The sequence below is a fragment of the Bos mutus genome, chromosome 5, assembly GCF_027580195.1.
Source record: "Bos mutus isolate GX-2022 chromosome 5, NWIPB_WYAK_1.1, whole genome shotgun sequence".
Classification (NCBI taxonomy): domain Eukaryota; kingdom Metazoa; phylum Chordata; class Mammalia; order Artiodactyla; family Bovidae; genus Bos; species Bos mutus.
Genome location: NC_091621.1, coordinates 109,461,577 through 109,531,966, shown reverse-complemented (window position 1 = coordinate 109,531,966; position 70,390 = coordinate 109,461,577). Strand labels below are relative to the sequence as shown.

The 70,390-nt window shown below is 52.1% G+C and overlaps 2 protein-coding genes across 4 annotated transcripts; one reads left to right on the top strand and one right to left on the bottom strand.

Moving 5' to 3' along the window:
- Nucleotides 1-24,540: 24,540 nt before the first annotated feature.
- On the bottom strand, nt 24,541-45,556 carry PDGFB (platelet derived growth factor subunit B). 3 transcript variants are annotated; one of them, XM_070371552.1, is made up of 7 exons: nt 44,500-45,556; nt 36,131-36,227; nt 33,711-33,800; nt 32,364-32,572; nt 30,970-31,111; nt 26,486-26,639; nt 24,541-25,984 (listed from the first exon to the last, which is right to left on the bottom strand). In XM_070371552.1, exons 1-6 carry the CDS (start codon nt 44,560-44,562, stop codon nt 26,512-26,514), a joined length of 729 nt encoding a protein of 242 aa, XP_070227653.1. In that variant the 5' UTR covers nt 44,563-45,556; the 3' UTR covers nt 24,541-25,984; nt 26,486-26,511. The 3 variants fall into 3 exon arrangements, with proteins under 3 accessions (XP_070227653.1, XP_070227652.1, XP_070227654.1); XM_070371551.1 differs by having other exon boundaries at nt 24,541-26,133; nt 44,500-45,555; XM_070371553.1 differs by having other exon boundaries at nt 24,541-26,133; nt 26,486-26,636; nt 44,500-45,552.
- Nucleotides 42,350-61,302, top strand: LOC138987984 (uncharacterized). The gene is made up of 3 exons (XM_070371550.1): nt 42,350-42,993; nt 60,090-60,162; nt 60,938-61,302. The coding sequence occupies exons 1-3, from the start codon at nt 42,455-42,457 to the stop codon at nt 61,130-61,132; spliced, it is 807 nt and encodes a 268-aa protein (XP_070227651.1). The 5' UTR covers nt 42,350-42,454; the 3' UTR covers nt 61,133-61,302.
- The last annotated feature ends 9,088 nt before the right edge of the window (nt 61,303-70,390 follow it).

Genomic DNA, 70,390 nt, shown 5'->3' with positions numbered 1-70,390 from the left:
GCATTAGAGGAAACCAGCTAAAGCAGAAGATTTAAGAAGATAGGATCTTATAACATAAAACACAAAATGTCCAGGTTTTAGTAGAATATTTCTCATTGTGCCAAGAACCAGGAAGATCTCAAACTTCCTAAAAAAAAGACAATCAACAAGTGCCAAGACTGAGGTAATAGAAATGTTATGAACATACTTGAAACAAATGAAAAAGGTCAAACGCCTCAGGAAAGAAATACAAGGTATAGAGAAAAATGTTAGGACTTTCCTGGTGGTCCAGGGGTTAAGAATCCATCTTCCAATGCAGGGGACGTGGGTTTGATCCCTGGTCGGGGAACTAAGATCCCACATGCCACCAGGCAACTAAGCCCACGTACCACAGTGAAGAGCCCACACGTGCAATGAAAGATCCCACATGCCACAACCAAGACCCCACACAGTCAAATAATTTTTTTTTAAGAAGAATGTCAACCACAGAATGGAGGAGATAAAGAATTAGTGAAAACCAGATCTTCCTTGACTTATGATGGGGTTATGTCCCAACAAACCCATTGCAAGTTGAAAATATCAAAAGTCAAAATGTATTTAATACATCTAACCTACCAAAGAGAAGGCAATGGCAACCCCGCTCCAGTACTCTTGCCTGGCAAATCCCATGGACGAAGGAGCCTGGTGGGCTGCAGTCCATGGGGTCACTAAGAGTCGGACACGACTGAGCGACTTCACTTTCACGTTTCACTTTCATGCATTGGAGAAGGAAATGGCAACCCACTCCAGTGTTCTTGCCTGGAGAATCCCAGGGACGGGGGAGCCTGGTGGGCTGCCATCTATGGGGTCACACAGAGTTGGACACGACTGAAGCGACTTAGCAGCAGCAACCTACCAAATATCATAACTTAGCCTAGCCTACCTTAAATGTACTCAGAACGCTTACATTAGCCTACAGTTGGGCAAAACCATCTAACACAAAGCCTATTTTATAATAAAGCATTGAATATCTCATGTAATGTATTGAGTACTGAACTGAAAGTGAAAAATTGAATGGTCTGTGTCCAGAGAAGGGTTGTAAGCATATCAGTTGTTTACCCTTGTGATCTCATGACTGACTGGAACTTGTGGTTTGCTACCACTGCCCAGCATCACGAGAGAACATTGTACTGCATCTCGTAAGCCCTGGGAAGGAACAAAATTCAAAATATGGTTTCTACCAATATTATTTTAGCACCATCATAAAGTCAAAAAGTCATAAATTGAACCATTGTAAGTTACAGACTATATGTAGAGAATAATAGAAATTACCTAACTTGAACAGCAGAGAGAAAGTAGAGCAAAAGGAACAAAGTCTCGGGGAGCTGTGGGACTAAAGATCTAACATTCATGTCCCTGGAGTCCCAGAAGGAGAAGAGAAAGAGGGCAGGCCTAAAAAGGCACGCAAAGAAATAAGGGCTGACAATTTGGCCCCAGATGTAGGCCTATAGATTCAAGAGGCTGAGTAAATCCCAAACAGGAAAAACCCAAAGAAATCCACACAAAGATATCACAGTCAAACTTGTTCTGAAAACTAGAAACAAAGAAAAAGTCTTTAAGGCAGCAGGAGAGAAATGACATGTTACTTATAGGAGAAAAAAATAACTTGAAAGACAGTGGATTTTCTTTCAGAAACTACAGAGTTCAGGAGTTGGTGGCACAAAATTTTTCAAGTGCTGAAAAAAAAGAATTTTCAACCCAGAATCCTATATCCAGAGAAAATATACTTGAGAAATCAAGCCACTCTTGGGTGAAGGAAAACCAAGAGAATTGTCACCATCAATTCCAATCTAAAGGAATAGCTTAAAAAAAAAGTTCTTGAAACAGAGGAAATGATTCTTTAAAAAGTAATCTTGGAACATAAGGAAGGAAAAAGAACATAGCAAACAAAAAATATGGGTAAGCACATTAGAATTTCCTTCTTGGATTCGAGAGTTGAAGCAAAAAAAAATTTAACACTATTTGACATGCCTCTAAATGTATCTAGAGAAAATATTTAGGACAATTATATTATAAATCGGAGAAAGCAAAAGGACTTAAAGGGAGGGATGATTTCTGTACTTCACTGAAAGTTGTAAAATAATGACACCAGTATACTGTGATATATTATGTACATATAATACTCAGAGAAGCTACTAAAAAGCGATACAAAGATATACACTTAAAATACCATAGATAAAATGGAATTCTTAAGAATATTCAAGTAAGCTTCAGGAATACAGGAAAAGAAAACAGAAGAATTTAAAACAGAACACAGAGAAGACAAAACAAAACAAAATAACAAAATTAAGCCCTAACACATTAATAACTACATTCAACACTAATGGTCTAAGAACACTTATTAAAGACAGAGATTGGCAGAGTGGATTAAAAAAACATGATCCAGCTGTATGATATCTACAAGAAATTCACTTCAAATACAATGATATAGGCAGGTTGAAAGTAAAAGGATTCTAAAAGATGTATCATGCAAACATTAATCAAAAGAAAGCAGATGTGACTATATTAACATCAGATTAAGTAGACTTCAAAGCAGAGAAAATTGCCAGAGGCAGAGAGAAACATTTTGTGATGATAGAAGTGTCAACCTACGAAGAAGTCCTAGCAATCCTAAGCGTGTATGTACCAAACAGTAAACTGCAAGGTATGTGAAGAAAACCCTTATAGAACTGAAAGGAGAAAATAGACAAATCCCCAGTTACAGTTGGAGATTTCAACATCATTTCTCATAAGTGATAGAACAAAGAGAAAATCAGCAAAGATATAGAAGAACTCAACAACACCATTAGCCAACAGATCAACATTTGTAGAACATACCACCCAACAATGGCAGAAAACACATTCAGGTACTTTCAGAACACGTATGAATGTGAGAGTTGGACCATAAAGAAGGTTGAGTGGAGAAGATTTGATGCTTTCAATCTGTGGTGCTGGAAAAGACTCTTGGCAGTCTCTTGGACAGCAAGGAGATCAAGCCAGTCAATCTTAAAGAAAATCAACCCTGAATTTTCATTGGAAGGACTCATGCTGAAGTTCCAATACTTTGGCCACCTGATGCAGAGAGCCGACTCATTGGAAAAGACCCTGATGCTGGGAAACATTGAAGGCAAAAGGAGAAGAGGGCGACAGAGGATGAGATGCTTGGTTAGCATCACTGACTCAATGGACAAGAATGTGAGCAAACTCCAGGATATAGTGGAGGACGGAGGAGCCTGATGTGCTGCAGTCCATGGGGTCGCAAAGAGTTGGACACGACGTAGCGACTGAACAACAACAATAAGAACTTTAGAACATGTACCAAGATATATCATTTTTTCTAAACTCAGTAAATTTAAAATAAATGAAATAATGCAAAGTTGTTCTCTGACTACAATGGAATCAAACTAGAAATCAGTAACAGAAGTATAATAGGAAAATCTCCAAACACATAGAAATTAGATAAAACACTTCTAAATAATCCACAGATCAAAGAGGAAGTCTCAAAGGAATTCCAAAAATATATTGAACTGAGTGAAAATGAAAATACAACATACCAAAATATGGGACACAGCTACAGTATTACTGAAAGGGAAAATTATAGCACTAAGCACACATATTAGAAAAGAGGGAAAGTATCCCATCTCGAGAATCTAGGAAAAGAAGAATATAATAAGCCCAAAACAAGCAAAGGAAAGAAATAATAGAGATAAAAGTAGAAATCAGTGAAATTGAAAACAAAAATAATAGAGAAAATCAACGAAACAGAAAGCTGGTTCTTTGAAAAGATCAATAAAACTGAGACGTCTCCAGCAAGACTGACAAAGAAAGAGGAAAAAAGAAAGAATACAAATTATCAGTATCAGGAACAAAGCAGGAGATTTCACTACAGACACCATAGACACCAAAATGATTATAAGGAAATGCTATGAACAACTTTACACACATAAATTTGACAACTTAGATGAAATATACCCATTTCTAGAAAAATACAAACTACCTCAACTCACTCAATATAAAACCGATAATTTGAAATATTCTGTAACTATCAAAGAAATTGAATTTGTAGTTTTTAAAACTCACCCCCCCTACCAAAAGTCTCCAGGCCCAGATAGTTTCACAGAGAACTCTACCACATGTTTTAACACCAACTTTACATGATCTCTTCCAGGGAATGGAAGAAGAGAAAACACTACCCAATTCATTTTATAAAGCTAGTATTATCCCAATATCAAAACCAGACAAAGACAGTACAGAACAAGGAACCAATTTCCTTCATGAGTGTAGATGCAAAGAACCTTAGCAAAATATCAGCAAATATAATTAAACAGCATATAAAAATATTTATACATCATGATCAAGTGGGATTTATTCCAGGGATGCAAAAGTAGTTTGATATTTGAAAAGCTATCAATGCAATCCACTCTACTAACAGGCTAAAGAAAAAAAGAAATCACATGATCATATCAGTTGATGTAGAAAAAACATTTGACATGATAATTCATGATAAAAACACTCAGAAAAAATAGTCATAGAGGAGGAACTTCCTTAACTTGATAAAGTATCTACAAAACTCCTACAGATAACATACTTAAAAATGAAAGACTAAATGCCTTTCCCCCAAGATCAGAAACAAAACAAGTATATCTGCTCTCACACTTTTATTCAACAAAGTGCTGGAAGTTCTAGCCTATGCAAGAAGGCAAGAAAAGTAAATAATATACAGATCAGAAAAGAAGAAATAAAACTGTCCCTCTTCACAGATGACATCATTGTTAATATAGAAAATCCCAAAGAATCTACCAAAAAACTCCTAGAATTAATAAGTGAATTCAGCAAGGTAGCAGGATACAATATATATGTTCAAAAATCAATAGTATTTCTATATCATAGAAACAAGCATATGGGCACCAAATTTTAAATACCATTTATAATCTCTCAAAATAAATAAAATGCTTAGATGTAAATCTAACAAAATACATATACAGGATTCACATGCTGAAAACTATATGCTGATCACATAAAGCAAAGATAAATAAATGGAGCGATATATCATGTTCATTAATTGAAAGACTCAACACAGAAAAGATGTCAGTTCTCCCCAGCTGACATACAGATTTAACAGAATTCCTTTAAACACTCCAGCAAGATTTTTTGTAGCTATAGACAAGATTGTTCTAAAATTTATATGAAGAAGTAAAGGCACTTGAATCATTTAAACAGCTTTGCTTTTTTCTTAATATATATATTTTATTGAAGTATGGTTGACTTACAATGTTTCAGGTGCACAGCAAAGTGATTCAGTCATTTAACAACTTTGGAAGAAAAAAGAACAAAATGAGAGGAACTGGTCTACTTGGTTTGGTATAAACTTTTATAAGGCATAAAGGATTTATTATACACCTACTGCAATCAAGACTGTTGTATTGGCTGCGCGAGTAGCACATAGATCAGTGGAACAAACCACACAAATATTCCTGATGGATTTTTTTATAAGAACACAAGAGCAAATCAATGGAGGAAAGACAGACTCTTAATAAGTGGTGTCAGAGCAACTGAATATCCATAGAGAAAAAAAAAGCCCCCAAAATAAAACCAAAAACCCCTCAACCTAAAAAGTCTCATACCTTTTACAAAAAATTAATTCAAAAGGGACCATAGGCTTAAATGCAAAACATAAAACTATAAAACTTTCTAAAAATGCAGGAGAAAAACTTTGGGATCTAAGGCTAGGTGAATAGTTTTTACACTTGACACCAAAACATAATCCATAAAAGGAAAGACTGATAAATTGAATACCATCGGAATTTAGAACTTTTCCTTTGTGAAAGAACCTGTTACGAAGATACAGAATTGAAAAAAAAAATTGTAAACCACTTATCGTACAAAGAAGGGATTCCCAGGTGGCTCCGACTGTGAAGAATGATCCTGCAATGTAGGAGACCCGGGTTTGATTCCCTGGAGAAGGAAATGGCTACCCACTCCAGTATTCTTGCCTGGAGAATTCCATGGAAAGAGAAGCCTTGTGGGCTACAGTCCACAAAGAAATGGACACAACCGAGCAACTAACACTATCTGACGAAGGACCAGTATCCAGGACACGTAAAGAACTCTCAAAAGTCAACAGCAAAAGAAGAAAATATCTAAGTAGAAAACACATAAAGAGACACTTCACCAAAGAGGATATTCAGATGGCAGGTAAGTATGTGAAAATATGTTCAACATCATTAACTGTAAGTGAAATGCAAATTAAACCACACTGAGCTATCATTACGTACCTCTCAGAATGGCTAAAGTAAAAACTAGTGGCACCATCAAGTGTTGGAGAGGATGCAGAGACACTCAGCTCAGTTCAGTCGCTCAGTCGTGTCCGACTCTTTGAGACCCCATGGACTGCACCACGCCAGGCCTCCCTGTCCATCACCAACTCCTGGAGTTTACTCAAACTCATGTCCATCAAGTCAGTGATGCCATCCAACCATCTCATCCTCTGTTGTCCCCTTCTCCTCCTGCCTTCAGTCTTTCCCAACATCAGGGTCTTTTCAAATGAGTCAGTTCTTTGCATCAGGTGGTCAAAGTTTTGGAGTTTCAGCTTTAGCATCATTCCTTCCAGTGAACACCCAGGACTGATTTCCTTTAGGATGGACTGGTTGGATCTCCTTGCAGTCCAAGGGATTCTCAACAGTCTTCTCAACACCACACTTCAGAAGCATCAATTCTTTGGCACTCAGCTTTCTTCATAGCCCAAATTTTATGTCCATACATGACCACTGGAAAAACCATAGCTTTGATTAGATGGACCTTTGTTGACAAAGTAATGTTTCTGCTTTTTTAATATTCTATCTAGGTTGGTCATAGCTTTTCTTCCAAGGAGCAAGCGTCTTTTAATTTCATGGCTGCAATCACCATCTGCAGTGACTTTGGAGTCCAAGAAATTGAAGTCTGTCAGTTTCCACTGTTTGCCCACCTACTTGCCATGAAGTGACGGGACCGGATGCTGTGATCTTAGTTTTCTGAATATTGAGTTTTAAGCCAACTTTTCACTCTTCTTTTTTACTTTCATCAAGAGGCTCTTTAGCTCTTCACTTTCTGCCATAAGGGTGGTGTCATCTGCATATCTGAGGTTATTGATATTTCTCCTGGCAATCTTGATTCCAGCTTGTGCTTCATCCAGCCTGGCATTTCTCATGATGTACTCTGCATATAAGTTAAATAAGCGGGGTGAGAATATATAGCCTTGATGTACTCCTTTCCCAATTTGGAACCAGTCTGTTGTTCCATGTCCAGTTCTAACTGTTGCTTCCTGACCTGCATACAGGTTTCTCAAGAGGCAGGTCAGGTGGTCTGGTAATCCCATCTCTTTATATTGCTGGTGGGAACGTAAAATTGTATAGCCCCTCTAGAAAACAGTGTGGCAATTTCTTTAAAAATTAAACATGCAACTCTATATGATCCAGTAATTGCACTCCTGGGCATTTATGCTAGAGAAACGAAAACTTATGTTCACAAACACACCTGTACTGGGATGTCTATGGCAACTTTATTCATAATAGCCCAAACTGGGAACAACCCAGATGTCCTCCAGTGAATGAATGGTTAAACAGACTGGGGGACACCCACACTGTGGAAAAGTACTTGATGACCATAAGAAGGGAACCACTCATGTCCACAACAACCTGGATGCCTCTCCGGAGAATCACGCCGAGTTAGAAAAGCCGACCCCAGAAGGTTACATACTGCATGATTCCATTTATATAGCATTCTTGAAATAACAAAATCGCATGCTTGCCAGGGTTTAAGGAAGGATAGGGATTAGCGGGGAAGTGGGTGTGGCCGTAAAAGGGCAACAGGGGGGATCTTTGTGGGGATGGAAATGCTCATTATCTTGACTGTATCCATGCTAACATCCTGATTGTCATGTTGTCCTACAGTTCTGCAAGATGTTCTCAGTGGGGGATACTAGGTAAAGGGTACATGGGATCTCTGCACTATTTCTTAAAACTGCGTGTGAATCTACAATTACCTGAAAATGAAAAGTTTAATTTAAAAAAAGACTTTAGCTGGTATCACCTCCCTCTTTCCCTCCCACCTCCCCTAGTCCAGGAGGGCTGATGCTATTTCTACGGACCAGCACCAGCCGTGGCTGGCGAGCCAGGGTGTCAGAACCACTGCCATCCCCTTTGAGGAAACTTAAGAGAACGGGACTGAAGCCAGATGCTAAAGGCAGACAAATGTGGTTTCACATGAAACAAGGGGAAGTGATACCAGAAGGCCTAAACTGGAAGGCTTGACATAAGCCCTGGCAGACTTCCAGGGTGGACGAGGACTGAGTGGAATACCTAAATCGTGGGAACCAAAGTGGGTTCTTCCAACAAAATGGAAGCTTTTAGGCCTCTCAGGACCTGCGTGAGGTCCAGGTCACCAACTCCCTCCTAGTCTGGCCCCAGCCTGCTCATCCATGGCCCCTTGCCCCTCCTGTGTGCTCTCTTCTGGGGATGGAAAGAATTTTACCCTGAGAGCAAGAGGGCTAGTGTTCAAGTCCTGGCTCCATCAGTTACTTGTGAGACTTTGAGTCCATTCCTGCCCCCTATGGCCTCAGTTTCCCCATCTGTCATATGGGAGCAGAGGGGTAGCCTCAACGGTTCCCTCCAGCACCAACTCCATGAGATCCCCAACCAGACTTCAGCCCCCAAGATCTGACTCCCCCCAGCTCATGCCCCTCAGCAGCACACAGTAGGTCTTCAGAAAATGGGTGCAGGGCACAGAGTTCCCAAGTCACATAACCTATGGCTGTCAGGGCTCAGTCATGGAACAAGTTGCAGTTCTCTGGGAACTCTGGGTGATCCCATCTCACAGCCGAGGTGCAGGGTCTGCCGCAAGATTCACAGGGCAAGCACCTTCCTGAACTGACTCGGAGTTTCCCTGCCAAACATTCTTCCATTCATGTCTCTCAAAATGCAGTCCCTTGATCAGTAGCATGGGCCTCCCTTGGGAGCTTGTTAGACTGCAGAGTCTCAGACCCTACCTAGCCCTGCTGATGCAGAATCTGCCTTCTGACAAGATCCCCAGGGGATTATTTTGCCCAGTAATGTTTCAGAAGCGCTGTCTTATAGCATAGACCCCTAAATCCCTCTGTGTGGCCCATTCATATCTGTTCAATCAAGCAGCAAAATGTTGTGGGGTTTTGGGGGGGCTGATTTTTGTTTGTTTTTTATCTTGGCTGCGCTGATATCTTTTTATCTTTGTTGCAGCACACGGGCCTCTCTAGCTTTGGCACGTGGGCTTCTCTTGTTGCGGCCTGCAGGCTTAGGTGCCCCTTGGCATGAGGGATCTTAATTCCCTGACCAGGGATTGAACCTGCATCTCCTGCATTGGAAGGCGGATTCTTAATCCCTGGACTACCAGGGAAGTCCCTGTGTTTTATTTTGTTTCTAGCAAAATATTTTAAGTGAATTCTAGCACCTTTTATTGCTGGGGACTCCTTTGGGGACAAATTCAATGTTTCCCAGGCAACCATCCAAGAAGGCACTGGGCTCCCACGTACACAGGGTCAGCCCCTGTCTGGTCGAAACAGACCAGTACCCAGGCCTTACCCACCTGCTGAGGTGACCATCCTGTCCTGTGATCAGGTGACCCTCCGAGTGGCGGTCTGGCTGCAATGATGTTAACAATTATAAAGGCCAGAAGCCAAGGCGTGTCCCCTTCCCACCCCCAGCTGAGGTTCCTCCCCTTAATACGTAAACATACACACTTACACACACATACAAGCACACTTGCCCTGTACGCACACACATTTGCCCGACTGCATGCACATACACACACCCCTCCCAGGCCCTGGTGTGCCTGTGTGAGTCATGGGGTGACTCACAGGCACATCCCCCTCCCTGACTGGGAACAGGAGAGGGAAAAGAGGTATCTCAGAGCCAAACGTGAGAAAGTGACTTTGGACACGCCTGGCAAGGGACTGCCGGGTCAGGGCTGGGGCTTGGTCTCAAGGGGTCCCTCCTGGGAAACCAAGCAAGTCACCGAGTCAGCAAGTCCTCCCCTCCCGCACAAGCCCACAGGACTGTGTAGGGAGAGTTAAACACACACACACACACAGCATCAAGACCAGGCCCCATCCTCGGGCCTCCCAGTGGCTCCTGGAGGGGAGAGCCATTCCCACTGGTGGCCAACCATTGCCAATAGCCCCCTAGACCCCAGCCCACCCCACCCTCAGTTACAATCCTCACACTTCCAGGGCCCGCATCCCTCTCCAGGGAGGTGTGCAGACAGAGCAGCGAGTCACCCGCGTCATGCATGAGTGGCGGAGGCCTGGACCACACTGGTCTGGAGGATCGTGTTATCTGCCGCCCCCTCCTCAAGGTGGAAAGCTTCATGAGTAACAGGATCAGGGATGCAGTGGGCTGGGAGGATGTGGGGCCTGGGGGCAACACTGAGGTTGGGACGACCAGCCACCCCCTTGAGACCTGGAGCCACCTCAGTTTTCCGATTTGGGTGATTTCCTGCCGTCACTGACTCTTCTGAGGCTCTATCTTCCCTCAACTCAGAAAACACATGGGGGAGGAGGGCAGGTTATGTGGTGGGAGGGAGCTCATGTGGGGGGTGGGGCTCCCGCTGCTGGGGCCCCAAGTCCCACTCCGCGACTCAACACCCCCTCTGTGTGTGGGATCTTCCTCTGGGCTGAACCCTTGACCCCCGTCTCCCACCTACCCTGGGGGGAGTGGAGGCAGGCGAGAGGTGTCTGAGCCACGGGGAGGCAGGGGTGGGTGGCAGAGTCACCCCGGGTCCGGGAGCTTCTCACTCGCATCGCCCAACTGCTTCCCAGGCCCCAAACAGGTGGCCACGGAGCAGGGCTGGGGGGTGGGTGGTGCTCCGACGGCCCCCACGCCCCTGCTTTCCGCCTTGATTAGCAGAAACATTCCTACATCTGTCATGGGAAGACAGCCTGCTCCCCGGCGTCGTCAATCACCCAGGAAATGCAAACACATTCTGGCTGCTCCCAGACCTTCTTCCCACAAAGTCGTGGGCAGCCTGGGGCCCCCCACCCCCACCCCGGAGCAGGCGTGTGAGAGAAACTCACTTCCCACCCTCCACCTCAGATCTCAGCTTCTGCCACAGCGGGGAAGGTCTGAGTCACACACCTCTCTCCTTACACACTCTCTCTCTCTCTCTCTCTCTCTCTCTCAGGAATACATAGAACTGCCAGCAAAACATGGATGCACTCAAAGCCATGCCCACGGACAGCTGTGCACATGCACGCAGACACACAGACTGGGGGGTGCAAATGCACTCACAGTTTTGTGCCCCTGCAGAGATCTCTCTCTCCCATAGCTAGCACACAGTGGTGCACAGTAGGTCCACACCGAGTGGCCCTTCAGCACTCCCCACCTTGGGACCTCCAGTGTAATGTCCCTATTTCTTCCTCCTGCTTCCACTGCTGTCCATTCTCCCACCCGACTGGGATATGAGCTCTGTATGGGCAGGATCTTTCTCCCATTCACAGTACCCCAGCACCTGGCACAGAGCTTGGCATACAGTAGGAGCTCATTAGGTTTGCTCAGTCAAGGAACAAATACCTGTAATTTGGAACCAAGTCCCGTCGACTCTCAGACTGGTAAGGGAGATGTGCACTCTCAGTGCTCTGTACCACTGAGTTTGGTGTTTGTTATACAGTGTTAACATGTCAGTTGCTGACTGAAACAGCTGAACTCACATGCACTTTTTCACTTGATTCACTAAGCTTATCTGGCTCACCATTATCGTTACCCCTGTTTTTCAGATGAGAGAACTGAGACAGAGAGGCTATCACAACCCTAAGGGAGGGGCAGAGGCAGCGAGAGTCCAGAACTTGAGTACTTAACCACCCCATCACTCTCAGTAATCAAATCTCCTACCCCAGAAACAGGGGTGAGGCCACCCACCGGCTGGGACCAGACTCTGCTTGTTCTCTTGTTCCTTTTTTAGCTTGCTCCTCATGCAGGGAGCCTTGGTCTCCAGGAGAGAGGCTTGCAGCAGCCCTCCTTCCCAGCTGAAGCCTTCACAGTCTACAGAGTAATTTCACAGCCTCTGTCTCATCTAATACTTACAAGAGCCTGGGGAGACAGGTGTCTCTACCTTCGGCTTATACACGATGAGAGGCTCAGAGAACTGTACATCTTGCCCAAGGATGGAAAAGAATATGAGGGCAGATAAAAGCTAACATATGTGACAGTGTATTCTATAAAAATAAATTCAGTTGTAAGCAAACAAAAGAAATATCCAATTCATATCAGCTGAGGGAAGAGAAACAGGGATTTAATTTTTTTCCATCATACGAAATCAAGAAACAACAACAGTAATCCTGGCATTGTCCCATAACTCGACAGGGTCAGAGCTGGAGTTCTTACTGTTTCCTTGACTTTGTTATCATGCACATCACCTCATTACTGCAAAATGGCTGCTGATCCTCCAAGCACTGCATCTGCATTCAAAGCGAGAAGGGAGAATAGAGAAGGACAACCTCCTCGGAAGTCTCTTTCTTTTTATCGCAGAAAAGCCTCCACTGTCACCCTTCCTCTATACCCAACAGACTTCCTCTTACATCTCAGTAGTCAAAATAGGGTCACATGGCCACACTCAGACCAACCACTGGTCCAGGGGAATCAGAGGTCCATGACTGGGTTTGACCAATCACAGTTCATCTTCTGGCACTGAGATCACAGCATTTCTGCTGACTTCATAAGCAGATCAGTGTTCTGTTTATCGGGAAAAGGGAGGATGGCCACCGGTCAGGTGAGGCGACAGGCACACCACCAGTCAGTTTCCATACAGCATCTCACTTGGTCCTCATACAGCCTTATGAAGCCAGGACTGTTTTATGTCAACTTAGCAAACGAAGTAACAAAACTGGAGAGCTGCTCCGCGTTCTTAACTATTCTTCCAGACTGCAGGGCATGGAGGGACTCACATGCCAGCAAAGCAGGAGACTGTGCGATGCGACTATGTCAGGCCCACTTACCACACACACCTCATCACACACCTGCCCTCTTTTGGCTCCAACTGTGCAGGGTCAGACTACCTCGGTACCCAGGTATGACAGGTGAATGCACCCATGCCTGGGGGTGGAGGGGGGCTGCCCACAAAGCTCACTGCAGCCACTGTGCTTTAGCCAGAGGTATGGGCTGAGCCTCTCTCCCCCCCACCCCCTGCCCTTGTGGAGAGACCTTGCTGCCAGGCTCTCCTACTTCAAAGGAATCTTGGGTAGAATGACTAAGGGATTCAGAGGAAAAAGTGCTCACTCTGACCACAAGGACAGTCTTTTTTCTCCCAGTTTTTCTTTTTTAAAAAAATTGTGGTAAAATGGGCTTCACTGGTGGTTCAGATGGTAAAAGAATCTGCCTGCAGTGCAGGAGATCTGGGTTTGATCCCTGGATCAGGAAGATCTCCTGGAGGAGGAAATGGCTACCCACTCCAGTATTTTTGCCTGGAGAATTCCATGGACAGAGGGAGGAGCCTGGCAGGCTACAGTCCATGGGGTCGCAAAGAGCTGAACACGACTCTAGTTAGTTAGTGAATGATTAACACTCACAAAATGCACATAACATTAAAGTTAGCATTTTAATCATTTTTACGTGTACAATTTAGTGATTTCAGATACATTCAGATTGCTGTGCAACCAGCGCCACCATCCATCTCCAGGACATTTTCATCTGGCAAAACTGAAGCGATCATGCCATCAAACACTAACTCCCTACTCCTCCTTCCCCATCCCCTGGCAACCATTATTCTAGTTTCTGTCTCTATGAATTTGACTCCCCTAGGGACCTCACTGAAGTGGAATCATACAGTTTTTGTATTTTTGTAACTGGCTTATTTGACTTGGCAGAATATCGTCAAGATTCACCCATGTTGTAGTTTGTATTAGAATTTCCTTCTTTTTCAGGGCTGACTATGGGGCTTCCGTATTTGTCGAGTGGTTAGGACCCTACACAGAAGAACTGTACAAAAAAGATCTTCACAACCCAGATAATCACGATGGTGTGATCACTCACCTAGAGCCAGACATCCTGGAATGTGAAGTCAAGTGGGCCTTAGAAAGCATCACTTCGAACAAAGCTAGTGGAGGTGATGGAATTCCAGTTGAGCTATTCCAAATCCTGAAAGATGATGCTGTAAAAGTGCTGCACTCAATATGCCAGCAAATTTGGAAAACTCAGCAGTGGCCACAGGACTGGAAAAGGTCAGTTTTCATTCCAATCCCAAAGAAAGGCAATGCCAAAGAATGCTCAAACTACAATTGCACTCATCTCACACGCTAGTAAAGTAATGCTCAAAATGCTCCAAGCCAGGATTCAGCAATATGTGAACCGTGAACTTCCTGATGTTCAAGCTGGTTTTAGAAAAGGCAGAGGAACCAGAAATCAAATTGCCAACATCCACTGGATCATAGAAAAAGCAAGAGAGTTCCAGAAAAACATCTATTTCTGCTTTATTGACTATGCCAAAGCCTTTGACTGTGTGGATCACAATAAACTGTGGAAAATTCTGAAAGAGATGGAAATACCAGACCACCTGATTTGCCTCTTGAGAAATTTGTATGCAGGTCAGAAAGCAACAGTTAGAACTGGACATGGAACAACAGACTGGTTCCAAATAGGAAAAGGAGTTCGTCAAGGCTGTATATTGTCACCCTGTTTATTTAACTTATATGCAGAGTACATCATGAGAAATGCTGGGCTGGAAGAAACACAAGCTGGAATCAAGATTGCCGGGAGAAATATCAATAACCTCAGATATGCAGATGACACCACCCTTGTGGCAGAAAGTGAAGAGGAACTCAAAAGCCTCTTGATGAAAGCGAAAGTGGAGAGTGAAAAAGTTGGCTTAAAGCTCAACATTCAGAAAATGAAGATCATGGCATCCGGTCCCACCACTTCATGGGAATTAGATGGGGAAACAGTGGAAACAGTGTCAGACTTTATTTTTCTGGGCTCCAAAATCACTGCAGATGGTGACTGCAGCCATGAAATTAAAAGACGCTTACTTCTTGGAAGGAAAGTTATGACCAACCTAGATAGCATATTGAAAAGCAGAGACATTACTTTGCCAACAAAGGTTCGTCTAGTCAAGGCTATGGTTTTTCCTGTGGTCATGTATGGATGTGAGAGTTGGACTGTGAAGAAGGCTGAGTGCCGAAGCTGTGGTGTTGGAGAAGACTCTTGAGAGTCCCTTGGACTGCAAGGAGATCCAACCAGTCCATTCTAAAGGAGATCAGCCCTGGGATTTCTTTGGAAGGAATGATGCTAAAGCTGAAACTCCAGTACTTTGGCCACCTCATGCGAAGAGTTGACTCATTGGAAAAGACTCTGATGCTGGGAGGGATTGGGGGCAGGAGGAGAAGGGGACGACAGAGGATGAGATGGCTGGATGGCATCACTGACTCAATGGACGTGAGTCTGGGTGAACTCTGGGAGTTGGTGATGGACAGGGAGGCCTGGCGTGCTGCGATTCATGGGGTCGCAAAGAGTCGGACACAACTGAGTGACTGATCTGATCTGATCTGATCTAGGACCCTGCGCTTCCACTGCAGGGGACATGAATTCGATCCCTGGTCGGGGAGTTGAGATCCCACGTATCATGCGGCAAAAAAAGGGGGGCTGAATAATAATCCATTTGTATGTATAGACCACATTTTACTTATCCATTCATGTCAATGGACACTGGCTTGCTTACAGCTTTTGGCTATTGTGCTGCTGGGAAGGTGGGGTACAAATATGTCTTTGAAACTGTGCTTTCAATTATTTTGTGTGTATAGCCAGAAGTGGAACTGGTGGGTCGTACAGTAATTCCATTAAGTCTTTTAAGCAACCACTGTACTCTTTTCCACAGCAGTGACACTATTTTACATTCCTGTGGGGGCAGTTTTAACAGCAAATTGGAGGTTGACCTTGAAGATGATCAGCGAGGCTTAGATGTGGGGAAACCCGCAGCACAGTGGGGAAGGAAGGAGGAGGTGCAGCCCAAATTGCGGACAGGAGGGCAGGCTGTTCACGGGGGCGGCTGGGGAGGGAGAGATCAGGGTGTAGATCAGGGCAGGGGCCTCTGCACGTCTGTGGGCGAGTGTGACTCTCGTTTGAGGATGGGACCCACAGATGACTTTGAACAAAGGAGTGACCTGACCACTCTACCCCCAGCAAGCTTCACGGGGCGGCTAAGAGTGAGGGGGACTGTGGCAGAATATTCTGGGGGTGGGAGACCCAGGAGGAGGTTTTTGATAGCTGGGGCAATAGAGTGAGAATAGAAACCAAGTCCACAAAAAGAAGCAAAAAAAGCAGTGAATATGGAACCAGGATAGCAGGGTTAGGACTAGGGTGAAGCTGCTGAAGCACTCACCTTGGGCACAACATTTTAAATAAATAATATTATTTAGGGCTTCCCTGGAGGCTCAGTGTAAAGAATCTGCCTGCAATGCAGGAGTTGCAGGAGACACAGGTTCAATCCCTGGGTTGGGAAGATCCCCTGGAGGAGGAAATGGCAACCTATTTCAGTATTCTTGCCTGGAGAATCCCATGGACAGAGGAGCCTGGAGGGTCCTTAGTGTAGTAAAGAGTTGGACATGACTGAAATGACTTAGCACACATGCATATTATTTGTTTAAATAATTTACTATAAGACTTCCCTAGTGGCCCAGTGGTAAACAATTTGCCTGCCAATGCAAGAAAGAAGGGTTTAATCCCTGATCCAGGGAGATCCCACATGCCTCAGAGCAACTAAGCCTGAGCACCAGAACTCCTGAGCCTGGGCTCTAGGGCCCAGGAGCTGCAACTACCGAGCCCCTATGCTGTAACTACTGAAGGCTGTGTGCCGAAAGCCTGTGCACTGCAACAGAAGCCATTGTATCGCAATGAAAAGCCTGAGCACCGCCTCTAGAGGGTAGCCCCCTCTTGCCGCAACTAGAGAAAAGCCCGAGCAGCGTCAAAGAGCCAGCACAGGCAAAAACAAAAATAAATAAAATTATATAAAACAATTTATGACAATATTTATCATAATGTTCTAATATTTGTATTATAAATATAGATAAAATTTATATTTTATTTAAATAAAGGATCTGACCTGGCCAAGGTTAGAGTGAAGCAAGTGAGACATCCTGAAAGTGTAAGGTTGGATCGTGTCTTTAATTGAAATTTGATATTTGGTTCACTGTGGACTTTTTTTTGCATTCATTTTGATTAAAAAAATTTTTTTTTCTGTTAATGAGCATATCTACAAAACAGAAACAGACTCGAAGATATAGAGGACAGACTTGTGCTTGCCAAGGGGGAGACAAGGACTGGGAGTTTGAGATTAACAGATGCAAAGTAGTATATTTAGGATGGAAAAACAACAATATCCTCCTGTATAGAACAGGGAACTATATTCCATATCCTGTGATAAACCATAATGGGAAAGAACACGAAAAAATATATATGTGTATCCTTTGCTGTTCATCTGAATCTACCACAACATTGGTATCCCCAGTACAAAATGCTTTTGGTGTTAGAAATCTTTAAATTTTTTTTAAAAAAAGAATTATATGTATATACACGTATAACTGAATCACTTTGCAGTACAGTAAAGTGGTTTACAATGCACAACATTGTAAATCAACTCTACTTCAATAAAATTTTTAAAAATCGTGTTGAAAATATTACTTATCTTGATACTGAGTGTTGGGTGTCGCCTGAAACTTTGCACCGAGGTGAGCACCTCACTTAACTCCATCCTGGACTGTGGCATAGATTCATGCAATTATTCAGCAGGACTTACTGCGAGCCTGTGACGTAACTGTGCTAGGATCTGGGGATCCAAAAGTCGGTGAAATCAGTGTAGTTCTCTGTCCTCAAGTTTAAGGCCAAGTAGATAATGAATCAGAGAAAGACCTGTTTTAAAAGAGTTTATTTGTTTTTTTATTTATGGCTGCGTCAGGTCTTAATTTTAGCATGCGAAATCTTCGTTGTGCACAGATAGATAAAATTTATATTTTATTTAAATACATTTTATCTTCCCTCTAGTTGAGGCACATGGGCTCAGGAGTTGCAGCTCACGGGCTTAGTTGCCTCAGCATGTGGGATCTTAGGTCCCCAATCCGGCATCAAACTTGTGTCCCCTGCATTGGAAGGTGAACTCTTAACCACTGGACCACCAGGGAGGTCCCCTGGGGAGATAATGTTCGGCAGGTAGACTTCTGGCCTAGCCTAGAAGAAATGAGTGAAGTGTGGTACAGAATGAGACAGACATTTAGCTTTTGTTTTGCTTCAGGGTTTTGGCCACCCACTCTGAACCCCACTTCATGGGTCTTAGCCCATGGACCACCCCCTTCAATAGAAACTAAAAATGCCAATCCCACATTCTCAGACTCCCTTGCAGCTGGGGCCTTCAAGGCTCACCCATCAGATGCACCAACTCAAGATTTAAAAACAAAACTTGGGCTGCCAAGGAGCAGAGCACCTCCCTGCTGAGCCCCGAGGACAGCGGTGCCCAGGGCTGGGTGTTGGTGTGTGGGACGTGCTGGTCACAGGGGCTGTGACATCCTTCAGGTGTTTGGAGCACCGGCCTCAGAGGTCACCTGGGAGCATCGATCTTGTTTGCATACCACAAGCCTGGGTCTCCAGCTCACTGATGATTCATGAGTCACTCAACATTCTTTGAATACCCTTTTGAGTATCTATTCTTTGAACATCCTTTTCTGCTTAAGTTAACCTGAGTTGGTTTCTACTGCCTGCAACCAAGAATGCTGCCTTATATAGAAATTGGTGCCAGAAGGGGTTACAGACCATGGATGCTGAGGGATATTCAGAGAAGCTGAGATTGGTTATCTGGACTGCTTGGGACTGGAGACAGTAAAAATTAAGAGCATAACAAAGGATCAGACCAGGAATCCTATGGCATGCGGAGGAAAATGGGAATTGCAGTCCGCCACCTGGAATCACCTGGAATCAAGAGCCCGTTGAGGGCAGGGGTTTTGAGACTGAAATTCCACTGCCTTACAAGAGCATGTAAGGAATGAGGAAATAGACTGTGGGAATGTGCTGCTGGCTCGGACAGATGAAGAAACAGAAGACAGTGTCCTGAATTCTTGACTCCAGAGCCAGATCAAAACCAGAGGACTTGTGTGCTGAAGGTACCTGATTTCTTGCAGCCATAAGGCTAAGACAGCCAAAAATGAAACCGAATCTGAGCCTGCAGCATGGCAAGTTATATCATTAGCAGATGCCATGGCTTTCATCAGCTCTGCTCCGTGGACATCAGATCTTTGGGAAACTGTGAGCTCCGCCTTTGTATGGAGCCACGTGGGAGGGTATGGGGTAATGCTGAATCCCTCCCTGATCCCCCATGCTCACTGAACTCCCTTGAGAGCTGAAGCAACTTCTCACTGTCTGATGATGCTGGCCCTGTCCAGGGCCCATTTAACGAGCCTCCTGTGTCCCCCCATCCTTCAGGGTCTTCGGATCACAAAGCCGTCCCCAGATGGCCAGTGGGATGGGGCAGCACTGAATGTCAACCCCAAATCAAATTTTGGGCAAAACTTTGCCCAGATGTTATTTCATATCATCAAAAATCTAGAGACAATCTGTGAATGGACTGACCGAGACGAATCTCAAACAGCTGTACCTAGTGGCAGTGCTGGATTCGGGGTGTCAGACTGATCAGCTGGGGTGGCTCTAATTGTTTTCAGGATTGGTTTGTTTTTCACAGGCATGCTGAAGCCTGACTCAGCGATGGCCCACGCTCACTAAGGCAGGGATGGCAGAGATGCCAAGGTGGAACGAAGAGACAGCTGTGTGAGTTAACCGTGGGTGACCCATCCCACCTGAGGACATCTCAAAATACTTTCATGCTTTCCTTCGCCAAGAAGGTGAGGACCAGGATGCTGAGGCAACCCAACAACTTTCAAAGGATTTGGTGTCCAGGTGCGGAGTGCTGCCGGTGATCTGACTCCTGATTTCTGGGGGAAGGCGGAGTAAGGGGGCTCCTAGCCCTTGGGAGGGCAGAGGCCATGGCAGCCATGACTGGCCATCACAGCAGCAGGACCAGGTGGCCATCCCAGTGGTCTGACCATGAGGACGGTGGGGTTAATGGATCACAAAATCCCCAGGGCAAACATGGATCAACGACCCACAAGGACCTAAGGCTTTTCTTTTAAAAAATAATTTATTTTTAATTTTTTGGTTGTGCTGGGTCTTCATTCCTTTTGCACAGGCTACTCTTTGCTGTGGTCCGAGGACTTCTCATTTCAGTGGTTTCTCTTGTTGCCGAGCATGGACTCGAGGTGTGTGGGCTCAGTAGTTGTGGTCCACGGGCTTAGTTGGTCCACGGCGTGTGGAATCTCCCAGAGACAGGGAAGAAACACGTGCCCCCTGCATTGGCAGGTGGATTCTTATCCACTGCACCACTAGGGACGTCTGGACCTAAGACTTTTATAACCCGAAAGATCTGGGTCTGCTAAACAGAGGTCTGACTTGACAGAAATCAATGGGTGGTCCCATCCCCATCTCAAAGCCAAGTCCGTTCGCAGACCCAGAGCTCCCTGAGCAAGGAAAGGACCTGACATTGCACTCCAAGTCGGTCCGATGCATCTCCCCAAAACATTCCCCCAAGGGGACCATGGCCATTTATGGAAGAACTATGCCCTGGGGAGTAGGAGGGAGGTAGGTCTGAACCTCGCTGAGTCCTTGTTTCCTCATCTGTAACGGAGGACAATAATATCTGCCTGAAAGGATTGTGGGGTTAATTGAGTAGAATAATGGGGCAGTGCCTGGAATATAAATGCACGCTCTGGCTGCAGCTGAACTTTTCATCCCTCTGTGATTTTGTGCTCATTCCTTCTGTTTCCATCTTTACTGCACGGTAGTCGAGTGTGATTGGCCCGTTGCTGGATGCTGAGAGTTAAAAAATAACACCCCACCGCTGACCAAGGTGAGGGACCTACCAGGATCAGTGTGTGGCCCTCATGTCTCTAACCTGTGCAGCTGCTCTGTAAGGCCATACAGGGGCTTAGTGCTGCTGGGACGGGGCCAGCTGTGTTCCGTGCTAAACCTTTGTTCTCTTCATTGGTGCAATACTCCTCGGAAGTTAATAAAATGAGGTGGCAAGTACAGATCTTGGGACATGGTAAAAGTAAGAAATAGAGAGGGGAGGGAGGAGGGAGATGGTGGATGAGTAGATAGAAGGACAGATAGATAGATGGGTGGATGAATGAATGGACAGATGGGTGAATGGATGGGTGGATGGATGATGGATGGATGGGTGAGTGGATGGATGTTGTGGGAGATAGGTAGATGGGTGAAAGGGTGGGTGGGTGGGTGGATGGGTGGCGGGGTGGATAGATGGATGATGAATGGAGAGATGCAGATATGGACAGAGATGATGGCTGAATAGTTTAGAAGATGGATTCAACATGACCCCCAGCTAGCAAGAATCTTCTTATCAAGGAAGATGGCTGAGAAGTTGAAATATCTTATCTGTAGTTGGTGACTGCAATGTCCCAGCCTCACCACAGTGTGTGATGAAGATTAGCCAAGCTGCCACATGGGGCAGACACACTTGATTGCTCCGGTAACAGAACTTTATGTTCATTCATTCAACGGGCATCTATTGAGTGCCTATTATGTACCAGGTACTAGGCTCTGGGGACAGAAAGATGAACAGAATAACTCAGTGGGGGCTTGGAGGAGATGAGAAAAGATGTACAGTGGACCCCTGAACAATGCAGGTTTGAATGGCATGGGTCCACTTACACACATATATTTTTCAGTAGTAAATACAACAGTACTATGTGGTCCTTGGTTGGTTGAATCTGCGGATGAGGAAGAACCAAGGATGCAAGGTAGATAGGGAGGGCTGCCTATAAAAATGATATACGGATCAATCCCTATGTTGTTCAGGGGTCAACTATACATGTCGAGTGAGCCAAAAGAGGTAAGTTTTATGGCGATAAATAAAGCACGTAAAAAGGCAGCGGGGAGTGAGGGAGTTAGTTCTGGAGCAAGACTCACTGGTGGGTTGACAATTGCATGGAAGCCCAAAGGAAGGGCTGAGATCTGAAAGGAGCAGTGACTTTCCCAGGATCACTACATGACTGAACCAGGACTATACCCCAGGTTGTGTAAAAGCGTTGGGATTCTGGGGTTCCTGGTCTGATGTTATGAAATAGTGGAAACACACCAGATGTGGCGTTAGCAGAGGAGGGTGTGGTTGGGATCCAGCCACTCAGGAGCTGTGTGATCTTCTGCAAGTCACTTACTCTCTCTAAGCCTGTTTGCCATTACTTCACCCTTCATTTCCTCCTCCATTCCTTAAAACAATCCCACTGGTATTAAAAGGTCATAGATATTTTTCTTTACAAGTGTAAAAGGTCCATTATTTTGTTATGTTACAGAGGCAGCCAACTCTAAGCCTCCAAGGAGGGCTACAGTTCTACTCTAGTTGAGGAAGAAGTATTGCTAACTGGGACAGAGAAGATTCCTGGGGTGTGGGGGTAGGGGTGGAGAACAAGATCTGAGTGGGCCCTAAATAAAGGAGGAGAGTTCACAAGGTGATGCTAAGTGCCCAAGGATTGTGGAATATTAATGGTCCAACCTGGGAGCCATATCATCTCTTTCCCAGAATGAACAGGGCTATATATTATGATTGAGTTTGGTTATGAACAGAAAACCTCAAATAAGAGTAGGTCAAATAGAGATATTTCCTCCTTTCTTATGTAAAAAACTCTTGAGCTCAGCGGTCAGGTGTCAGGGACCCCCGGCCCCTCTGTTGTGCTCCACCAGTCTCAGCACTTTTTCACCTCAGTGTTCAGGATGGCTGCTGAAGTGCCAGACATCACGCCTGTATTACAGCCCACAGGGCAGAGAAAGGAACCAAGAAGGGAATGCCCTGTCCCAAGCAGAGTGGATTCTGGAAGAATGTCATTTTAGGTTGGTGGTTCTAAAACTCAGAGAGGGCCCACCAGGACCCTGGAGGCCTATAGGCTGGACACTGCAGCTGCCTGGGATGGCACAGCCGGCAAGAGCACCCGGGAAGGGGCAAGATATAGGCAGCTCTGCCTGTTTCACCCAGGACGTTCCTGCAGCTGTCCATGGAACATCACAGCTGCTTTTCAGATGCCGAGATGTCACATACACTGGGCCCTCCGGCTGCCTGCTAAGTTCCATCCCCTCCTCCCGAGCCTTCTCTAGTGCCTTGGGACCCAGAACCCTGGGGTCTGGGGAATGGGGAGGGTTCTAAGACAGGCTGGGCAGGCAGGGGTAGAAGTCTTCAGATAGGGCCCTCTCATCTGCACTGTCCACCGCCACCACTGCAAGCACAGGGCTATGAATCCCCGGATGAATCTACACTAAATAGCTATCCAAGACCCTGGCACAGACAGACACAAAATACGGGATCAAGGTGAATGAATGAATGAATGAGCCAGTCAGTCTATCAATCAGCCAAATAACCAATCAATCAAGGGGTGCCCCAATGTTATTCAGTCCAACCTCAGCCAACTTGTCACCAAGCTGCCAACTTGTCACTTACACACTTCCAGTGACAGGGAACTCGCTACTTACAGGGGCAAAACGGTTTTAGTTTTAGATTGTCCTTATGATGAGTCAGATTCTCCACCTCCTAGGTTTCCCTGTCAGCCCCAGTCTGCCAAAGGGCTTCTCAGGTGGTGCAGTGGTCAAGAATCCACCTGCCAATTGAGGAGGCTCAAGAGATGTAGATTGCGTCCCTGGGTCGGGAAGATCCTCTGGGAAGGAAATGGCAACCCACTCCGGTATTCTTGCCTGGAAAAATCCATGGGCAGAGGAGCCTAGCCCATGGGGACCCAAAAGTCCCCTAGTCCATGGGGACCCAAAAAGTAGGACATGACTGAGCACACACACAGTCTGCCAGCAGGTAAGACCCAGATACATGAAATCAGACCCAAGTCTTCAGGGATGAGGGGAAGCACAGAATCCCACAGGTGAACCCAGGAGACCACAAGCCTCCTGCTCATCTTCTTGTGCTTCAGATGGGGCTCTGACCAGAGAGGGACTATGACTTGCCCAAGGCCACACAGCTGGCTAAGGGCTGAACCAAGATCAGACCCCAGTCCCAACCTTGAGCTGTGCTCCTTCTAAACCCCACACTCCTCAGGGACCTCCTCCAGCCTTCCCCACAGTGGGTCTCCCATCCCACAGCCAATCCCACCCCGTGATGCTGAGAATCCGTAGAGATCTCTTTGTAGAGACCCTCAGACTAGAGAAATTCACCTCTTTTCACTGCCAGTGACGGGCACAGGGCTGGCAGGTGGGGCCCAGGTATCACAAGCTGCAGTGGGACCTAGCTGTACAGAGTGGGTTGCCTGGCTCTCACCCACTCCCGGAGGCCTCCCTCAGAGCAGTAGGCTGGCATGTGTGCATAAGCATGTGTGAACGTGAGTATGTGTGCGTGTGCGTGAATTTGCGCCTGAGCCTCCGGGAGCGAGAGGAACACGCCGCAAGCTGTCGGCAAATCCTGCCAATGCAGAAAGGGTAATTGTCACACGCAGTGCCAACAGACAGATCTCGGGCGGATTCATTTGGTTTTGTTTTGTGGTTATTTTCTTTTTTTACAACTTTAAATACGGAATATAAATAAATTTTAAAAAATAAAAGGAAAGCCCCCAAAAATATAATCACCGACTTTACAAACTGAAGAAAGCAGATTTGGGAGACAGCAGGGAAGAGGGGAAAGTGCAGAAGAAGGTGGATAGGGAGGTGGGAGGTCAGACCCCACCCCTAGGGGGCCCTGGGGATCTTTTCCCTTTTCTCCCCCACTCCCAGCCCAAGAGCTGGTTTCCTGGGAGGAGCCACCAGATCCGGAACTCAAAAGGATCTAAGAGGAGGGGCGTGAGCAGGGGCATGGAGCAGGGTTGCCCCGTCCCTTGGAGACATTCTCTTGGGCTTTTCACACCTGCCTGAAGGGAAGACTGCTTGAGCTGAGGACTTGGGGTAATGGAGGCCACATGGACAAATGCTGCCTCCCTGCCCCTCACCAAGGGCTTACTCCTGTCTGACCACTCCAAATCGTGGGCTGGGTCATAGACACAGCCAGTCCACACAGAACCTTCGTGTCAATTAGGAAAAGAATCCCTCCATTTGCCAAAAAATTGTCATAATAAATACACAAATTGACCACGTCTATGGTGTGTGTGAACTGTGATCCCCACATGCAGTGCCCTTGTGTAGTGCACACCCTGTACAACCTTACATGGCAGTCTTGGCTGGCCTGGGATACGATGGGCAGGCACCCTGCTGCCCTCTGGCCCCTGGTTTTCTGTCCTACAGAACAGTGACTGGGGTTATCTGGGGCTTCAATATGGGGTCCAAGAGCCCCTTGGTGGCACAGATAAGGGAGGAGACACAGGATGGAGGTAGAGAGATGAAATGGGAAACAGTGAACTGGGGTGGGAAGTGGGAGGAGGCGGTGGATGCCTGGGTCACCACCTACATCCACCTTCGAAGCAAACTTCATCCCTAACCCGTCTGAGAGAGCACTTGACTGCCTGGTGCTCTGGCCACACCTGCCCAGAGGAGTCCACGTCTTCCAATAATTCAAACATATTAAATGAAAAGAAGCCACTGTGAGCAGAGGTGACCAAGGGGAGACGACCGGGCCTGGGCACCGCAGGAGGAGTTCTCTCCAGTCTATGCTCCCCACGTGGTCTCAGCCACAGGAGTATAAGCACCCTGGCCGGCCTGGGGGTGCTCGCATCAGAGCTGGCTGGGGGTCTGGGGACCAGGTGGGCCATGCTGAGAGGTCCTCAGGCCCACGTGCAGGGTTTCAGGCTAGTCCACAGCACTGGGGAAGGAAGCCCCTTTCTCCCAACAGCGACCCCATCAGTCTCTCTTGCACTTCTATCCCATTTTTGCCAGGTCAGGAGAGGAAGACAGCGATGGAGTCCAAGTCCTTTGTTTCCTTCTCGAGCTTCTTGGCAAGACGCTGGAGGCCACTGAGGGAAGACCCACTGGTGGAAGGGTGGACAGACGCGTGGAGGGGTGGGGGAAGCACCATTGGCCGTCCGAATCAGGCATCGAGACAGACGGACGAGGGGAACAATATAATCACTCCAAGGACCCCATGGGGGCAATACAGCAAATACCATATTAAATAACCCTGTAGGCCAAGCAGAGGGACATGGGGGTCAGAGACAGCCTGGGGCTCCATCCCACGCTCACAGGCAACCAGGGGCAGGGTTGACCAGCTGTCCCTGATTTCCAGCAGCACTCAGGACTGGGAAGTATGAGGTTTAGATCTCCCAATTCCTTTAAGATGTACTGGGACACAGCTGAGTCAGGGCCTCCCCCAGCCCCTTACCCAACCTGCCCCATGAAAAAACTTGACTGATAACTGGCAAGAGGGGATCATGGCTTAGAGCCTGGATTTTGTAGGGGAACTGTTTCTCTCCCTCACCCCTGCCTCAGCCCAAGCCCAGGCCGGGGAGAAGGAGCAGAGTGCTGGCCCTCACCTGCCCACACTCTCCTGCAGATGCCCCTAGGCTCCGAGGGTCTCCTTCAGTGCCGTCTTGTCATGCGTGTGCTTGAACTTCCGGTGCTTCCCCTTGGGGGGCCGGCGGACTCGCACCGTCCGAATGGTTACCCGAGTTTGGGGTGTCCTGGCTGCTTGAGAGAAAGAAAGGTCTGGTTAGCAGGTGGATGAGACCGGCAGAGGTCGGGGCATGTCAATGCCCCCTTGATCAAGGCCTGCCACAGACCTCTTCAGATCCTGCAGGCTAAGGGGGGGAGTCTGGGACCAGACCTTCCAGGTTTGGATCCCAACTCCACTGCTCACCAGCTGCACCTGAGGAACAATGACTGAGCCATTTTACGCCTCTGCTTCCCCATCTGTGAAATGGGGATAATACACTGTCCACTTCATAGGACTAGTGGAAGGAATAGTATGCTGGCCAACACAGAGAGGAACAGATGAGTTCTGGCCTCAATTTATTTGTCATTATCCAACCGACACTGGCCCTTGTTTCCATGCCCTTGAACCTGGCCTGGACTTGACCTCGTTAACCAATATAAGGAGGCAGACTGGTACTGGCCAGGTTCAGACATGAGCCTCAAGAAGGCCTGGCAGCTCCCACCTTTGCACTTTGGGGAACCCTGTGCCTCCACATAAGAAGTCTGGTTCCCCTGCTGGGGATCCCAACGTGGAGGCCATGGGGTGAGGAGAAGCCCCGGACTTCAGGGAGAGGGACAGAGGGACAGAGGCCCAGCCGTCCCAGTGCAGCCTCCAGATAACTGACTGCAACCATAAGAGATGCCAGCAGGCCCACCCAGCTGAGCCCAGGCAACCCACAGACCAGAGAACAGAAAATGGCCATTGTCTTAAGCCACTAAGTTTAGAGAAGAAGTGATCAGCAAAAACAGCAGCTGCTCTCATTCACCTGTTTCTTTCTTCCCCAGTTTGACCTCCTACTGAGGTTTCCTCCTACCCACTTCAGCCCCTTCTGGTCGGTCATGGGATGTGGAAGCCACTAGGCTTTGAGCATAAGCACACCTCCCACTAGGGACCTGGTCCTCTCCCCCACTGCAACTGTGGTCTACCTGGCCCTCACCACCAGCACAGCAAGGTGGGCCAGACCACCGGCATCCGAACTGGGCTCTGCCAGGAGTTAGCTGGAAGCTTTGAGGAAAGCCATGCACACTCTCTGCCTAAATTCCCATACCTTTAAAACAGAACAGCTGCCCTGGCCTCCTAGGGTTAGGAGATAATGCGTGGAAATCACCAGAAACCCTTAGCTAACACTTACCATGCACCTGGCAAAGTTCTAAGCCTTTTCCTCCTCACAGCAGACAGACATGTGAATAGTTAACAGATGAAGAAACCGAGACAGAAAGTCTGGAATTTTAACCCAGGGATCTGCCTCTGGAATCCATGCTTTCAATCACTGGACTGTAAATCACTGTGCCTAAAAGTCTTGACCAAGGTTAGCACTTCACTTCTATCTCTCTTCCTCCTGGGCTGCTAGGAAGACAGCCTGGAAATGAAAGTTTTCTCTGCCAAGCTCAAGGCCCACCTCTTCCTGGGAGCCTTCGGAGTTTCCCCCTTAGCTCATCCAGCTCTCTGGGGGCCAACACTTGACCTTCCACCTCACAGACACAAGTCCCCATGAGGCACTTATCCCTGCAGCAAATGCGAAATTTAGGGACTCAGGTGGGTCTCAGATCCTTCTTGAGGGAGGCTGCCCAGGGGGGCCACTGAAGGGCCAGAGACCGAGCCATCAGCAGGCACTAGGTTGGGCAAAGCCTGAGCAAGTTCAAGGTCATCACTCAGCTCATAAGTGACAGAGCAGAGATTTGAGCCCAGGAGGCCTGACACTGACCATCACATGAGCCATACTGCCAGCCGAACTGTCCCCCAGGGCCAAAGTGCTGAAGCTAAAATGGCAAGACCTACATAGCAAGTGGCTGAACATGCCTCCTAAGAAACTGGTTTAGAAAATCCTATGAGACAAAGGCAGGGAAGAGAACCCCATTCTAAACATAAAGAAGAATATAATTTTTCCTGAATAGAAAGCACTCTCCATAGTTACTCTACAAGTAATGTACAGCACGTCAGTTTGAAGCTGTCAAATTATCGCCCTTTCCCAGGGCATCCCTGCCTCAGCTTGGCTCTGAGAGCAGGAGGAAGAGGCTGACATGGCTCTGCCTTCAGGGAGCTTGTTAGTAAGAAATGACAGTGAGATTGTCCTGCCCCCTAACCAAAGAAAGTTACTGAAAATCAAAACAGTCACTTGCATGGATTTTTTTTTTAATGCTTATCTAATACTATTGCCAGGAGAAACATCAACAACCTCAGATATGTGGATGACACCACTCTAACGGCAGAAATTGAAGAGGAACTAAAAAGACTCTTGATGACTGTGAAAGAGAGTGAAAAAACTGGCTTGAAACTCAACATTCAAAAAACTAAGATCATGGCATTCGGTCTCATCACTTCATGGCAAATAGAACAGGAAAAAGTGGAAGCAATGACAAATTTTATTTTCCTGGGCTCCAAAATTTCTGTGGATGGTGACTGCAGCCATGAAATTAAAAGACGCTTGCTTGCTCCTTGGAAGGAAAGCTATGACAAACCTAGACATCATATTAAAAATCAGAGACATCACTTTGCTGACAAGAGTCCATATAGTCAAAGCTATGGTTTTTTCCAGTAGTCATGTACGGATGTGAGAGCTGGACCATAAAGGAGGCTGAGTGCCAAAGAATTGATGCTTTCAAATTGTGGTGCTGAAGAAGACTTGAGAGTTCCTTGGACTGCAAGGACATCAAACCAGTCAATCCTAAAGGAAATCAACCCTGAATGTTCATTGGAACGTGTGATGCTGTTCACATGTTCACTTCAGCTTCAGTGATGCTGAAGCTCCAATACTTAATGTGAAGAGCTGACCCGCTGGAAAAGGCCCTGATGCTGGGAAAGATTGAAGGCAAAAGGACAAGGGGACGGCAGAGGATAAGATGGTTAGATAGTATTACCAACTCAAAGAACATGAATTTGAGCAAACTCCGGGAGATAATGAAGGACAGGGAAGCCCAGTGTGCTTCCTTGGGGTTGCAAAGAGGCAGACACAACTCAGTGACTGAACAACAATCCTATTAACTTAATGAGTCTCATATAATCCTTACTTTTCTCTGAGGAAGAAAAGATAGCACAATACAGTCAAAAGAACCCCAAACTAGACGTTCCAAGACCTGGGTTCCAGGCTCAATTTTGCTGCTGTGCAACCCTCATTAAGTCCCTTAACCTCTCTGTGCTCCAGCAGCCCTATTAGTAACACAGAAGGAGGGACTTGTAAGGTCATCTCTAGCTCTAAAATTTTTAAATACTTAAAAAGAAGAAATGAGCCAGTGACAGCTGTCAGGGTGAGAGAAGAGCCAAGAACAAAACAGAATACCTGAATTCTAGTTATGCCCCTGTCTGAAACTGGCTGTGTGGCCTTGGGCAAGACCTCGGCCTATCTAGGCCTCAGGCATCTCTTCCATATAATGTAGAGGAGGCAACTGGACCAGATCATTTTTTAGTCCATTTCAATTCAAGTCAAACTGCATGCATGCATGCTTAGTCATTTTGGTCTATCCAACTCTTTTGACCCCACGGACTGTCGCCCGCCAGGCTCCTCTGTCCATGGGATTCTCCAGGCAAGAATACTGGAGTGGGTTGCCATTTCCTTCTCCAGGGGATCTTCCTGATCCAGGGATTGAACCTGCATCTCTTATGTCTCCTGCATGCAGGAGGTTCTTTACCAATAGTGCCATCGGGGAAGTACATGTAGTTAAAATCTCTCTGGTGATTTTCCCCCACTGCCCCTAATTCCTTCATCAAGGCTACAAGGGAAAAAAAGCGGGGGGGGGAAGGCTACAAGGAATTAATTTGATTTTTCATTTCCAGGACAAGTTGTCAAATATCTGGATATGATATATGCATGGGGTGTTCTCTTATCCAGGTCATGGTTCCTCCCACCGTTTCATGCACTCATAAACAAAGCAGGGGGCTGTGGTAGCAAGACAGGGAGGGGGGCTGCCCTGGACGGGAGGCCAGCAGACCTCTAGAAGGAGGTGACTTCTGACCTTAGACCCAAGTGAGGAATAGGAGCTAGGCTTGGGAAGAGCTAGGAGATGTGAATTTCACCCAGACGGACATGTGCAAAGGCCCTGAGGCAGAAACTTAGCTGGCCACTCAATAAGACCACCCTGGCTGGGCTGGCATAAGTGAGGGGCATTGGTTGGAAACAAGGACAGAGCGCCAGCTGGGGGCTACATACTCGCATAAGCCCTCTCAGGCAGGGGAGGACTCTGGACTGTTGTCAGCGCTATGAAAAGCTTCAGGTGAATTTAACCAGGGGCATGCCTGATCCAATTCTCCCTGAGTGTCCCCAGCAGCTGCCATAGGAGAAGGGGGCTGCGGGGCTGAGCAATGAGAGGCAGACCTTGGATGAGCAGTTACCTCGCTGCTCCTGGGAACTCCCCGGGGTTCGGGTCACGGCTCGAGCCACCACCGTCTCACACCTGCACGCCAGGTGGTCCACCAAGGTGACGGTGGCCTTCTTAAAGATCTTCTTCTTCCGCACGATCTCAATCTTTTTCACCTGGAGGACAGAACCCCCAAAGTGCCTCTGAAGGGGACCACATGGGCAGGGGCCCGAGGGAGCCGCCTGCCTGCTCAGTATCCCCTGAGGTCATCTTTCCTCGAAAGCCCAGAGGGCGGCAGGGCAGGCGCTTCAGCCTGAACAATGGCAGGACTTTGCCCTCTGCCCTCATAGCTTTTCCATCAAAACAAGCCCTCCCCACCTGGCCTCCGGCAGTCCCCTTAGGATCCCCCAGAGAGGGAGAAAGGCATTTCCGGGTTGAATGTGGGGCCTGTGGTATCCTCATTCCCTGAGCGCCAGCCAAGGTCAGGGGCTGCGGCAGAGGCGGGGAGATGGTTGTCTGGAAGGAAGCAGGGGGAGGCTTTATCCAGGAGGGAGGCGGGAAGGGGGAGGTCAGCTGTCAGGTGTCCATCCATAGAGTTGGCAGGGCTGGGGACAGCAGATATCATGGCGGTGGACGCCGGGGTGGAGAGTGACATTGGCCATCTTGGGCCCAGGGCCCAGACTTGAAATAGAAGGGGGACACAAGAAAAGGCCGTGGCTGACCACAGGGGCGGGGAGCATGGTGAGGAGGCAGAACACTTGGCAAGAGGAGATAGGGGTCACCTGTCGGTCCTGGGCCCTGGGGAGGTGTGCCGTCCACCCAGCAGCTGCTGTGTGGCAAGGCTGGCCAGAGGGGTGCGGAAACCTTTCCACGTGAATCAGAGACTTCTCTGGCCCTGCCCTGCCCTGTGGAGCTCCAAGGACGGCTTCTGCTCTAAAATTTCCCTTGAATCACAGTGTATACCCAATCTTTCCAGCAAAGGGGCAGGCTTCAGCCTTCTGACTCTCTGCTAGGGGCTGCCCCAGCTCTTGCAGGGCCTGCTGCCTGGAGAGGGGGGTCTTCTGTGCCCCCCTTGGTGAAGACATGACTTGTTGAAGGGAGATAAGTGGGTGCTAAAAATGCTGGGGCACCTATGAGCCCTTCTCTGTGTGGAAGAAAGAAAATGGAGATCCCTGTATAGGGGAGAGCTTTGGGGAAAGCTGAACAGCTGCTCAGAAGATCCTGAGTGTCCGGTATGTTAGGCACCTGTCTGTTGCAGGAACATTTGGCGATTTTATCCACCTGGGGGCTTGTCTGTGGCCATGATCACCCCAGCCTGGGGGGCCTCCCCACGCCTGTCGGCCTTCTCTGGACAGACCCCAGGAGCCCTCCGGGAAGGCCTCTGCACCCGCCCCCAACCCCATTCCGGGCTGGGCGAGGGCTGCGCACCTGCACCTTCCGATCCTGCACCTGTGTGGGGCGGCACTGCACGTTGCGGTTGTTGCAGCAGCCGGAGCAGCGCTGCACCTCCACGCAGGGTGGCCACACCAGGAAGTTAGCATTGGTGCGGTCTATGAGGCGCCGCGAGATCTCAAACACCTCCGTGCGCGTCTTGCACTCCGCAATCACGGCTGGCTCTGCGGCGACCGTCGGGGAACCTGGAGGGAGCAGGGACCTCCTTCAGCGGGGGTGGACCTGTCCAGAGGCCCCCTGGCCGGTAGAAAAGCCCAGGGCCGAGCCCTTGTAGGACTGCTCGCCTTCAGAAGCAGGCAAGGCCCGTCCCACCTCCTGCAACCCCGGGTTGGAAGGTTACCAGCCATGGGCCTCGGGCAGGCTGCTGATGGGCTCGAGAGCTCAGTTTCCCCATCTCCAAAATGGGGTTGAGGAGATCTACACCCTAGAACCACTATAAGGGTCAAGTTAGATCGTTCTGAGAGTGCTGATCTGTGCTACATGTCAGTTCCTCCACCATTTTATTCTACGATTTCACACATTTATAAGTTTGCCCAGTATGTGGCCCTTACTTGTGTATTACCTTACATTGCTGTTTACACTGTAATATAGTCTTATCTTGTTGCTTTTTTCAAGCCTCAGTTTCCCCATCTGTGAAATGGGACAATAACTCTGCCTACCCTGCACTTGCCAGTTGAACAAGTAATGGGAGTGAAACTTGGCCTGCAGCAGACTGACAGTCAGTGCTGGGGCAACCGCCATCTGTCATTCACATACAGAGGGACTGAGGCTCTGAGAGCTAAGTTAGCTGCCCAAATTCACAGAGTAAGGAAGGAAACCCAGGCCACTTGATTCTTATATGGCAGGGCCCCAGCCTCAGTCTACAGCGTTTGGGGACCGTAGGCAGACAGTGAGGAGGAGGGGCTTGGAATGGGCACCTGCCTCCCTAAAAATGCTGCTGTGGGACCCAGTGACCTATATCCTCCTTTGCCTGATGCGCATCACCCCTTGCTGGCTGTGTGACCTCAGGCTGCTTCTTCACCCTCTCTGGGCTCCAGTTTTCAACTCTGTAAAATGAGGTCAATAATATCTGCCTCCCTGGTGGAACTAATGAACAAATGAGGGTTTGAAAGAACTATACCGAGAAAAGAGTGTGTGTTGGGGGAGGGGAGAATGATGACTCATCTCCTGGATAGAGGGTATTTAAGGATGGCTACACACTTTTAGCTCCACGCCTTCTCAAGCGTCAGGACGAAGAAGCCGGCCCTCCAGCCTTGGCTGGCCATGTCCCCAGTTCTCTGTCCCCAGCTCCCACCTTTGAGGGGCCATCACCCTCAGTCTTACCTAGGCTCCTTCTCCCACGGGATAAGCTCTCGAGCTCGCCTCCAGAATGGGACCGGGTCAAATTCAGGTCCAATTCAGCCCCGTCTTCATCTGTAGGAGGAGGTCAGACACACTGAGAACTGCCGGACCAAGGCCGGAATCTGATGGGGATTCCAGGACAGGTGGGAGGATTGCTCCCCTCCCCCACCCCCACTGGACCACCACCGCTCCAGGGAATAGTGTCCCCTTCTGGCTCCCTGTACACCCGAGGGTCCTAGCTCTGAGGAGGGGCCCCGCCAGGCAAACAAACGCCAGGGTAGCCGCAGGGCTCAGAGGGTGGCGGGGCCCTTGACTGCATCGCCAAGGGATCGTCAGCCCCACTCCCGGCCCTTCCACCACATATTTGGACAGAACCCATGTCAATGGAGTTAAAAATAACCCATCCCCTTTGCTACTGTAAGAGAACCCTCCTTGGCCTCCAGGGCAGGGTGAGGACCCAGAGCTCTGAAGGCCAGTTTCCAGTGCCCCTCCGCCCAGCGTTCCCACAGGAAGTGCTGAATGGAGAAATTCCCAGCATCCCCAGGGGGGACCAGCATGCCCTGGACACAGCCCCTCCAGAGCCCCGGACAATGGCGCAGTTGGGCGGGAGAGAGAGAGGGAAGGCGAGGGGTGGGGGTGGGGGCCAAAGACCGAGAGAGGGTGGAGAGCCAGGTCTGCTGGGGTAGGGGCGCCCGTGCCCTGCCCCCTTTCAGGCACGAGTCTCTCTCTAGGCCCCAGTCTTTCACTGTGTTTATATCTCTCCCTCTAACCTTGTGCCCCGTGTCTGCCCTCAGCTGTCCATTTACTCCTAAAGTCACAAACCACAGCTCCCTTCTCGAGCCTGTGCGGCCCTCACCTCGGTGTCATCAGCATGCCTTGAAGGCATCTCTCTCTCTAGCAATGGCAGCCTCACCTCGGTGTCATCAGCATGCCTTGAAGGCATCTCTCTCTCTAGCAATGGCAGCCGGAAGCCGCTGCAGGAAGTGAGGGCTGCAGAGGACTCGGAGCTCCATGCTGAATTGTGGGCAGCCCCTTCTACCTCTCCGATGGTTCAAGGGTCAGCAAATAAACCACGAGGACATGGAGGACAAGCTCCTGCCCGCTTCACACAGCACCTCATCTCTTTTCCTCTGTCTCCCCAGCCCTCGCTCATCCGTGCAGGCTCCCGGGGGGTCCTGTTCAGAGGAGACCGTGCCCTAACTGGTGCCTTTCCGTCTAATCTGCTGCTCCTGCGTCAGCGTGTCTGTCTGTCCTTCTCACTCCCTTCCTTTCTCTACCATCTCCGGAATGTCCCTGGTGGGGATGAGATGGGGAAAAGATGTGCTTTGTGGAAAGGTTAAGTTGATTAGGAAAAAAATAGCCACATGGTTGCCTTGAAACAGGCCCACTATTGAAAGGTTCATCTCGGAGATCCCGACCCCCACCAGGGGTACGTAGGGGCTGCCCGAGGGTGGGGGCCAAGGGCCTTGGAAAGAAACAGCAGAAAGGCTAAATTTGGCAGTTGCCCCATTGTGTTGACCAGGGCTGGCCAGTCGGGCATGGGGTGAGGGGTGTGGGAGACGTGGGGTGGGGGGCCTGGTGAACAATAGGTGGGCCCAGCTGGGTCCCCCTCCCGCGTGCCTCGCCAGCCCCCGGCATAGGCGGGTTTGAAAGGGCCCGAGAATGCTTTTGAGAGGGAGCCAGGGGCCCAACGGGGAGAGGAAACAAAGGCAGGAAATGCTGTCCCCCGTAGATAGCAGTCTGGGCAAGGATTACAAAGTGACAAAGAGACAAAACCCCAGAGGGAAGGGGAGCTGGGGGTGCAGGGGGGGTGCCGACCAGGGCTCCAGGGAACAGGCCAGAGGTTAGAATAGAAAGGAATTTGCTCTGAAGACAGCGTTTATAAATACATTCCCGACCCAGCCCGTCAGCCCCGCCACGTGTGTGCCACCAAGCACGTGCCCATGCGCTGGGAGCGCTCTTGGGCATGGGCAGGGCTGCCCATTGGTCCAAGCCAGGTGTCCCCAGGAGACCTTGGGAGACTGGGCCCTCGGCCAGAGGGGCAGGGAGATGGCTCCTCCCGCCCCATCCTCCCTGGTTGAGTCTACACCTGGATAGACATTCAGCAGATGCCCTGGGCACCTTCTCCCCGCCCCCTCCTCTTGGGAACCCGTCCTCTGCACCCCCGCCAGAGCCACATGTACCAGCCACATGTACCAGCTTCGTTTGCCATGCCCCACGTCCCAGGTAGCAACCTCCCGCCTACTCAGGCCTGCCCTGGACAGGTGTGGCCAAGCCCTCCCAGGCAGCCACGGGCCTCTGGTCCTCTGGATGTCAAGGAAGAAGGCGTGTCCTTGCCCGGCCCCTTGCAGCTCCCCAGGACTCAGCGAAGGGCCAGAGCACTGGGTGAGGATTCAATTTACCTACGGAGTCTCCATGCAGCAGGCGCTGGAGGTCATCGAAGGAACGGATGGAGTGGTCACTCAGCATCTTGTAGAGCTCCTCGGGAATGGGGTCTCCCTGCCAGGCAAAGACGAGGGGCCAAGTGAGCTGAGAGCCAGGGCTTTCCAGCCATGGCCCTCTTCCTCCCAGCACACACACACTCCCTCCCATGGGAAGTTCCCGCAGGGCCCCTTGGCCAAGGGCAAGTGGATAGCCAGGATGAAGGCCTGTGGGGTGGGGTGAGGGCAGATTCCAGGCTGGACAACCAGGAGCACAGAACCCTGGGACCAAGTCTCTAAGACCCAGCTCAGATCTGTGTCCCTCACCCCAAACAGACCCCAGCTTGCTTTAAAGTTAGATTTGACCGTATGTATCTGTTTCCCCTTGAAATCCATATTCTTGCCTGGAGAATTCCATAGACAGAGGAGCCAGGTGGACTAGAGTCCATGGGGTCGCAAAGAGCCAGACATGATTGAGCGACTAACATACACACACACACGCACACACCTGTCTCCCCATCACACTACAGGTTCCGGAGGCTCCAACAATCTGATTTCTCTCTGCTTCCCCTCCACACCTGACAGCTAAAGGCAGACAGCATTTGTCATGGGAGATCGAATTATCCCCACTGGACAGATGGAAAAGCAGTGGCTCCCATGGCTGATTCATGTCAATGGATGGCAAAACCCATCACAATATGTAAAGTAATTATCCTCCAATTAAAATAAATAAGTTAAAAAGAAAAAAAACTCAAAAAAAAAAAAGAGGCTCAAAAAGGTGACATCCTTTGTCAGAGTCCTATAGCTGATTATCAGCAGAAGCTGCATTCAAATCTAAGTCTTTATGATGGCAGAGCCCGTACTCCCAGCCTCCTGGGTATACAAGGTGTTTAATAAGTGCTTGAAGAGCTGGATGGTCTCAGGAGGCCACATGTACTTGTCTTATCTGTTTAGTCTCTCACTCAGAAGAGGAGAGAAGGGAATCCTCAGCTATGGCCAGGAAACCTGAAAGTTCACCCGTGCCCCATGCCCAACCAAACCCTATTTTTAGAGCCCTCTGGCCTGCCACCAAAAACACTTGAAACTTAATAAGCACTTTAACAGGCCCTGTTTGAAGCTGGGCTTCCTCCAGGGAAATCACAGGTCCCACAATAACATGACAGCAGCCCTCATAGGAAGGTCATGGCCACGTCCCCCACGGTCCAAGGAGACCTGAGGGGCTGACGGCAAAGGTCTTAAGAAAGAGGTGATGGCAGAACAGAGGCTGAAAAGCAGACTCTGACCATCAGCATCTCTGGGCAAAGATGATGCTCTGCGCAAGATCGGCTGCAGGTCCGAACTCACATCCCTGCAGACAACACACGCACGTGCACGTGCAAGCACACAGAAGGGCCCTGTCTTGTGCGAGGAGCCCCAGGGAGGGCATCAGCAGACCAGGCTTACTACTGCCTGACCTTAGGTTATACAATTCCCACCTCAGTTTCCCCAGATTAAGACGAGAGGTGCTCCTGCTCCAGCTAGTTCCCTACGTTCCAAGGACTGGAGTGCTAAGGGGTTCTGCACAGGCTGTCTTGAGAAAGAGCTGCCTTCTCCCTGCCTGACAGGTGAAGGAGGTCATCCTGCCTTGTGGCCAGTCCCAGGGATGGTCCCAGAAAGGTTTGTTAGGAGCCTGGTGATTGATGAGGTTTTAGCCTCCCCCAAAGCTCCATTTCCTCATCACTTGCAGCCCTGGACACTGGAGTCAGCCCTGGAACCAGAAGACCCAGGATGGAGCACGGCCATGCTTTTAAAGCAAATTCCTTAAGAGCCTTGAGCTCAGTTGCTTCATTTGAACGTGGAGTGTATAATCCTGCCCGGTGCCTAGGGCTGTCGGCAGAGAAGCATGAAGGTCTAGCAGTTAAGCCTGGCTGGAAGCTCGGGTCCACGACTGCACAGCCGGGAAACCAGATGATACGCGTGTGAGATGGAAAGGATATCAACTCGGTTGGCCCGCACTTGCTTTTCCCATCTCCAGCCTGCCCTGCCTCCTCCCACCCAGAGAGACCACGCCTTTGTTGGTCTCCAGATGTGAACACAGGACCCAGTTCGTGCAAGGGAAAGCACGGGCTGATCTCCAGTGAAGCCCAAAGCAGGCCATGCCGCCTGAGGGTTCTGTCTGTCTCAGAGTGAGTAGTCCAAAGAGCTGGATTCCCCCTCCACAGCTACTGACCGTCCCGTGAACTCAGGTTGGCCACCGCCCCTCTCTGGTCCTGGCTCTCATCTATGAATAGAAGGGGTTGAAGACACTTGATTCAGTTCTCATCCTGCCTGGGGGTGGCTAGAGAAGCAGGAGAGGGAAGCCAAGGGTGGGGTACCCAGCCAGGTCTCCTCGGCTTCTTGTGGAGTAATGATTCATAATTCCCCAGGAGAGGGGCCCAACGCCCAGGCCCGAATGGCACATAGCACTCATACCAAGATCTCCTTGCCCCCTAGAGCACCGGCTGCAGCTGCCAGCGATGGCAGAGCAGGCAGGTCCCCAAACCAGCCTAGCAGATGCTCCTGACTCGGCTAATGATGCCAAGAAGATGCCATCTCATGGAAGCAAACCTCCCAGCCTGAGAGAGAGACTGGGGAAGTGGGAGAAGCACACAGTAGGTGCTCAATAAATGCTGGTAAAATGCATGAAGGACTCTCCCCCTCTCTCTGGGGTTCCCTTCTGCATGATTCTCCCACCCCATCCACCAGGAGGACCACTCCCCAAGCACCCTGCCTCCTAAAGAGTCTACTTTTTTCCTAAGCAGAGAGGTGATTCCTGCATGTGCTTTCTGTAATTTGGCCACCAGATGCCCAGAATGCCCTGAGAGCTCCTGGATTTGATACTAACACCACAGCTAATGTCTGTGAAGTGCTAACCACAAGGCAGGCACTGAACTAAATGCTGTATCAATGACCAAACCCAAGAGGCTGGTGCTGCTTTTATTCCCATCTTCCAGATGAGGAAGCTGAGGCTCAGAAAAATGAAGTAAACAGCTACAAGTCTACACGACTCCTAAGAGGCAGAGCAGAGCCCCCTCTCCCAACACCACGGAGGTGCTCCTCGGTTGCTGTCGGCTCCCTACCCTGTGTGTGTCATGAGCGGTGGTTCTCAATCAGGGGCGAGTGGGCCTCCAGGGGACACTGGCCATGTCTGGAGGCATTTTTGGTGGTTACAAATAGAGGAATGCTGCTGGTATCAAGTAGGTGGAGGCCAGTGCAGCTGCTAAACATCCTTCTATGCACAGGACAGCCTCCACAATACAGGATTCTGTGGCCCCAAACATGCACAGTGCAGAGACGGAGAAGCTCTGTAGTAGACAAAAAGGCAAAGGCTTCAGCTGTCACGGAAACCTGGGTTCTTGGAGTAAGTATTTTATTTATTTATTTGTTGGCCTTGTGGCATACTGGATCTTAGTTTCCCCACCAGGGTTCAAACCCATGCTCCCTGCAGTGAAAGAACAGTCTTAACCACTGGATCACCAGGGAAGTCCCGGAGTTAAGTCTTTTAACAACCTAAAACCTCAGCTTCTTTATCTTTTAAATGGGGCTCACAATACCTCGCCGGGGTTATTGGGAGGTAGAATCAGACCTAGCAGAGCAGCCAACAGATTGATGGGTAGTTAATGAGCCCCGCTGTGGTCCGCGTCCATTCCTTCTGTGCGGCTCCTTGAGGGCAGCAGTGAGTAGCACGCATGCGTGGGGCCACAGTGCAGGACATTTTTGAGGATAACAGTGGGTGGGTGGAAAGCTGCCCACCCAGGGGAGATATGTGACTGTGCGAACCACAGGAAATGACACCTGAGCCCCACACTGGCACTTGCCGGGGGGGCCCTGTAGGCTGGTGGGTGAGCCCCTTCCGGGGCTGGGGGTGGTTGAGAGGTGGGGACATTTCGCCTTGTGGTCAGCTCCAGGATGCGATGCCCTGGGGGGGACTCGGGGCACCTGCCGGGGGTCAGAGTCTCCTCGTGGTGTGGGAGGGTGAGTAGCCCAGAGTCTGGGTTTCCTGAGCACAGGTTCTGGAAACCTCCTTAAGGTGGGAAGCTCCCCTTCGGAAATGGGAAAGGAGGCCTGGCACCCTGATAAAGCTGCCCCAGATCTCAGGCCTGGGGTTCCTGGCAGGGCGAGGGCGTGGCGAGAGAAGGCAGCTGGGGCACAGCCAGCCTCCTAGGGAGCCAAAGCAAACAGCCTCCTCTCCTCCCCACCCCACCCCACCCCACCCCCAACGCCAGCTGCAGAGGTAGGAAGGGCACAAGCTGGCTGAGGCCAGGTGAATTACCTGCTCCCAGCCAGGCTGGCAGATTAAAGGGGCTTGGACCCCACCCTCTGCCTGGGCCTCAGCGCGCACACAGATACACACTCCCCAGGCTGCCTGAAGTTCCGCTGTGGGAGACGACAAGGGCTTGGCCCAAGCAACCAGGGGCGTTGTCAGTGGCTGGCAGAGGAAGAAGGCCTCAGAGCACCCGCCTGCCTGAGAGTCTCAGGCCTGATTTAGATTCGATGCCAAAGCCAAGCCCTTTGAAGAAGCCTTCTCTGGGCAGACCATAGAAGCCTTTTAGAACCAGCCTTTCCCACCAGCATTTCCCTGCCCTATTGCTCCTGGGACCCTCCCTCTCCCCCATCCTTATTACGGTTAGCCCAGCACCCCCCCCACCCCCCCCCAGTGGGCTCCCTCCTCTCCTTCCAGCAGAAAAACTGTTAGACTGGGAAGAGAGAGGCCAGAGCAGCAGTTACAATCCTGGCAGTCCACTGCAATCACTGCCCCCAGCCACGACCACCACCCTGATCCCAACTCCCAGCATCCAGTGGGTCCCAGGAATCTGCATTTTCAAGAGACCAGGTAATTCTGCTGCTCTTGAGAAACTCTGAGCTAATCTAGTCTTCCCTCTCTCACGCGTGCTTTTAGATGGTGGAAACTGAGGCCCAGCTCAAAACACCCAGAACTATTTGTGATCTCACTTTCCTTCTGTTTCTTCCCCTCTGTCCAATCTTGGCAGTCTAAGTCCCAAGACACGGAAAAGAAAGACATGCTTGTCTCTCAAGACTGGGGAATGGTGCAGGGGGACTCGAAGATGTCTGCTGGAGAGCAGGAGAGCTGTACTGGGCTGCCCTGGGTGAGGACGGAATGAGGCCGTGTTTATAAAGCACTTAGCAAGCCTGAGATACATGTCCGGTCCTTCCCTCCCCCTTCAAGGATTCACTGTCCTCTCCACAAATATTTACAGATTATCCATCATGGCCAGGCACCATTCTAAGCAGGGGAGACAGTGGTGACCAAGACAAAAGCTCTCTAGTGGAGTTTACACTCCAGTGAGGAAAAATGGGTAAGAAACAACTAAATAAATCAGAAAATGAAGGTAACTGCACTAGAAGGGGTACTTCAATGGAGAAGGGGGGGATGAGGGAAGATTCTGAGAGGGTCTTAGGAGGCCCATGGCAAGTATTTCTTTACTACTTCTGCTGAATCAATCTCTCTCTCTCTCTTACACACACACACACAGTTCGGGTCTTGGACCAGAGCCTTCAAATTCTGTTTGATCCTAAGCTTGCAGACACTTCTAGGGTTGGGAGATTCCAGCAAGTCAGTCTCCCACTAAGTAAGGCCATTAGCAAATAAGAAAGAAGCTGGGTGATGAAGGTCTGTGGGCCCTTTACTTCTTCTCGGCAGAAGGGTGCTGAGGCCAGAGGCATCACATGACAATGAGTGTCACCCTCCCGGAAGCCAGCTCAGCTAATGGAGATGAGACCTTATGGACTTCAGCCGACCCTCAACCAGGCCCCACCTCAGAGCTCCCTACCCTTCCTTCCCAACTGCTGGCATACAGCGGACAGGACCAACCGCAAGGCCACCTCCACCAGGAAGCCCTCCTGGATTGGCTCCCATGTCACTAGGTTTTCCCTTTTCCCTTTAGGTCTCCTCCCTCAGAGCCTCCTGAGGCTTACGCAGGCTCTGCAGGAAAGTGCTTCATAAACTGCAAAGCACGACACAACCGTGAGTTCCTTAAGACCACGTTCAAGGATGCTGTGATTCAAGTGAGGAGAGAGGCACCAGCTTCCTGGCCAGAGCCTCCGCACCAAGCACACACCCCCATGGAGTTGTGGAACAGGAGGAGGAGGTGCTGGATGAAGCTGGAAATGGAAAGGGCAGGCCTGGAGAGGCCTTTTCCAGCTGTCACCCAGCCTCCCCAGAGCCGGCTGGGGAGGGAAAGACGACAGAGCCGGCTGGGGAGGGAAAGACGACTGAGCCGGCAGGGGTGGGAAACCCCCTCAGCGGTTCAGGGCCCTCAGTCTTGGATGGAGGGTCAAAGCCGGGCCTATGTGAAGGGAGAAGTGCTCTGGACATCACAGCGCTCCCAGTCACACCAACATCTTTTTCGGCCACCTGAGGATGGTTTGAAAAAGCAACTACAGAGGGGTCATGCTCGAGGGGCGTCGGGCAAAAACCAGCGCGTGCTGTGGAGCCAGGACCTGACGGGAGGGTTCCTGTTTCCATCCCCTCATCGGACCCAGGAAGGAAATGGGGTGGCTGCAGAGGTGACCAGGTTCCAGGGCCACCTGTTGCGCGGGGGTGGGAACCTGGTACAGCGTGGGTGTACGAGCCCTGCGTGCCTGTGTGCGTGCGTGGGTGTGCGCGCACGTGTGCTGAAGCTGCGTGTTCGGGGGCCGTGCGTACGTGTGTATGCGGTGCGCGCGCGTGTGCCCCGCGTGTGCACGGGCGTGGCGGCGGCGGCGGGCGCGCGACCCGGCCGCGGTAGTGCGTGCCCGTCGCTCTGCGCACCCGCCCGCCCGCCGGAGCGCAGCATCGCCTCCGGCCAAGAGTGTGCATGCGTGGGGTGAGTGAGCGCGAGTCGGGGGGCCGGGCGGGGTGGGCTGCGGAGAGCAGAGGCGGGGGCGCTGCCGCCGTTCCCAGGACGCCCTGGCACCGGGCCCAGCCCCCCAGGCCCCGCGGCGAGGCAAGGCGGCAGCTGGGGCCGGCCGGCGCCCCCCTCCCCAACAGCTGGCCGCGGCCCGGGGGGCTGCGGGAGCGGAGAGGAGGGGACGTCGGGAGGGGCCTGCAGGCGGTCGGGCCGAGCCCCGTGTCCTCCCTCCCGGGTGCTGGCCGCCGGGGATGGGGGGGGCGGGTGGCCGCGGAAGGGCGGGGCCCCAGGGCGGGCGGCCGGCGGCCCTCGAGGAGCCCCGAGAACAAAAGGAGACGGCGACGGCTCCTCCGTGGTCAAAACAACCTGCGCTGGCGGCGGCCCAAGGCCCGGCCGCGGCCTCGGAGCTCTTCACCTTAACCCCTTCGCCGCCGCCGCCTCCTTCCTGCGCCTCGTCGGAGGCCGAGAGCGGCCGGTCCTCCCCCCGGGAGCGGGCGAGGTGCGGGTTCCCGGCCGCGGCCGAGCGTTGGCGGGACGGGACCCAGGCGCGGCGCGCGGCCCGTCGCCCTCTCCTCCCCGGCACCTCGCGCCTCCTCCCTGCCCCGCCCCCTTTCCCACCTGGATTCCGGGTAGACTTGCCAACTCACTGCTACGTGAGGCTGGGAGGGGTGCGGGGGACCCGTACGATCTGATAGCTCCCGCAGACGTTTCCCTATCCCAGCTTCCTTGCTGCGGGGCTTTTCGAGGCGGCGTGTTCCGCACCCTGCGATCGGGGGAAGAGAGGTGCGTCCTCTCGCAGGGTGCGGGCGCAGGTATGGCGCGGCCTCAGGCACACACCGCCGCCGGGGCTGGATTCCCTACGAGCCCCTATTCCGCCCCTCAGGCCAGGTGCCCCAAACCTCTCTCTGCACCCACCGCGCCCAAGACTGCAAGCGGCTCCGGCACTGCACTCTGGGGCCGGGCAAGACCTGCACGGCCCGGTGGGCACCCGCCCCGACCGAGAGGAGGAGCCGGGGTAGTTCGCAGACCCCCGCCGAAGCTTGGCGTGGCTGCCGCTGGTGCGCGAGCTCTCACCTCCGGGGCAAGCCGGGTCCTGGGCAGGACCTAAGCTTAACCGAAGTGGGCTCGCGAGGACGCGCTGCCTGCTGCCTAGGCAGCACCCCACCCCTCTTGCTTGGGCTAGGAAGGGGCTTATTCTCGGGTTCTTGGAGGGGTGGGGGACAGGACCACACACACCTCCTCCCATGACGCTTAAAAGATCGGAGATCTGAGATCCCCCCAGGGAAAAGAAAGCCACGGCTGCCCCCTCCCCTTAGAGCCTAGCACCCCCCGGACCTCGCGTCGCAGCCCTCGGAGGTCACCTCACGCCCGCCGCCAAGCCCACGGGTCCAAAGTTCACTGCAGCGAAAGGAGGGGGCGATCGGGAGGCAGGGATGGGGTAATGAATGAAGCGAAGCAGCCCCAGCCGCCGTCGCAACTCACCTCGGCGCTGACCAGACGCAGGTAGCAGCAGAGAGACAGGAAGAGCGCCCAGCAGCGATTCATGCCGACTCCGGGCCCGGCCCCGCGGGGCCCCGGACGCGTGGACCGAGCGCGCCGCCCCCGCGGCCAGGGTGGGGGGCGGGGGCTGGGGAGGGAGGTGGGCTCTGCTCGGGTCTGCGGCAATCAGGCGCTCAGGCCGCTGCAGCCGCCGCCACGGCTCACCCGCATGGCCCCCGGGCGCCGCCGCCCCCAGCCCGGACTCCGTCGTTGGGGGGTTGGGGAGGGCCTGGGCGCGGGACCAGGGTCCGAGGCCGCTACCTGGGCGGATCCCGAGCCCGAGCGAGCATCCACGGCCGGGGGGCTGCGTCGCGAACCAGCCGAGGCGTCTAGCCGTGTGGGGGCGCCCAGGGGACTCCAACCTCCAAGAGGAAAAAGAACACGGCAGTCGATGGTTGTCTTCACTCCGCCGGCTAAAGGCGTTTTCCGCTGCCCGCCGGCTTAGCTTTTTTGCAACATTTTCTGGAAAGGTCCCTGAAGTCGGAAAGTGCAAAGCTGGGCACCTCAAAGCCAAAGTCTCCCCAAAAAAACTTTTTCCAAAGTTGGTTCTGCAGCGGCGGCTCGAGTACCCGGGCAGGGAGAGGTGCAAACTCCCGCCCGGGCCGGGTGGGGGGGGCCGGAGCGTGTGCGCCCTGGCGCGGGGCCCGGGCGGCGGGCACGGCTGCTCCGCGCGCGCGGCGTGTCCGCTGCGCCCTGGGCCGCGCCCGGCAGACAGGTGGACGCGGCGCGAGTCTGTCGGTCCGTCTGCACGCCCTCTCGCCGCTCTGGACGTCCTCTGCGGGCTGCGAGCTGCGGCTGCTCCGGCTTTCTCTTTGCAACGAGGCTGGAGGGTGGGTTGTCTTTTTTTTTTTTTTCCCCTTTTTGCGCGTGTGTGTCTGTGTGTGCGCGCAAAATATCTCTATCTGGGGAATGAAAGATGGGCGCTGGCGGCCAGAGGGGAGCCCTCGGGGAGGCAGCGGGGGAGGCTGCGGGCGCACGGGGAGGCAGGAGGAGAAGTTGCCACCCTTTCAGCTGTTCCGGCCTTTATAAAGGAGACGGGAGAGTGCGAGAGGTGGGTGGAGACAGCTTTTCCTCTTCTGGCCGAGAGTCAGTAACGGGAGGGTGGGGAAGGCTCCAGGAGGGCCTGAGGCGAGGAGGGGGAACTTAGGGGTCTCCGAAAGCCCCGCCGCCCCTCTGCCCAGGAATCCGGTCCCTGGCAAGGGAGAACTAGGGACCATCAAACGCTGGGCCCCTCAGCAGTGTCTGTGGCCTGGTTTCTAGCCCACGTGGTTGGGGGCCAGGGTGTCTCCCAAGCCGCTGGCTTGCAGGATTCCAAGGCGGCACCTCCAAGACTGGAGGTTTGCGGCCCTAGCCCAGGCGTGGTGCTGAAGCACTCAGGCTCTGCAATCCTGCCTGGCGCTGAGTAGCTGGGTCACCTTGGGCAAGTCACTTCCTCTCTGTGCTCCTCCATCTCGCCTCAAAGTGGGGTGGGTGGATTGTGAGGACTTAATGCCTGGAGAGGGCAAAAAGCACCCAGCCCCAAACGAGCCACAAGGTGATCACACAAACCCTGCAGCCCGAACCATGCAGCCAAAAGCCTGATACGCTCATCTCCTCCTAGCCGGTTGCCTGGCACACAACAGGCGCTGCCGGCATTGGCTGAATTTGAAAATGTTGAACTGCAAAGTCACACAAACCCCACAACCCTGCAGCATCCTTGTAGGGCCGCCATCATGCTCCTCCAATCACCCTGATGTTTACTACCTCCCTCAGCCCCCAGGTTGGAGGCCGGGTCTCCCCACCCCCACCCCACGCCAGCATTCATACGGTTAACGCCTTCCGCCCCCCCAGCTCCTGGAGCTGCTATGTCCCTGCCTTCAGCAGTCACACGGTCAGTCACAGAGTCACACGCTCACACGCGGAGCCCAGCACCCACCATGAGGCCCGCAGGCCCACCGCATCACCCGGCTCCTGGCTTGAGGACACCTTTATCTGGTCTCCTTGTGCTGTCTTTGTCGTCTGCCCTTTGTACCCAAACATCCCTATGGGGTGGCAGCCTGCTCCTCACATGTGCACACACCCTTCTGAGAGACACACCGACCATCTCTTCCTAGATTGTCTTCTTGGGCCTGAGCAGGGGCGGTGAGGAGGGAGGACCTCCCGGGGTGTCTCTACAGACCGCCACACACTCCCACCCTCTTCCCATTACCGCCAAGGCAGCTTGGCCGCGGACGGGTCATCTTGGTTCAAATACTGGCGTGGCCACTTGCTGACCAAGTGTCTCTGGAAAGTCTAACTTCTCAGTCCCTCGATTTCCTTCCCTATCTCGAAACTGGAGAGAAATCTACAATTGGAGGGAGGGAAGGATTTCCAAGAAGCATGGGACATTTTTGGAGGGGGAGGGTGAAAACATTTGTCGTCTTGGCTGGGTGTGATGAATTCACAAGTATTCATATATATCCAGACCAATAAGTGCTTTATTGGAGCTGAAGACAGTTGTAGAAGAATTGTTATCTACTTCATAGAGTGGTCTGGAGGCACAGATAATCCATGTGGAAGCACAGAACAGGATGCCTGGTACATGGAATGCGTCATTCCTTCAACACAGTCCCCCGTGGCCAGGCACCGTCCAGGCACTGGGGAGACGGCTTGGTGCTGATACTGCTCTGGAAGAGCCCCATGTGGAAGGACAGACAGAGGCACGAACAGATAAATTAGGAGACAGGGTGACAAGGGGGATGGGGTGGGGAAGATGGGAAGATAATCCCCAAACCCAAGATTTGAAGTCTGCAGACTTAGAGATAAAACCCTGCTCCACTGGACAGCTAGGTGACCTTGACCTTGACCTTCTGTATCCTTCTTTATAATTGACAATAGCTACCATTATGACTGAGGTGTCCTTATGGCTGGTAGTGTTCTTATTACTCTGCATATGATCTTCAGTGCTCCAGTGAGATATGTTTGCTTCTGTCTTGTAAATGGAGTCAGTGAAGCAAGGTCACATAACCACAGAGTTCAAGGTCACATAGCTGTGGAGTCAGGACTTGAATTCAGGTCATCCGGCTGCTGCGCTCACACGTTTGCTTAAACCACCACGCTGTGCCGTGTCCCGGCAGGTGATGGCGATGACCGCAACGGCACTTCTTACACAGGGCTTTGATGAGCTTTAAACACACAAACACCAAACAAAACACACCAAATCAAACACACAAACCCCTGAAAAAGCACCTTGCCAACTGAGAGTGCTGTACCAATATGAGTTTTGACTTAAATACAGAGTGCTGTAGGAGCACAAAGGGAGCGCACACAGCTCAGCCTCAGAAGGGGGATGTGATGGGAGAAGGCTACTGGGAGCAGCATCGTTGGGCACCCACTGCATGCAGGCCCTGTGTGAAACACTCGGGAATGGAATCGGGAAGGAGAGCCAGCCCTGGCACTCTGGGACCGCCAGCCTCTTGAGTTAGGGAGGCATAAATCATTCCAACCTAAGATGCCTTTGCACACTGGTTAGAAGTGGCAAGACGGGGACCACAGCAGAGGCAGCAGGGACCACATGGCACATGGACCTGAATGCCATGCTGAGCAGAGCCCTTTCCTGCAGCAAGCACCATATCAATATGGGCGTGGCAGGGAGGGGGACGAACACCTCCTACTTTTTCTCTTGATAGGCTGGGCTTAACCAACACCTCCTCCAGGAAGCCCTCAGGCTTGGTGCTTACTCTGGGTTCCCACAGCATGTCCCCCATAGTATTGAAAGTGGATGTGTTAGTCACTTAGTTATGTCTGACTCTTTGCGACCCCATGGACTGTAGCCCACCAGTCTCCTCTGTCCATGGGATTCTCCGGGCAAGAGTACTGGAGCGGGTAGCCATTTCCTTCTCCAGGGATCTTCCCGTCCCAGGGATTGAACCCAGGTTTCCTGTGTTGCAGGCAGACTCTTGACCATCTGAGCCACCAGGGAACCCCCCCTGCCCCATGGCATTGTCGTTGCCCTTTTATGGGTCTGGCACTAGACTACACCCATTTCAGCTCCTGCTGTACAGTAGTTGCTCAATAAATATCTGTTGAAGAAACAAATAAATGAGTCAACATCTTACCTGTTTCTTCCTGGCCTGTTGCTTCCATCTGAAGGGTGGAAAAAGTTGGGGAGGGAGCTTGGAACATGAGCCTCTAAACTGAGGTGCACAAGATATCTGAGGGGCACCCCCTTGAAGAACCCAGCCCATCTTTGGCACTGGGACCGCTGAGGAACCAGGCTTTCCAGGAGGGCTGGGAGTGAATTATGATAGGTGGAGGCCACACTCCCATAATTCTCATTCCCCCTCACCCCAAATAGGTCTGACCCAAGTGGAAAACTGAGCAGCCGAAGCCCTCAAATAGGTGCTGGAGGGGGCCTGCCCAAAGCTAGGGGCTTTGGGGACTGTGTTTAGAGCAAGCTAAACCCTCGTCCATTGAAAGCATCTCATACCATGGGAGTGGGGACCAGGGGCTGGGGGAGGAGTTGGATTCAAGCCCACCCTCAGGTGCCCTCAAGTCCAGAAGGATGGGAACGGTGTGTCCTGGGTATTCCTGCTCTGCAGAGGGAGCCCTGGAAGTACCTCTGCCAGGCAAGTTAGCTTTTCCCAGCTTGATGGAAGAGGAACTTGAGCGTCAAGCTGGGGACGGTCCAAGACCAGCCCACAAATGGCCTGAGACCCCAGCCCGAGCTGAGTGATGGCCAAGTGTGTCCTCTGCTCCTGCACCCTGTAGCTGCCATCGGCTCCCCCAGACCCCCTCACTGGCCAGTCCCCTGCCTCCCTGATGGCAAGGCCTTTGCCCTTGCCTTGCCCCCACGATCACCTGGAGAGGGAAGTGTTACATTGTGCGTGCTCATTTCACAGATGAGGAAACTGAGACTTAGCAAGGGCAGCGGACAAGGCTTCCCAGCAAAAACTGCCTGGGTTCAAAGCCCCACTTTACCACGTATTAGCTCGTCACCTTCAACGAGTCATCCCACTTCTCCGAGCCTTGGTTTCCTCATCTGTAAAACGTGAATGATGATCGTAATTGCCTCACAGAGTCAAATGAGTTAAGACATCTTGAGTGTTGAGAGCAGGAGCAGGCGGTCCAGCAGTGTCATCAGTTGTCCCTGTGTGCGTTATTAGCACTCTAAGCTGCACACGTGTGTGCACACACACACCCACCGGTGAACTCCAGAGGCAGGGCTAGCAGCCCACAGCTGGGGAGGCCACAGCATGTGTCCTGTTAGACACCTCCCACCCTGGTTGAGGCTCAGGCCATTGAGGCGGTGAGGGAGGCAGGAGAGACCCCAAGAAGGCAGACAGACAGATACCCGACCCCCTGCCCCTGCCCCCGCAGGCCTAGGGAAGCCTGGAGCAGCCACCACACTGCCTTCGCAGCCTTGGACCTCGTGTCCTGTAGACAAAGGCAAGGGAAGCGTCGTGTTTGTTTTCCCAGGGCCAAGGCAATGCATTTTTAGCTCCTCCAGTCTCCAGACAAGGAAGAGGATGTTTGGACGGGCAGCTCTGATGTACCTGTCCTGGAAGCTGGCTGGAAATGGAGTAAAGCCCCCCAGGGTGAGGGAACCCGGGCCAGACAGACTGGGAGACAAGTCCCGTCTGGCACCTGGTCTGCTCTCACTGCACCTTTTGCTGCTCACCTGCTGGTCCTGGAGCACCCTGCTCACTGAGACAGCCTCACTTCCGGAGCATTCGCCCTGAGCCAGAGCTTTACCTAAACTGACAGCATTGAGAGAAGTACAGCAAAGGTCACCCTTTCAGCAGCAAACGAACACGACGGGCAGAGTCCTTACCCACTTCCCAGAGGGCTGGTGCTCGTATCATAGTTTTCATACCTGGAGAAGGGGGCACCGAAGGTCAGAGAGAGATACTAGCTTACCTGGTGTCACCCAGCAAGGAAGTCACCGTGCCAGAATTTGAATGCCCACACTTTTGCCGTCACCCTGATACATGATGCCTCCCTGTGTGGCCTGGATCACAGCTGCCCAGATTTTCATGTCACTTTACACATAGAAAAGCAAACAAATTACACAAGCCAGATGAAGGAGGCTGGGCAGGGCGGGGGGCAGTGGGCCCCCAGGCCCCGCCCACCACCCCAGGGTGGGAAGCCGCCTTCTCGATCTGGGTTAGCCAGCCCTTTCCAAACCAGGGTGTCCTGGCCGCTGCGTGCCGAAGATTTGACTAGGAATTCTGGAAAGGATGGGATAGGCAGGTAGCAGACAGCCCCCTGGGTGGGGTACACCTACAACAGCAGACAAACCCTCACCAGCTTTCCAGGGGAGTATATTTGTCACTGCAGGAAACATAATGGACCTGTCAATGGGAAGCCAGCTGCAGTGTAAAAGCCAGAGATTTTTCATCAACATTCATGAGAACAAATGTCTACGTGGCACTCACTTCCTTGGCAGCTTGCTCCAATCCCTTCGGGTGTACTGACTTAGTTAAGCCCCAAGAGAGGAGCCATGATCACCTCATTTTACAGATGGGAACACCAAGATTTGGTGCAGTTCCACCAGGGCAGGGATGAGGAAGGGCAGGACTGGGATTTGAACCTGGGCAGCCGGGGCCAGAATCACTCTCTGGATGTCTACACCCATCTGCCAGGCCAGGCAAAGAGGAAGACATGTAAGTGCCCAGCCCACCTGGGCCCCACCCTCAGTCACCCTCAGATTTTGGCCCAGCTCCACAGCTCTCTAGGGAGGGCCCTCTGGTGGGCATTGGTCTGGACCCCTGGCTAAAGAAACGTCACGCTGTCATGAATGATGCTGCCACGTACTGGGCAGTGGACCCTAGAGGCTTCGAGAAAGGAAATGCGCATGGGAGGTATACGTGGTCCAGTCCTGGTCGTCCTGTCTCTCTGCCTCAGCTCACCCACCCACACCCCATCTCCCCCTACTGCCATTAGGAAGTGCCCCTTTGGGAGAAGGTCTGATGTGGCTTCAATACTCAAGATTGATGGACAAGGACCCTGCTAGGTAAGCCCTGCAGGTATGCCTTTGAGACCCTGCAGTGGGTGCCAGTTACTAGCTGTGTGTCCTTGGGCAGGGCATTGGCCTCTCTGAGCCTCACTTTCCTCATCTGGACACTGAGATAGCCACACTTGCCTTGCAGGGCTGCTCTGAGGATTGGACAGCAGAAACGATACAAAAGAGCCTGGCACCACATACTTGCTCAGTTTGCATCGAGGTCTAGCTCTGCACCATTACCTCCCGCAGTGTGGCCCACCTCACAAACCAGCGGCCATATCCTCGGGAGCTTGTCAGGAATGCACAGTGCCAGGCCAACCCTAGACTTGCTGAGTGAGAATCTGCATTTTGGAAAGACCCTGGTGAGCCGTGTGCACAGTCTGAGGATCCCTGCTCTAAAGCATGGGTCCAGAAGGCTCCAACATTGTGATTTCATGGCTCAATCCCTGAACCACCTGACAATCCAGGGAGAGCAAAGTGTATTATCCCCATTCTACAGACAGGAAAACTGAGTCCTGGAGAGATCACGTGACTTCCCTAATTCACATGATCAGGAGGCAGCCAAGTCAGATGTCATCCAGTGCATTGGGCTTCAGGGCTGGACCTGCTGGGGTGGCCGTCCTGGGCCAATCTGGCGCTGGGCATGGAGGAGAGCAGTGCAAGATCTCAGCGTGTTCACCTGTGGAGTGGGATCCCGACACAACCTGACGGTGGGGAGTGTGTGCCGACGTGGCCTGTGTGGTGCCTGGGAGTTGTCCTCATAGAGAATCGGGAGTTGCACTGTCAGCTCACCTCTCTGGAGCCCCCTGCCCTTGAGGGGCTTACAGGCTGAGGCAGGCAGGCGAAAGACAGAAAGACCGAGACAACTGTGCAAACACCCTCGGGTGGTGCTTATATAAGTCAACAAGCAAACAGAGGGCAGCCCGGCGGGAGTGACTAATCGTCTTAATAGTAACCACCACGCAGCGGGCATAAGGCTGCCTGTCACCGGGCACATCCCTGCTGTAGCCACGGGGTTGTCATTGATGGACCCAGTGGGAACGTGAGACCCAGGGAAGCTGGGCCACCTTGCTCCTCTTACCCTCCCCCTCCCCCTCCCCCCTTCCTCCCCACCCCCTCCTCCTTCTACCCCTGTCCCCACTCCTCCCCCCTCCCCCTCCCCTCCTCCCCCTCCTCTTTGGGGTGCTCCTTCATTTTCCTTGGATATGAACCATGCTGAGGAACCCAGAGTTCACAACCAACCTCCACCACATCCCAGCCGTGTGGCCCTCAGGTGGTCCCTGCCCTCTGGGCCATAGATGAGGGTGATTCTGGAACATACCTTATTTGGTCAGGGGGGTTAATCTAGTGACTGGATGTAGGTGCTTAGCACCGAGAGCATGCCGAGTAAACGGGGGCTGTGGTTATCAGTCCCCTGACTTGGAAAACTTGGTCCCAGAAATTTGCCCCAGAGGGAAGCACCACGGAGAAGACCATACCCTCCTTACAGATGAGAAAACTGAGGCTCAGAGAGGGAAATTGACTTCCCTTAGCTCGCCCTGCCCCTTGGAGTTGGAGCGAAGCCAGATCTGAACTGAAATCACAGGACTTCCAGGGCAGTCCTCAAGGGGAGGGAAAAGCAAAGGTCAGAAAGGCAGACCCTTCCCCAAGTCCCATTCACCCAGAGGAAGACCTTTTCTCCCGTGGGATTTGGAGGGGATTGCGGGGATGGGCATCTGACTCGGGTGTGAGAGGGGACCAGAGGGACACGGGTCTTGTGCATATCAGCATCTGTGTGCTATGTCCATGAAGGCACATGGGCCCGGGGGTCAGAGAGGACAAAAATGCCTGGGGCAGCAGGGATGGCCCACACAGGGGAGACGTGGCGCCATTCCTAGCGCCCCTGGGGCCCTGTGTGCAGGTGCCCGGCCGGGATCTCCCCTCCCAGAAGACCACCACAGGGTGGAGGGTGCATCTCGGCCTCCACCCTTCATCTCTCCGTCCATCCCCCACCTCTCCCAGCTCCTTCCTGTTTTGATGGAAGGAAAAAATTTCAGCTTTTTCCTTCTTTATTTTTCCAGACGGGTGACTCGCTCGGGAAAGGAATTCCCCCCTCCCCAAACCATCATAATACCTATAAATCGATGCCATAGATCCAGGCCCATCCTGTTGTGCTGGGACAGGCACCGCTATTTTTGGGCGCTCTATGGGGGTGGTACCCTAAGGGAGGGGATATGGTTGGGGGAGGGGGACCTCAGCTGCCTTTTCCCAGTCCACGTCCCCCTCCCAGATTCCTCCCCACCCCCACTCGTCCTCCCAGCCTGGGTTCTGGGAGGAGGGAAGGAAGCCTGCTTAGCCAGGGTATAAATAACTCAGGTGGTTACTCAGCTCCTGAGAACATGATAACATGAGTCATGATGTGAAATCAAGAGAAGCAGTGAACAGCCTTGGGCCGCCACTCCGGGCAGGGCATTGGGCTGCCGGCAGAGAGCTGGTGCCTGGAGACCCGCAGTGGGCAGAGCTCAGGAGGATGGGTGAAGCTGCTCTCCCCTGCATGGTCTCAGACAAGCCTCCTCCTAGCTCAGACCCTCAGCTCACCCATTTGGAACGTGGGGCAGGGTGGGCTGGGTGGACTTCATTCCCGGGGTCCTCCCTGAGCTGGGAAGAGGACGGAGGCCAGGGGCCATTCTGAGCATTGAAGCCTGGGGTCCTCTCCCTTCTCCTGTCCCAGTCAGCTGGAAGAGCAGGTCTGCTGGAACTTCTGGTCCCCCTTCCCCCATCTCCAAGGCAGGTGGCCCAAGGAGTTTCCTGGGCCTCCAGGGGATGTGCAGGGTGGGCGATGGGGGCTTAGACAGGAGCCCAAGGCTCCTGGGCACTTGGCCTACTGAACCTTCCCCCACCAGGGTGGCTCTGAACCAAGGACAGTCCCCGTCCTCCTCCTCTGGCTGCCTGACCTCGGGGTGGACATGAGGCGTGGGTGCAGAAACAGGACACCCTCAAGGATCCCGGCTTAGCCAGTGTGACCAGTCCGGGGCAGCCTGGCCAGGCTGCTGGCTCAGTCCCGGGTTCTGGCAGATGAGGGTCAGAAGGCAGCCCTAGCCGTGGCCACCCCCCGCCCCAACACACACCTGCTCACCCAAGGAAGTCCTCAGCTTCAGGCTCCTCTCCAGAGCAGGGCAGGCCTGGACCCCATGTTGCCATGGCAACAGGTTCTGGAGCCTGCGCGCAGGCGGAGCCCTGTGGCTGCCTGGCCCGCTGGGGAGAGGGCCACGCTGGAGCGAAGGCACACAGTACTTGTCCTGGTGGGAGGGTGCGGGCTGGGGCACAGCTGATTGCTGTGGATCCAGGATGGGAGTCAGGACCTGAGCCGTCTGCGTGGTGGTCAGCAACTCATGCCTTAGATCTGAGCCCCACCCCTGACTAGAAAATGGCAGAGCTGTGGGGAGGACCGATGGTGTCTTGGCTGTGAAGAGCATCACACAGCTGAACGGCTATGATCAGGGCCACCCAGAGCCTCCTGTTCTCATCTGTGAGGCCCCCTCCTTCTTACCTTTGGCCTTAATCCCAAGGGTAGCACCCCTAGCACCCCCACCACCGCCACCCCTCACCCCAGCTCTGCCCTGCTGACTGTTGGCCTGGCTTCTCCTCCAGCAGGCCGGGGGCCACCCCACCACCGCCCCCCACCCCTGCAGGCCCAGACAGCTTGGCATGGCTCAGACCCAGCCATTCAGTGGACCGCCTGCCCTCTGGCCCGTCACAAACAATGGGGACTCCAGGAATATTGTCCTGCCTGGGCTGAATCAAACGCTCTAAATTTAGCCCATCTGATGCGTCCTCTGCTTCCTGCCCCTGCTGCCCTCCTTTCAAGGCGATGAGGTCACCCCGGAACCACTTGCCCCAGCAGCTAGACCGAGGGGGTTTCCAGGTCCAGCGCTGTGCTCTTGCTGTTGGGGAATGAGATGCCTTGAGACCAGGGATCATAAGTCCTTCCTTCCTCCTTCTCTTCCTCCACCCTCCTTCTCTTCCTCCCTCCCTCCTTCCCCCTCAGGCTGCTTTGCCTAGGGCTGAGTCCCCAGGAATTTACCACCAGCCTGAGCTGGGGAAGTCCACCATGGAGGGAGAGAGCAGTGAGCACCCAGGGAAGAAGCTCCCATTGACAACCCAGAGGCCTGGACATATTGGAAGAAACACAGAGTTTCATCATCATCCATTCAAAAAAGATGTATTGATGGGGCTTCCCTGGTGGTCCAGTGGTTAAGACTCTGAGATTGCAATGCAGGGGGCACGTGTTCAATCCCTGGTCTGGAAACTAAGATCCACCATGCTGTGGGGCATGGCCAAAAAAAAAAAGGTATGTTGAATGTGTGCTCTGTGCTGGGCCCAGTGTGGAAGAGGAGGTAACCCTGCCCTCCTGGAGTAAACAGATCAGAGGAAGAACAAGAATCAACGGAGTAAACAATAAATGACGAAGATCCTTTCTGTCATGACACATGTTATGACGGAAAAGAAATCAAAGAGATGGGCTCGTGAAACGTGACCGGAGGGCCCTGGTTCAGAGAAATGGGCCAGGGAAGGCCTCTCGAGAGGTGACATTTGAACTGAGTCTTGGATGATCAGAATGAACTATTTGAAGATCTGGGTGGGGCCAAGCCCCCCAGGCCAGAGGAGAGGCAAGGGTGGCAGATGGCCTGGAGGGAAGAAACTGGTCAGGTTGTCAGGCTGGGGCTGTCAGGAGGCCAGGAGACCATCCCAGGAGGGGTAGGGTGGGGAGGCGTGGGATCAGGAGGCGGCAGGGGCTATGTGAGGAAGAAGCGGGGTGACATTCCCGTGCGAGAGGCGGTCCCCTCCCCCCGGGTGATGAGCGAGGGAGTCACGTGCCTGACTCGAAGATTTAAGAGAATTATGGTTGCTGTGTAGAGGGGGAGGGCAGAGAGACCAGAGAGGATGTTGGAGCTGTAGCATCTCGGTATAATAAAAACCATTTGCTAGAGGACATCTTCGAGATTCACCTGCTTCAGTCTTCGTGGGTCTCTGAGGCCCAGAGAGGGTATCTGCCTTGCCCAAGGTCACACAGCATGTTGGTGCTCTGCCTGGAAAACCTTTTATAGGAGTTAGTAAGAGGGACTTTGACACCTAAAGAGAGCATCTTGTCTGAGATGCTGCCCTCAGCCTGGCTCTCCCAGTCTGTAGGCTGAGCCGTGGGCCGTACCCAGGATCCAGTTGGGGTAGAGGTGAGCCAACTGGAGATGTACGGTCCCTGGGGGATGGCCAGGCCCCTCCCACCACAACCCTCTCCCCTCCCAGAAGCCCCCGCTCTCCTGCTCTGCCAAGAATCTGGGGTTGGCAGGGAGTTGTGGGGGGGCCTCTGGAATGTCACTTTCCGGTGCCAGCAACAGCGTGCCAACCTCGGTGAGGGCCACGGGGGTGGATGGGGGATCACCGGATCTTGTCTGGAATGGGGAGCTGTCTGCCGGGAGCCAGGGGAGGGCTGGTCCCTGCCTGCCGCTTCCCAGGTAGGGGACATCTCACATTGGAGCTGCCCTCCAACCCCTAGCTTCTGTGAACTGCTGACCCTCTGACTCTCTACTCACCATCCCTCCAGGAGCAAGGAAGCTGGTTCCCTAGGAACGGCGCCCGCATCCCACTCTTCCCTCCAAGCCCACATCCCCTAGCTTTACCCTGAATCCCAGCTGGGGGTGAGGGGAGACCATGCTCTGTGAGATTCCTATTAGACCAGGATCGAGGAACAGCACTTTGGACAGAAACTGATCTGGGTTCAAATCTTATCTTGACAGCGGTAGACTTTCTGGGCCTTGGTTTCCTCATCTGCAAAATAGACATGATTCCCCCTGCACAAGGACTTCGTGTGAGAATGTAATAAGGAACCCACCACCCAACTCCTGGACTTCCCTTGTGGCTCAGCTGGTAAAGAATCTGCCTGCAAAGCGGGAGACCTGGGTTCCATCCCTGGGTGGGGAAGATTCCCTGGAGAAGGGAAAGGCTATGCACTTCAGTATTCTGGCCTGGAGAATTCCATGGACTGTACAGTCCATGGGGTTGCAAAGAGTCAGACGCGACTGAGTGACTTTTATTTCACCCCACTTCCAGTGCCTGGCACCCTCCAGCGCTCCTTGTCTGTTGGATCCCCCCCCAGCTCCCCGCTCCTGATCAGCTGCCCTATCCCCGCATTCCCTGGCCACTGTGGGGAACTAGGAAGCTTCTCTGCTGTGACGGGACCAGAGACCAGGAGAGGTGGAGCTCGGGAGCGGCAAGGGGCAGTGCGGTCCCTGGTTAGGGTCCTGGCTCAGGAGTCAGACAGAACTCAGTTGAGCCCTGGCTCCTCCACTGACCAGCTGTGTGGCCTTTTCCAAGTTACTAAACTCTCTGAGCCTCGATTGCCTTACTTATCCAATGGTAATAAACCATAGCGGTGCCTTCCCCCACCAGGTTACCGAGCTATGGCTGTCACTGTTACCAGCGGGTAGGGGAAAGAGAGTCTTGGGGAATCTGGTATACCCCAGTGGGCTCAGGTTGTTGGAAGCCTCTGGTGAAGGTCAGAGACAGACTTGAGTGACTGGAGTGGGGAGAGGGCAGCCAGCACCCAGACACCCGCACACGCTCCTGTGCCTCTTGTGGCAAGAGAAGCCAAGGGGCTGGAGATTCTCTGGGGACCCCCCACATGCCCAGCTTTGCTGGTGGTGGAGCTGGGTGAGGCTCCTTTTCCAGCCAGATGCCCTTCAGGCCTGGGCCAGGGCTGCCCCCTCCTTCCCTCTGCCAGCAGGGCCCAGGCCAAGATGCCTTTATTTTTATACCCGCAAACAATGCCTGGCCGGGCACGGCCTCCTGCAGAGGACAGAGAGCAAGGATGGGCTGGAAGCCACACTTCCTGGGCCAGCACTCCTCACCCCCAGACAGGTGCCAAGAGGACACGGCCCTCGCACAGACAGGGGCACAGGGACTGCTCGGGTTCCTCTCGCCCCTGGCCTTGACCCTGCTCTCCCTCGGGGGTCCGGATTCCAGAGTCCTTCACAGTCCCTGTTCCCCACCCAGGCTGGGATGAGCCACCCCCACCAGACAGGCCTAGATGAGGCACAGCTGCTATTCTTGGGTTCCCTGTGGAACCCAGGACATCTGGCTCCTCACGGAGGACTGGCTCCGATCCCTGTCCCACCCCAGAGCCCTCTCTGCGTCCTCGGAAAGGCTCCCCTGCCCGCCCCATGCCTTTGATCCATCACTGATCCCTCACCCCTCGCTCTGCTCCTAGCTCTCCAGAAAATTCCCGAGTCTGTTCAGCAGGAGGACATGAACTGGGAGTGACTGGCAGCAACACTCCTGGAGGGCAGGGCAAGGCCAACAGATCAGAAGTCAGGGACGCGAGGTCTGGTCACACCATCAACCCCCAGGTGACCTTGAGAGAGACCCAGAACCACGTTTCTCCCTTGGTTTCCTCTTCTGCAAAACGGGGATAATTAACCGACCCTCCTCCCATCTCAGGCTGGGAGACGATTGTGAGCTCTGAGGTGCTGCAGATGCATGGGTCGCAGGGCCTCTGGATGGGCAGGAGAGACTGAAAACAGTTGTTCCCAGGGCCCACTGGTCTGGGTGAAAAGCCACAGACGCCAAGCCAGACAGCCTGGCTGCAGATCCCCGGTCTCCGTGATCAGGCTCAGACTTTAGGTGGGGCAACTACCCGCTTAGTCCCCATCTAAAATGGAATCAAGACAGTACATGTCTCAAAGAGTTCTTGGGAAGATTGAGATAAAAATTGAGAGAGGACGTGCTTGATTCACATCAGCTCTAACCACATGTGTGGCAGAGCTGAGAGGGACACGTGTGTATCTTCCTGCTGGCATCTCCTCCTACTGGGACCCCACTCCCACAGTCTAGCCCCGCCCCTGGCCAGTGGGGAGCAGCCTCAAAGGGCGACGTCTGGGAGAGGGTGCTGGAGAGGGACACAGGTCACTGCCGTCCTCAACGCGGGCTGTCTGTCCTACCCCTGAGGCTGCTTTGACAGTCGCCATAGCAGTTCTGCCTGGTGTAGCCCCCGTAGTTGCTGTGTCTGCCTTCTGCCTGCACTCGTGAGTGTGCGCGCGCTCAGCCGTGTCCGACTCTTTGCTACATTTTGGACTGTAGCCCCCCAGGCTCCTCTGTCCATGGGACTTTTCAGGCAAGAATACTGGAGTGGGTTGCCATCTTCTCCTCCAGGGGATCTTCCCCACCCAAGGACTGAACTCACACCTCCTGCATTGCAAGCGGATTCCTGACTCGTTGAGCCACCAGGGAAGACCAAGATTTGGTCTGTTTTGTCTGCTGCCTCAGTGCCTAGAGCAGTGACAGACACACAGTAGGTGCTCAACAAGCACGTGGATGGATGGTTTTGTCGTCAGCTCTACTGAGATGTCATGCACACACAATGGAAGTCGCCAGTTGTCAAACTCAAATGTATACAGTGGTGTAAGCACCACCTCCATCAGGACCGAGATTAATTCCTCATCCTAAAGGTTCCTTCAGCCCCTCCTTAGTGACGTTCACCCCTGGCCCCAGGCAAGCACTGGCTTGCCTTCTAGTATGATAATGTTGAACTTTCCAGGATGCCGCATAAGGTGTGTGATGTGATCACGCCTGCCTTGGAGGAGCTGACACCGGCTGTTGCGTGGGTCCTGGTAAGGAGGGCTGAGGAGGGTGGAGGGGCCCGGCAGGATGGAGGTGAAGGGTGGAAGAAAGGTGGAGGGCTTGAGAGGAACCCTCAGGGCCAGGTGAGCATTCGGCTATAGCAGCAGAGTCAAGGCTTCCTGCTGGAGCAGCTGACCAGAGGGCGAGGGGACCGTCATGAAGCAGGACTTCAGGGGGTGTTGCTGGCTTGCCTGGAGAGAGAAAGACGCTCAGAGGCACCTGAGTCCGTGGGTGTGCACGTAAGCACACCTGTGCACACACAAGGAGGAGGGCAGCCCAAGCAGAAGGCACTGAGTTAACAGCCACAGAGAGGCACAGTCACTCCAAGCCTTGCTGTTTGCATCTTTTCCACGGAGAGGTTCTTCTCTCCAGGCTGCACAGAGTGGAGCCAACATGTTTGGTGAGAAGGAGGGAGGGTAGGTCTTGGTTCCTGGGCCCAGCCCTGTGAGAGGCGTGGTGCGTGTGGAAGGAATCCCAACCTTAGGATGTAGCTGGTATCCAATGCTCCCTCTAACATATGAGGATGCGGAGGCGTGAAGAGGCTGAGTGATTCGGTCTTGTACAGTGACAGCATGCAAATACAGTTTCTTCAATTTGTGACATGCTCTCCTTACAGCCAACCTCGACCTTCCCCCCATGGAGAGACACATCCTTCTGTGTTCCCCCTCCTCCAATCTAGAGAGCCTTGGAATTTGCAGACGCAAAGCTCTGTGGTTTCTGAGCGAGGTCAGAAAATGCGATGTAGCTTCCACTTGGTTCTCCTAGGACACTCACCTCTGGAGCACTGAGCCACCACCATGCTGGGAGGAAGCCCAACCAGCCCACATAGACCAAGTAGAAGAGCCCAGAGAGAACAGGAGGAGGAGAGAGATGCCCAGCCAGCCGACTGCAGCCACTGGCTGCAGCTGCATGAGGGACCCCAAGCCAGACCATCTAGCCAAGCCCATTCCAAATTCATGACCCATAGAAACTATGAAAAACAGTAAGATGATTCTTGTTGTTTTAAGCCGCGTAAAGTGTGGGGTTGGTTGGTTATGTGGCTAATTAAAACACAGCCCTCATGTTGATGGATGGCAGAAATGGAACCAATTTTGTAAAGCAATTATCCTTCAATTAAAAAAAAATAAACACAACCCATTGTAAATCTTGTGGGACTCATGATTCAAAATACTCTAAAATCCAGCTGCTTCTCACCGCTCCACCCACACCACCCTAATCTGGGCCCCCCATCACCTCTTGCTTGGACCACTCAGCAGCCTCCTGACTGGTCTCCCTGCTTCTGCCCTGGACCCTGCAGTCTGTGGTCTACACAGCAGCCAGAGTGAACCCATGGAGCCAAGACACCTGCTCAGAGCCCTCCTGTGGCTCCCATCTCCCTCAAGTCTTGACAGCAACCCACAGGCTCTACATGACCTGCCTCCACGACCTCTCTGACCTCAACCCTCCCAACTTTCCCCTCCTTTACTCCACTTCAGCTGTTTCTCCAAACTCATCAAGTTCAGCCCTTCCCCAGAGCCACTGCCCGTGTGATTCCTTCTGCCTAGGATTGCTTTTCCTCCTGAGGTCTGCCTAGCTCACTCCCTTACCCCTTCGGCTCTTACCCCCAATGCCACCTACTCAATGAGGCCCCCCTGACCACCATGTGCCCCCAAAACTCCCCATCCTCTCCCTGCTTCACTTTTCTCCATTGAATTTCTACCTCCTAATGATGTGAAGTGAAGTCGCTCAGTCGTGTCCAACTCCTTGCAACCCCATGGACTGTAGCCTACCAGGCTCCTCCGTCCCTGGGATTCTCCAGGCAGGAATACTGGAGTGGGTTGCCATTTCCTTCTCCAAGAGATCTTCCCAACCCAGGGATCAAACCTGGGTCTCCCATATTGCAGGCAGACGCTTTACCATCTGAGCCACCAGGGAAGTGATAACTTACGTCTCCGTTTTTCGCGTGTGCCTTCATTGTCACAGGAGCTCCCCGCCAAGAGCAACTTTGTTTTGCTGTTGTTGTTTTCTTCTATTTGTTTTGTTTTTTTTTTTTAATTTTGGCTGCACTGGGTCTTCATTGCTGGGCTCCGGCTTTCTCTAGTTGTGGCGAGTGGAGACTACCCTTCCTTGCAGTGTGCAAGCTTCTCATTACGGTGGCTTCTCTCTTGTGATGCATGGCTTCTAGGGCATTCCAGCTCAGTAGTTGTGGCACATGGGCTTAGTTGATCCATAGGTTGTGAAATCTTCCCAGACCAGGGACTGAGCCTATATCCGCTGCACTGGTAGTCAGATTCTTAGCCACTGGACCACCAGGGAAGCCTAAGATCAACTTTTTTTTCACTGCTTTGTCCTCACTGCCTAGTTCAGGGCCTGGCATGGAGAGTTTTGATGTCTATTGAATGAACGAAAGAATGGATGAGTGAATGAATGACTCCAGAATCCTTCCACTCAACCAAAACCCCTGATAGTTCAGAAGATAAAAGAAGAGGCATTGAGCTGCCCTTCTGCCCATCCGGGGTACATCCTCATGGTCCAAATGAGGAGGCTGAGGCCTGAGAAGGTAAATCATTTGTTGAAGGCTAGCCAGTCATTTATGTGGTCAACAAATGTAAAAGCTTTAAAGCATCAAAACCTTCTGGAGTCTTCAAATCCAAACTTCCTGAGTTCAAATCCCAGGGCTTCCCCTTGCAAGCCTAGGGGCGAGTTACTTCATCTCCATGCCTCAGTGTCCTTGCGTGTAACATAGGAATAATCTTCCACCCCAGAGGCAGCACATTTGCCCTGTGACAAATGAGCTTTAAGCCCCAGCACCCCTCAGCTGCATGGCCCCATCCAAGGCAACATTCCTATTTCCTGTTCTTTTTTAAAAAACTTTTTTAATTTTATATTGGAGTAGAGTTGATTATGGAGAAGGCGATAGCACCCCACTCCAGTACTCTTGCCTGGAAAATCCCATGGACGGAGGAGCCTGGTGGGCTGCAGTCCATAAGGTCGCAGAGTCGGACACGACTGAGCGACTTCACTTTCACTTCTCATTTTCATGCACTGGAGAAGGAAATGGCAACCCACTCCAGTGTTCTTGCCTGGAGAATCCCAGGGACAGGGGAGCCTGGTGGGCTGCCGTCTATGGGGTCGCACAGAGTTGGACACGACTGAAGCGACTTAGCAGCAGCAGCAGCAAAGTTGATTAACTATGTTGTGTTAGTTTCAACTGAACAGCAAAGTAATTCAGTTGTACCTGTATATGTATCTATTCTTCTTCAAAGTCTTTTCCCATTTAGCTTGTTAAATAATATTGAGCAGAGCTCCCTGTACTAAGCAGTGGGTCCTTGTTGGTTATCCACTTTAGTTTTTTTAATAAATTAACTTATTTTTATTAGCATATAATTGCTTTACAATGTTCTGTTAGTTTCTGCTGTACGGTGGAGTGAATCAGCTCTATGTATACATACAACCCCTCCCTCTTGGACCTCCCTCCCACCCCTACATCCATTTTAAATACAGCAGTGCGAACATGGCAATCCCAAACTCCCTAACTCTCCCTCCCCCGACCCACCCTTCCCCGGCTGGTAACCACAAATTCGTTCCCTAAGTCTGTGAGTCTGTTTTGCAAAGAAGTTCATTTGTACCTTTTTTTTTTTTTTTTTTTTTAAGATTCTGCATGTAAGGGATATCATCTATTTCATGTTCTTAATCACATTTTCCTTACAGATCTCAAGAATGATTCAGCTTCAGGCCCCACCAATCCAGGATTGGCCCACTGCCCATGGCATGTTCAGAATTAAATGAGTAACTGCCCACGGGATGGTGCCTGGCATATAGTGAATGCCCAGTGCTATGTTGTCAAGGGCCCACTGTGTGCCAGGCTCTGTGCTTGGAGCTGGGAATTCAGGGATGAACATAACAGACCAAGATCCTGTCCTTACAGAGCTTACGTCCTGAGAGGAAGAACAATAAATTAGTAAGCACAAGCTGATTAAATGGCAGGGAGGCCTGGCGTGCTGCGATTCATAGGGTCGCAAAGAGTCGGACACGGCTGAGCGACTGAACTGACTGAGCTGAACTGAAAGTGGTGCTGCAATGGGGAAGGAGGTTGGGAGGGGGCAGGGCAGCGCAGAGGGGTCAAGCAGGTGATATTTAAGAGGCGAATGAATGAGAGAACAGAGTCATTTCAGGCAGAAAGGACAGCGGGTGCAAAGGCCCTGAGGTAGGAAGGAGTGGGATGCGTTGGAGAAACAGCAACAAGGCCAGTGGGAAGTGAGGAAGCAGCAGCGGGAGATGCCGTCAGAGGAGCCCCGGTGCTGGGTCCACTTCCCTCTCCCCTTCCTGCCTCTGACGGAGGAGCGCTTGCAGAACTGCCCACCAGCCCCCCAGGCCCGAGCTAGGGTGCTGCTCCGCCACCACCCCTCCTGCCTTGTGACCTCAGCTGCAGCCCAGCCCCCGCCCAGCCGCCACTTCCCCTTCTAGTTATGACCCGGGAAGGCAGGAACCGCATCCTTTACGAAACTGCATCTTCCCTCCTCACTCCCTCTTGGACTTCCAGAGAGGATGGCGGAGGTCGGAGCGGCTGACCGACTGACTGCCTTCTCACCCCTCCCCCACCCACTGACCGCCCCCCCAGTAGGGTCGGACCCTGGTAGCCTGCTCTCCTTCCCTTTCAGCAACCCTCCCAGACAACTTGGGGGTTCCCCAAAAGCATCAGCCATTCCTTGGGCCCAGAACACCCTTTCTTCCCTCCTCACATCTCAGCTGTTACCGCCTCCTGGAGGTCCCTGGGTTATGAGCAGAAGAGAGGTCTTGCTCATCTCTATACCTTAGGGCCAGGCATAGGCCTGGCATCAAGAAGGATCTCAGTGGACAGATGGATAAATGAATGAACAAACAGGGAAGTTATCCGGGTCCACTTGGCACATTAGCCACTGGCCTGTTCGCTGAGCATCGTGCTGGCCACGGAAGTCAAAGATGACTATGACAGACAGATCCCCTCGAGTTCAAGTGTAAAGACCCCATCCCCCAAAGCCAGAGGTCTGGAGCCGGTCTGGGCTTTGCACACATGTACTGTGTGACCTTGGGAAGCCACTGACCTGTGCTGAGCTTCGCATTTGCCAAAGCCGCAGCTGGAAGAGGCTAAGTGGTCTCGAAACATTATGATCACGAGTGTGAACTCAAGCCAGGTGGCCTGGGGTCAAATCCTGGCCCTGTGCCCATGCCAGCTGTGATCACGGGGGAGTTTCTTAACCCCTCTGATTCTCCAGTCCCCCATCTATAGGTGCTGAAGAGCTTCAGGGCCTATCTCACGGAACGGGTCTGAAGATTCACAGTAGTGGCTCCTATGGGAAGCACTGGACACGCATTAACCATCAGGTTAATTAGACAGTAATCAGGGCCGATGTCCTTGATCTGCGCCTGAGGGCTGACAGGTCTGTTGCACATCTCTTGTGTGTCAGAGCAGGAGGCTTGGGAGTATCCAGGACTAAGGCTCTGGGGTTCCTTGTGGTATCAAGGACGGGGTGACTGTCACCGCTGGCTGAGAACTGGTGCACACCACTTGTATATTTCGGCTGTGCGTACACAGGTGTTCTTTCTTGTACACCCACCGCCAGCCCTAAAGCAGCCTCTGCCCTTCCTCCCCTTGCTGGACCCTCTGAGGGGTCAAATGTGACAGTGGGCACTGAGGGAAACTGAGGGTAATCCCACCCCATGGACTGAGCTTCAAGACACTCTCTGGGATATGTCCCCCCAAACCACCCACCCACCTACCCCCACACTCTCCCGGGGAATGGTGGGCCAGAAATGAGGTCACAGGCCACACACGGGAGGTTCTGGGGATCCCAGCCACTAAGGGGCTGCCTCTCAGAGTCCTGCGTCCCTGCCCCTAAGGGCTGGGGTGAGAGGGCCTCGGGTGAACAGAGTTTAGGGGTCTTAGTGACTGCTGTGTCCAGAGCCTGTGGCAGGGGGAAGCTGAGGCCAGGAAGGCTGAGTGACTCGCCCAAGGTCGCACAGCAGTGGAGGAAGAACTGGGACAAGAACCCAGGACTCTAAGTCCCTGGCCCTGTTCCTCCTCCACACAGTGATGCATTTCTGGAAATTACCCCCGGTCGACTTTCCAAAATGAGTCAGGAACATCTGTACCTTGGGGGGCCAAAAATACTCCCAAGGACTCCAAACAAAGATGCTGACATCTTCCCAAGGTGACTGGAAGCAGAACTGGCCTTCCCAGGAACTGCTAATAAGGGTACCTTTGGGTTCGTTCAGTTGGAGTTTCAGAAGGCATGAGAAAGCCATGTTCTTGTCCTGTTCTTGCTACTGTAAAGTGAGGGACCGGGCCCCATTTGACAGGGGACATCGCTGAAGCCCAAAGGGATGGAACGATTTGCCCAGCATCACACACACACACACACACACACACCCCTGGTTCTGAACTTGGATTGCCAACCCCAAGCCCAGAACCTTCTCTGATTCCCCGGAGGAGACTGTGACCTTCCCTCTCAGAGACCTGGGTAGACTTTAGACTGCATCAACTCCCAATTCCCAATTCACATTCTTTTTCATTTTTAATGAAGCAACAATACATGTTCATTTATGAAAACCTGAAAAATGCAGAAAAGTCAAAATAAGGAAGAAAAATCACCACCCACGGCCCCACCACCCAGGACAATCATTGTTAAGGTTTGATGGATTTCCTTCTATAGTTTTTTGTTTGGAACCTTTTTTTAAACCTGGCTGAGGTCATACTGTATATTAAAAGAAAAAAAACAAAACGGTGGTATCCTGCCTTTTTGACTTGCCATTATATCACGGGCACTTTTCTGGTTATTTCACTCCCTGTAACCCCGTTTCTTTTTCCTCTTCTCTGAACCTCATTTTTATTGGCTGCCTAATAGTTTGTCAAGTGGAAGTTCCATAGTTTATTTAGCCATTCCCTTATTGTCAGATATCTCCGTTATTTCCAGTTTTTCGACGTTACAAATAATGTATTTTGGTAGATCTTTGTACATAAAGCTTTCCTTTTTCCATATTTAGGGATATCTCCTTGGCTGGAATGGAATTACTGGGTCAGTGAGTCATATAGATTTCTGGCACACTGGGTCGAATTGCTTTCCAAAGGCCTTAAGCACCATCCATTCAACAGAAGAGCAAAGAGAGGCCCCAAGAGGTGATGTGAAGTGTCCACAGTCACTCAGCCAATCAATCAGCTTTGCCCACCATCCTTCCTTGGTACCTCACCTCCCTGTACCATCAGGCATTCCTCTAATCATTCAGCAGAAGAGGTGCACCTCCTATATGCCAGGAACAGGCCTGAAAGTGAAAGTGAAGTCGCTCAGTCGTGTCCGACTCTTTGCGACTCCGTGGACTGTAGCCTACCAGGCTCCTCCATCCATGGGATTCTCCAGGCAAGAATACTGGAGTGGGTTGCCACTTCCTTCTCCAGGGGGTCTTGCCGACCCAGGGATCGAACCCCGGTCTTCCGCATTTCAGGCAGACACTTTAACCTCTGAGCCACCAGGAACCGGCCTAGGTCCTCGCAATACTGCAGTGAGCAAAACAGACAAAACCCCTGCCCTCAAGACATTTCCATCCCGAAGGCATGGAGGTAGAGAGCCAACAGGAAGACTGCCCTGGCATTCGGCTCTGTGCCAACGAGAAAAGGTGCTCATTGGCCTGTCAGAATCGGAGCAGCGCTGAGGAGGCAGAGGGTGACATCTGGCAGCCCCGAGGGCAGGATCCAGCCCAGTTTTTCTCGACCCCGAACTGTTTTCTAAAATTTGGCCTTCCCTTAAAAATTGGGAGAGTTCTTGGATTGCTGGCATCTCCTGAATACTCTGCAGACCTGGCCAGGCAGGGCCAGAGTCCCAGATGGTCCCTGGGGACTGCTGCGGCCCAGACCCCGCCCCCGGCCACCTGGCCCCACGCCGTGCTCGGCTCTTCAGTTGTGCTTCCTGCACAAGTGCAGTCCATGGGCCTTTCGTGATGTGAGCTGGGCTGGAGGGACTAAGAACAGTAACAATCGTGAATAACACTGAGACAGTAACAAGGAGGACAAGTCTCAAGGCAGGTGATGGAGCTACAGGCGAGAGGCAGGGTCTAAATGGGGTGGTCGGGCTCCTAAGTCCAGGCTCTCGACCGCACCTGGCTAACAGTTTAGTGCAGAAGCTCTCAGGTACCAGAAGGACCCGCAGGTGGACAAACAGCCATGCCTCGGCCAGGGGAAGCTCAGAGGGGTCCCCAGGCCAAGAAGCAGTGCTGAGAAAATAGGCCAGGGGGAGGGGGAGGGGAGCTGACAAGGCAGGTTGGAGATTTCCTGTTTCTCTGAACCTGGGCTTCCCGCTGCCCAGAAGGTCCTCTCCCTCTTCCTTTGCCTGCTTAATGCATACTCTTGCTCAGCTGAGATGCCATCTTCTCCAGGAAGCCCTCCTTGACCCCAGGGGCAGTTTGCAACTGGCTCCTGAGCCCTGGTCCATCCCAGAGAAAGCACAGGGCTTGGCAGGGTAGGAGTTACTGGAGCACCAGCATCATCTGGGTTCTTAAATTTTCACAAGCCAGAAAAAAAAAAAAAATTTTTCACAAGCCAGACCCTCTGATGCTCACTCTTCAACCCCCAATCCCTAATACAGCTCCCACCCCTCAGTGCAGGTTAGAGAGAAAGCAAGAGTGAATGGTGACTACAGACCAGAGAGGATGGCTAGTGGCCTCCGACAGCCCAAGGAGTCTGAGTCCTGGGTGCATATCCCAGCTTTAAGCTCCCCAGATGGATGACCTTGGGCACTCCTTAACCTCTCTGCACTTCAGTTTCTTCACTTTTTTTTTTTTTTTTTTTGCCACACCGCATAGCATATGGGGCTTCCCTGGTATCTCAGATGGTAAAGAGTCTGCCTGCAATGCGGGAGACCTGGGTTCAATCCCTGGGTCAGGAAGATCCCCTGGAGAAGGAAATGGCAACCCACTCCAGGTTCTTGCCTGGAAAACCCATGAATGGAGGAGCCTGGCTGGCTTGGCGGGCTACAGTCCGTGGGGTCGCAAAGAATCGGACCCAACTAAGCAACTAACACTTTCACTTTCACAGCATATGGGATCCTAGTTGCCAACCAGGGATGGAAGCCCCCACGGCCCAAGGCAGTGGAAGCACTGAGTCCTAGACCCTGGACCGCCAGGGAATCCCCTCCTCACTTCTCAAACAAACTGTAAGGCTTCCCTGGTGGCTCAGGGTAAAGAATCCTCCTGCCAACACAGGAGACATGGGTTCGATCCTTGATCCGGGAAGATCCCACATGCCACTGAGCGTCTAAGCCCGTGCACCACAACCATTGAGCCTGTGCTCTAGAGCCCCGGAACCACAATGACTGAAGCCCGCACGCCCTGGGGCCTGTGTTCCTCAACAAGAGAAGCCACCACAATGAGAAGCCCGCACACCTCAATGAGAGAGTAGCCAACACTCGTTACAACTTGAGCAAAAGCCCGTGCAGCAGTGAAGACCCAGCGCAGTCAAAAAATACAGATAAATATTAATAAACAAAAATTATTTAAAAAATGAAAAAATAAAAAACTGTAATGGTATGCTTCACTCCCAGTCGCTGTGAGATTTAACTGGAAAAGTCATGGTGCGAGCGCCCCAATAGGTGCTCACTCTGTTTTATGAATGAACAGGAAGCAGGCACCCTTGGGGTCACGGGCTCAGAGGATGCCAGGGGCTTACAGAGTCCCAGCCCCTCTCTCCCATTTTACAGCTGAGAAAACTGAGTTCAGAGAAGGAGGAGGCCATGCCTTAAACAATAGCCTCTTCTCCCCTCCCCCAGCTGCTGTCAGCAGCTGCCCTTGGTCTTAGGTCCACCCAGCTAGAAAAGGTTAAGAGACTCAGTGACCCCTGGCCTGGCCCTTAAAGGACCAGTGTATGCCTTCTGTCCTGGACCCAGCCAGGGCCTGCTCCCGGAGCATTCACCTCTCTGGGAAGGAACTCTTCCCCCCAGAGACTGCCTCTCCTGGCCATCAAGGAGGGGGTGGCTTCCTGGCCTGAACAATGGGGCCGGGATGTCCCTCTCTGGCATGCAGGGGTGTGGGGACATTTAACGAGGATGCCATTCCCTTTCAGGGAGCACAGGGAATGTGGAGAAGGGGGCAGGAAGGGGCTCCAAGGCCCCAGTTGGAAGCAGCAGCATCTTTAGGAAACGCTGCCCAGCCTTGTCCTTGTGACTTGGGCAAGGGGCTCCATCTCAGTGGGCCTCAGTTGCCTCACCTGTAAAA

Bases quoted from the DNA above. Each gene is read 5' to 3' on its own strand.
- PDGFB (XM_070371552.1), bottom strand. From the start codon at position 44,562: ATGAATCGCTGCTGGGCGCTCTTCCTGTCTCTCTGCTGCTACCTGCGT. The intron at 33,801-36,130 runs GTAAATTGAATC...CTCCTCCTACAG, and splicing joins GCTGCATGGAGACTCCGTAG to ATGAAGACGGGGCTGAATTG. The intron at 32,573-33,710 runs GTAAGACTGAGG...TGCTCCCTCCAG, and splicing joins CCGTGGGAGAAGGAGCCTAG to GTTCCCCGACGGTCGCCGCA.
- LOC138987984 (XM_070371550.1), top strand. From the start codon at position 42,455: ATGGAGGGTCAAAGCCGGGCCTATGTGAAGGGAGAAGTGCTCTGGACA. The intron at 42,994-60,089 runs GTGAGTGAGCGC...TGAACTTTCCAG, and splicing joins CAAGAGTGTGCATGCGTGGG to GATGCCGCATAAGGTGTGTG. The intron at 60,163-60,937 runs GTAAGGAGGGCT...TGGTTCTCCTAG, and splicing joins CGGCTGTTGCGTGGGTCCTG to GACACTCACCTCTGGAGCAC.